The sequence below is a fragment of the Uloborus diversus genome, chromosome 2 (genome assembly GCF_026930045.1).
Source record: "Uloborus diversus isolate 005 chromosome 2, Udiv.v.3.1, whole genome shotgun sequence".
NCBI lineage: Eukaryota > Metazoa > Arthropoda > Arachnida > Araneae > Uloboridae > Uloborus > Uloborus diversus.
In genome coordinates, this window is record NC_072732.1 from 157,096,633 (window position 1) to 157,168,721 (window position 72,089).

The 72,089-nt window shown below is 35.5% G+C and overlaps 2 protein-coding genes across 2 annotated transcripts in view; both read right to left on the minus strand.

The window, feature by feature from the left end:
* Positions 1–1,712: 1,712 nt before the first annotated feature.
* Positions 1,713–37,071, minus strand: LOC129216617 (fibroblast growth factor receptor 3-like). The gene is made up of 12 exons (XM_054850833.1): positions 36,949–37,071; positions 35,813–35,939; positions 29,430–29,635; positions 19,267–19,390; positions 16,498–16,688; positions 9,379–9,511; positions 8,091–8,269; positions 6,389–6,525; positions 3,968–4,083; positions 3,354–3,464; positions 2,890–3,071; positions 1,713–1,724 (listed from the first exon to the last, which is right to left on the minus strand). The coding sequence occupies exons 1-12, from the start codon at positions 37,069–37,071 to the stop codon at positions 1,713–1,715; spliced, it is 1,641 nt and encodes a 546-aa protein (XP_054706808.1).
* Positions 37,072–68,371: 31,300 nt separating this feature from the next.
* The window catches only part of LOC129216112 (endoplasmic reticulum chaperone BiP-like), a 13,253-nt gene continuing 9,535 nt past the window's right edge, over positions 68,372–72,089 (minus strand). The window contains exon 8 of the mRNA XM_054850265.1: positions 68,372–69,153. Coding sequence (XP_054706240.1) covers positions 68,581–69,153 — 573 coding nt within the window. The 3' untranslated portion in view covers positions 68,372–68,580. The remainder of the gene's footprint in view (positions 69,154–72,089) is intronic.

Here is a 72,089-nt window from a genome sequence, read left to right on the forward strand (position 1 = left end):
TTTGTAAATACGAAAAAATATATGCTTTTTTTTCAAGTTTTTTGATTACTCTAAAAGTAATTCAGTTCTTCCAGTACTTTTACGGAACAGCGTTACGTGTGGGTATCATGAAATAGGCAAAAGTTTTTTGCCCGTATTCTAATACAACTCCGAACAAGGACGGATGCAAGGGAGGGGCGAGGGGGCGATCACCTCCTCCTTGAGCCGAGATGCAGAACTCTTCCACGGCATATTTTTGATACTGAAGTTGAAAATTGTTTTAGCCTATCTTCAATAGTTTGACGAAGCTCTTGCTGTCTGGAAAATGAAATTGTAGCACATATCTTAACACTTGAGTGATAGGGATCAGAACTTTGTATAGGAAGTATTTCAAAGTTCCAAAAACTCAATTTTAGAGGATTTCAGATGATATTAAATAGGGTTATAGGGTTCAATGGCTCTTCACAGAAAAGTTTCGGAAATTGAAGTCCCCTCCCCCCCCCTCCCCAAAAAAGGAGAAACCATCATAGGACACCTTTGATGGCGTTAAGGTAAGGGATGGTGTTTGGTACACTCCTCCGCAATTCTGTAGAAAAGGAAGTCTCTCCCCTCCAAAAATAACTGAAAGGAGACGATCTTTCATGGCGTCTGGAAGGGGGGGGGGGTGGAGGTTTGCGAATTTAAAAAAGGGTAAGGGTGTGAAATGAATGCCCCCTCCTTGAATAGTTTCTGTATCCGTCTTTGGCTCTGAATGTAAAATGCGTAATTTTTAGCAAAAAACGTTGCTATAGTCAACCTATTCAGTTGTTCAACATATTGCACATTGGCAAGGAAACTGACTCAACCAAAAAAAAAAAAAACAGCAATGGAGAAAATTAAGGTTTGATGCAATAGTAATTCTAAGCGATTTAGTCTCAAATATTACAATATGCGCAATCAACCTATTATGTGATGTTTATTGATTAGTTTTTGAAGTATGTATACATAATGCATACTTTAAGCTCGAAAAATATTCTTCCAAATTATGAAATTTTAATGATGTGTCATTATTGATGAAATTGTTTCTACGCCCCCCCCCCCCCCCCCCCCGCACCATTTAGGTGAGCTAACTTTGCAGTTTTTATTTCGAGAAAGAGCATTAAATTTAGATTTTAAATCAATAGCCGTCACGGTTTTCCCAGATTTTGAATTGTGTCACTTTCCTTGCCGGGGTGCGATATGATTCTTTGTTAAAAACATACATGATCATAAAAAAATTGTGACTAGCGTTATCCGGGGGGGGGGGGGACCAGTCGTTTCCCTTAAAACAATTGTTAGTGCGATTTTGGTGACTTAGAGCAAACCTAAGGAGCCGTTCACAAATGATGTCACGCTTGAGAGGGGTAGGGAGGAAGGGTTCGGGGTTCATGAACTTCTGACAGTTTGTCTCAAGTTGGAAGGAGGGGATTACAAGAAATGTGACTTCACATATTTTGGTTTAAATAAAAGCGTTCGTTATAGCAATATGTTCATCGAACATTGCGTGAGTTGTGACGAGGGAAGAGGGTAAAGGTGAAGTGTAACATCTTTTGTGGACAATCCGTGTGGACGTTAAGCTACTGTGTATTGAAGTGTTATAACTAACTTCGTTTTTGCCCCCTCCCAGAAACGAAGTTAGTTACCCCCCCCCCCCCCCCCCCCCCGCGCTGGAAAACACTCGCCCTGGGGGTAGTCGTCATCTTTTAAGACGGGGCCTACCGATGAACCTATAATTTTAAAACAGTATTCCAATCAAAGTCACTTTTTATAACGCACCGAAAATTATTACATATTTCTAAACATTAACATTCATGCAATACTTAGAGAAATAACCTTGATTTCAGTAATCAATTGCATTAATATATCAACCCCTAAGAGCTGCTGAGTCACCTCCCCACCCCCTCAAGAAAAGAGGGAGGGAGATGGAGAGCAATACTAAGTCTTCAAACAGAGCGCAACCCTTAAGCATTTCAATGCCACAGTCTGTGTGACAATGAAATTTTCCTGCCACCCCCTTTTTTTTCATCAGCGCACTTGCGATTTCGAATATAGGACGTTAGTGTTTAAAAGGATATCTTTCAAAATTCAGAAAACCTATCCTTAATAGAAATGTTTCATTCGGAAAACAAAATACCTTACTTTTTTTTTGTAAATACAATATTTATAATTCTGAAATTTTCAGTTTAAAAAGTATAGATTCCCCCTAGACGACAATTACGCGAAGCTAGAAATGAAAGGAAAGAACACAAAGACATTTTCGCAAATTTAAATGCCCGCCAAAGTTAGGGTTGTCTCAATTGAAAGCGGTAGCGATCACCCCCGTGCTGAAATTAGCTCTGCTTTCGGGAAGGCGTTCCGAAGTGTCTTCTCCTCATGAATGCACAATATCTTTTTTTTTCTGAAATTCTGGAAGTGATTTGGATAGTAGCAGTTCAGATAATTGGAGTTCTACTGTATATTTCCCCCCTCACTTCAACTATGATGCAATTTACTGAGTTGATTCTGAACCAAACAGTTTGTGATGAAAATAGTTTTTTCGTAATACAATATAAGTCAACTCTTCTATTTAAAAAATATTTTGAGATACTTTTTTTAAAACTAAAAACAGAAAATGCATGTTATATGTACCCAAAAATTTATGTATAAAATTTAAAACATATTTAATAATAAATTTAACTCTAAAATTAATATGGCTGAACTCATTTATTTTTTAAAATATCCTTTAATATTTCAGTTGCTCTTTGTTTTAGTCTCAAAATAATTTGTTTTTAGTTATTTCCTATTTTTAATATTGAAAGATAATTTTTAATACAGACTATTTCTAAAAAGTTGATTTATATGCACATATAAATATTTAAAAAATATAATAATAATAAATGTCATATCAGATACCTTTTTGGAGGCTAAATATTTCATTCCTTTTGCTACTTGGAAGGCAAATGAGGTCAAATTTTTTTCCGTAACAATTTTCCTATCAGCAATTGATATTTCATAACCAGTAACAGGTCTATGAGCTCTTAAATAATCTCGTAAATTCCCATGTGCTGCATATTCAACTATGACATGTAATGGACCTGAGCCAAAAAAAAAATGTAGAAATGTGAAAAAATATTTTAGTTTTAGATTCAAAGTGCTACTTAAGTGAACAATATTTTAAATATCAGTATATAAAACTTGAAAAATGAATTAAAATGCAGCAAGTTTTCAAAAAGTCTCAAATAAGACTACTCTAGAAATTTAGTACTCATTCATTAAGTTACAAGGAAATTAAGCTTTTTTGTAACCTAATTTTGTATTAATAGTATTATTATCATAATTATATTTTATCCAACATAACAGTTTGTGAAATTTATTACCATTTTGCGTGCAGCATCCTAGTAAATTTATGATGTTGGGATGGGTTCCAATTGCTTTCATTACTTCCACTTCAGATATCAGATCTATAACATCTTGATCACAATGTCCATCTGAAATGCGAGTCAGCTATGAAATTTGTATGGAATGTGTGAAAAAATGGTGTTACTAAAAAGCAAGTAAATTTTACATAAGGTACAAATTGTAGAGAAAAAATAAAGATTTTGACAACATGATGATTTATGTCCTTTTTTTTTTATTTTAACATTACATCTGAAACTACTCTACTGCTTAGAATTTTTATGTGTAATATGAAGGCTATTGTTTCCAGGTTCTTTCATTAAGCTAGTAATTCTCAACTTGTGGTATGCGAGCAATTTTAATGTGGTTGCGAACAAGTGAAAATTAATTTAAAAAAATCATTTTTTAGTTGTAATAAAATTTATTAAAGAAAATTTTTGTATTCTTATGTCACACAAAAAGTGTAAAATTTTAATCTGGAAGAATTTTCCAAGATAATTCTAGTTTTCAGGAGTTCAAGGTGGCGTGAGCCCGAATTACCTTGGATTTTCGAGACTCTACTGTACTTTTAAACTCAAACTTTTGATTGAGATACCTTTTAACATTTTTACTGCTACAGTAGTTGATTTTCTTTCAGGAGACAGGCCAACAGCTTCAGCTTGAAACACTTGTCCAAAAGCTCCATGACCTAGAGGCTTGCCAAAAACTAATCTGAAAATATTTGATTAACATTTTCACTCTCAGACATCTTCTGGATAAAGCTAAATATGATCTTTTAAAAAGAACAAAATTCAGATACAGCAAAAAATAGATAAAATTAAATCTTTAATATCTTCTTAAAGATGAACAATACAAAAGTTAACTTAAGAGAGTTATTCATTTTTATAAATATTACTTGAATGTCAATACTAGTCCTTATGTATAAGAAACATGATTCTGGAATTCATTGATTTTCTCTTCAAGTATTTTAATTTTCATAAGTTGAACCTGAATCGAAATTAATTATTTATCAACAAACCATACTACAAACAAATGTAAAAAACTGCCTTTCATCTGAATTAGATTTCTGAAGTATGAAAAGCTTTGAATTATGAATGTACAATTCAAGAAAACCATACAAAGACTTTGAAAACCCTATGTTTTAAAGATATCACATGCTATTCATTTAGTTAATGGGCTATGTTAGTTCTTTGCATTCACCGTTGAACATTCATTAGTTCAAGACATAATGTTGAAATTTTATATTTTGTGTAAACTAGATCTCCTTTAATTAAGTTCATAAGAAAATGTTTGGTTGTATTTAATCAAGTTTTGTCATCAAATTGATGCAAATAAGACACTTACTTGCAGTTGAAAATTGGCACATTTTAAATGTAACAAAAATATTTATAAACAGATTAATATTTCATAAAATTTAAAAGTAAATCGTTAAAAATGACTTTTAAAAATATTTTTAAGCATAAAAGTTTCATAATATTCAGGCCTTAATATTTATAAAACCATTGAGAATAGTTAGCAAGGTTATTATCAGTGCATAAAATATTGTTTTAACTCAATAAAAGTTCTTCAAAAAATGCTAGAAGTGCTGTCTATTTGCAGATCTTGTGCCCCATGGTAACAAACATATTTGGCTCATAACTAAAAGTTTTCAGGTTCAAATTCATGTGTTGCAATTTCGACTTCAGAGACTTGGTGATGAAAACAAAATGGTTACTAAGCCCTCATTAAATTGCTTGATAATTTTTCTGGTTATCTGCTATTCAGCTCACAAATTGCAGAAAACAATATTTAGAAAGTGCCTTCTTTGAGGACTTCTAAGGGACTTCATACCAAAAAAAAAAAAAAAATCAAATAAGTTTCACCTGGCTGGCCTGTTGAGCTATTTGACACAAATCAACACTTTATTTTAGTTTAAATGTTTTGTTCTTTGTATTCTCATGAATTTAATCCAAAATTTATAAGATGATCCTATAAGGTTTGACAATAAAACATCTACCTAAATTATAAAACGCCATTCATTTTTGTTTTTAAGGTAATATTTTCAACATAAGCAACAATACTGAGTTTGGTTGAATGCTTGGTATTTCACCAATAAATGCCAAAGAAAACACTGCAGAAAATTAAGTAACAGTTTGGCAGATAACGAACTTTACTTGAAAAATAATTTTTCCTTTGCCTCTCCTGTAAAATTTCGTAGTTTGAAATTATGAAGCTTTATAACTACAACATTTATATGTTATTCACAATTAGCAAAATGATTTTTAATTTTAAATGATTTATGGAATGTACCCTAATATTTCTTTTCTATTTAATAGCTAGCATACATTGGGGACTAACTCGACTCATTGCCTAGAAGAGACAAACGCATGAAGCCCAAAAACAGAAGGGCTCCGGATCTGATCTTGGCGGTGCAATTCACGCTTCGAGAATCAATGAAGTAGATGTTGTCTATCACTCACTCATCAATAGGAGTTTTGATGCAGAAGATGAAGTCCACAAATAAAGCCACAGAGGAAAGTAGACTTCTAATCTTTACACTTAGGCAAAAAGTCATATTAACCTCAAACCTGTCCATAGAAAAAAAAAGACAGGGCAATGACAACAAAAGAGGTTATTAAAAATGCATTTTAAACAACAAGAGCAAACTTCTTGAGAACTATGTACATATTTACTCCAGTTTGTAAGATGAAATTGAAGTATTTTTGAGAACAACATTTTTGTATAAAAATTATCTAAGATAAAAATTTGCTTTTTTAATTCTTTTTTTTCCATCTCAAGTGTTATATTTCTAACTAAACACTTTTATTAAAAACTAAAACTAATCACTTATTCTTGTGTTCCTAATTCACTTATATTAGACAAAATGTAAACTTTTTACATATTAATTTACTACCCCACCCCCTCACTACCCTCAATGAAGGTTATATTCAAAAAGTTTGGTTGAATTAAATTTCTTTTCTGTGCAAACTTTTTTTCCAAGTTATATTGAATGCAAATAGCTAATGCATAATCTTACTGATCTCTTGGAAATTCCCATGCTGGATCATACGGTAATTCATATTCAGACAGTGCACCATTGCTGGCCTCATAATTTAAATTATATGACTGAATTTTCACCAAAGGTGCAGCAAGGTTTTCTGAACTTCCAGATGTCTAGAAAAAGAAAAAAAATGTGTTTTAAAATGAGTTCATACAATAACTTTTAAATTAAATCTACTACTAGTGCAACAGTACTCATTCAACTGCTTGCGAATCTATCTTTCATGCACTGATTTTTTATTTTCATCTAGTCAAAATTTTTGCCAAAAAAAAAAAAAAAAAAGCAATGAGTTAAATTTTTTTAATCAGAATTCTTAAATTTGAAACATAAATACTCAAATGTACATAATTTCATCCATATGTACCTTGATTGCTTTTGACAAACATACAAGACATATTTCTTACATTCAAAGAGTATCATCTATCAAAATCTTCATCTTTACTAATAATAAAGCTGAAAGTCTCTCTGTCCGGAGGATGTCTGGATGTCTGTAGGATGTCTGTGACGCGCATAGCGCCTAGACCGTTCGGCCGATTTTCATGAAATTTGGCACAAAGTTAGTTTGTAGCATGGGAGTGTGCACCTCGAAGCGATTTTTCGAAAATTCGATGTGGTTCTTTTTCTATTCCAATTTTAAGAAAAAAAATATCATAAGATTGACGAGTAAATTACGAAATTATCATAACGTGGAACCGTAAGATGGGCAGAAGCCAATTGGCGAGATACGAAATTATCATAACGTGGAACCGTAAGATGGGCAGAAGCCAACTGGCGAGAAAATTCACCATACATTATTTGTAAATATACAGGCGAACCAAAAGACCTTTTGATTTTTCTATTACGGGCAAAGCCGTGCGGGTATCACTAGTTAATAATAAAGCTCAAAGTCTCTCTGTCAGGATGTCTGGATCTCTGTGACGCGCTTAGCACCTAGATCGTTGGGCCGATTTTCATGAAATTTGGCAAAGTTAGTTTGTAGCATGGGGGTGTGCACCTCAAAGTGGTTTTTCGAAATTTTGATTTTGTTCTTTTTCTATTCCAATTTTAAGAAAATTTTCCTGAGCAAAATTATCATAAGATGGACGAGTAAACTACCAAGTTATCAAAACGTTTAACAGTAACATTGGCAAGCCAGTTGATGAGAAATGCACCATACATTATTTGTAAATATACAGACGAACCAAAATACCTTTTAAGTTTCTACTATGGGCAAAGCTGTGCGGGTACCATTAGTATTACATATAATCAAAAAACAAAGTAACAAATTATATTGATTTGGTACGCTGAAAGTTTATTACATTAAGCGGGATATTCTTTTAACGGATATTCCAATGAGCAAGTTCCACTCTATATTTAAGTCTAAATTACTTAGCTCCAATCTGTTAACTATACAACCTAATGACCATTTGTCAGTTTTAAAATATCATTCTGCTAATTACACAATCTTTACAAAATTAATTCTTGTAAAAAAGAAGTCACCATTAATAGGATTATAAAAGTGACCTCAAATTATTATTATTATTTAAATACATAACTATCAATTTTCTACAACCTAAGGTTCAAAAAAAAAAAAAAACTTCGATACTTTTGTAAAAGTAACATTTTTGTGCCAAATAAATTATTACTCAATAAATAATGAATGAATATTTGTCTTGTTGGTTAAAGGTTTAAACTTTACCTGTGGAACTAGAACAATCTTTTTCTTCACAAAAAAGGGAATTGCTTTATTTGAAAGTTGTCTCCTCTTCTGTTGGTGCTTACGATGTATGAGAAAAACTAGTAGTAAGCACAATATAAGGCCCATTAGAATCCCAGTAAGAATGATATATATTTCAGATGTCCCTTCAGGCTCTGGCACTGAAAGGAGGAAATATATATATTTTAAAATCATAGTCCTTAGTTTATTTGCATTTTATATTTGTATGAATATATGTCTAAAGTTTTAATTGCATCAAATATTTTCTCCCAATTTCAATTAAATTCATTGTAAAATTTCATATTTTGTGGTTATTTAAATCAGAAAATATTTAGGTATGCTTTCAAAATCTTATTGAGCATACAAAATTTAGGTATTAAAGAACTTTTTACTCACATTAGGTATTTTCTTTTATTAGTAATCTTAGGTATTTTTTTTTCAAATAATGTCCTAAATACTACGGATAGGTAGTTAAGATAATTAGTTCCCTAGTATTTCTAATATTTGTTTCCATTTAATAAAGTATTTATTTCAAAACAAAACATAACTCATATATGGAAAAATAATGTTTTAAAAGCAATGTCCAATTTTTCTGTCAAATGTTAGACATTAATTTCTTAGTAAATTCCAACCATCAAGACTTTTTAATTCAAACTATTGTAGAACTGAAATTCAATGTTTCAATAAGTAAAAGTTTAGAAAAACCTAACTGTGTAAGAAAACAATAAAAATTAATAATGCAATTTTGGAAAATATATTTCTCAATATCCATTTGTTAAAAAATTAAAATCAATTACTGCCTTTTCTTTTCTTTTAGCATGAAATTTTAAAACACTTGAAATAAAGAAATTTACAAACTCAATCTGGCACCCTTTCCAACTATGTAAAATCTACATTTTTTCCCCACTTCATAACTTATTTTTAGTTTTTAACTTTAATTTAAAACTTAACATTATTGGCGTACTACATTATACATTCTGAGTTTCACCTTTAAATGTTGATAAGAAATGTTCTCTAGTTACCAAAACAATAGCCTAAAATGATGAAATGAAAAATTCTTGCACAGAAACTTTGTACTCTTGATGCATGTGATATCAATAGATTTTCTGATGAAACTATTCAATAAAGTTTACTCAAATAAATTCGCCTGTTGGATTAAAAGCTGAAAACTGAAAATGGATACTGTCATGCATTGCTCATAAATTTAACAATAATGCAAATTTAAAGTAAATAAAAAAATAAAGTTTTAACAGAAATAAAAAGAGCTTACCATTTAAAACAGTCAACCAGGCACTTTGTTTTGAGGAACCAAAAGTGTTTGTGGCAATGCAAGCATACTTTCCTGCATCTTCAAAAGTAACATTTTCTAAAGTTAATAAATTTGGTTCATCTGGATATTTGGACTGAAAATACAAAGTAATTCACAATTATCTCACAATTTTATTTTTATGAACAAAATTACAGGAATATAAACTCAACAGTATGCATTAAATTCTAGCTGTTTATTTGTTTCCATAATGTTTAATGCTTGCAATGGAATATAAAGGGTGTCCCAAAATTAACGCAAGATTTGAATTTGCCGCCATTTTTGCAATAAATTGTGGACAATCTTGAAAAAAAAGGACAATTTGGCAGCTGAGGGTCTAGGGTTATTACAAATGGAGCGTCTTCGATTCTATAATGCATTTTCGATTCTATAACGCGTTTTCATTATCGAACAATTATTTGAAAAATAATGAAAGTTTGGGCGGGTCAAGCAGTTTACTATTATTGGTGCTCGATATCGCAATTAGGTAATGCGCAGGTGGTTGTGGGATTGCTGACATAGACGTTTGACGTAGATCAAATAACCCCATAGGGAGAAGTCTAATGATGTAAAATCACACGATCTAGGGTACATTTAATATTACCGAAACGAGAGAGTACACGAACAGGAAATTCCTCATGCAGTGATTAAATTGTTTTGCTGGCTGTATAATAGCATAACACTCCATTTTTACTAACCCTAAACTCCCAGCTGTCAAATTGTTCTTTTTCCATGGCTGCCAACAATTCACAGAAAAATTGTGGCAAATTCAAATCTTGCGTTAATTTTGGGACACCCTTTACAATGCCCACGAAAGTTTATTTCATGATTTTTCTACTGTAGTGCACCTTAGGGAGAATGATGCTTCCCCTAAGACTCACTGCCCTATTTGTGCATTAAATACGAGAAAACCAGAAAATCCTTTGAGGCATCTCAAGGCTTACACTGTGTTCTAAGAAAAAATATTTTTGTCATTTTTTAAAGCAGCAGCTATAGTAAGCCCTGATCCAGGCGATGGATCAGGGGGGTCATAGCCTCCCTTATCACGATCAGAAATAACATAAAGCTCAATTTCAAATAATTAGAGGCAGATCCTCAGATTTTTTGCTATGACCTGACCTCCCTCTTTCAATTTATATGCTCATAATTTAATTTAAAAGACCTCCAAAACCAGAAGCTGGATCCACTTTTCAAAAGCCATAACTAGTATTCAAGGCCTTCTGCTTCAAAGCTAAAAATTCATTCTGGGCCAGGAGTCTGCAAAAATTTGTTTACTACGAAAAATATTTAGTTTTCGGCAATGCAAAAAACCCCAAAATTCTTTAAAATACTTAGGCATTGGACTTTTTTAGGCAAAGTATGAAATATGAGAATTGTCATGTACTTTCCATAGGTAATGTATATAACACTTTTCTTTTCACTCCAAGGTCCTCGGTACCCAAGGGCGGATACAGGATTTCATTTGGGGGGGGGGGGTCATGCTCAAGGGGAATGTTCGTACGATAATTTTCTAGAACTTAGGTTTTTTTTTTAGGTGTCAACAAAAAGCACTAAATGAGCCATTAGCTGGATGACAACTTAACTAATTTCGTAGGAAAATTAGTTAAGAAGTGTTATTTCAAATTGCTAGTTAAATTGAATTACAATATAATCTAAGAAATTACAGAAACCATATCCATTTTTTTTAATTAAATATATAAACATGTTATATTAGCAATCTTAACAGAGAAATATATAAAAAAAATCAAGCACTGTTTTGAACTCTATAGATTTTTTTTTTTTCACAAAATAAAATCATAAAGATTTAACGAAAATATTACAGTTTACAATATTAATTATTGATATCTTTTGCTCTAAGTGAATTTAACAATAGTCTTCGTACAAAAAAAAACATAGGTACAAAAGTAAACAAAATTATTGTACAGTTTATAATACAAATTCTTGTTGTCTTTTGGTCTTGGCGAATCTTAGAATGATGCTTTCAGGGTCCAGCAGAACATCTCGATGGACAGACATAAGGGCAAGCCCAGTGAGTCTCTTCTCCCATATTCGCTTGAAGCCAAGTCTTCAGCCGACGGAGGGTGGAAAAACTACGCTCCGCGGTTGCTGCACTAACTGGAAGAGTAGCCAGAATCCTTAGAACTTTGTGGATGGTGGGGTACATGACCCTGTCACAATTTTCCAGCACTTCCAAAACGAAATCTGGGATTTTTTCTTTCTTAAGAATGGCTCGCTTCCATTTCTGAACACACAATGTTAGCTATTGCGTTGCAGATGCTGCAGAATATCCAACGAGGTCTTGGTACATATTGATGATTTCCTTTACAGTAGCTTCATCCTCTGATGTTACTTCTGGTATGGGCAACACAACTCGAAACTTAAATAGATTCATAACCTCAGAAGAAAGTCTTTCTTTCAGATCTTGAATCACATTATCTAGAAGAGGTATGTATACAGATCTCCTAAAATGTTCCTCACAAGATACAGGAGGATGGTTTTCACGACTCGTTTGTGAGGCCGCAAGCCGTAATATCTTCATTTCAACATCTAACTTTTCAGCTACTTCACAAACTTCATAATAAAGCCCACCGAAGACGGAATCAGCTTTATTACGCTTTTCTTCAAGTACACTTAGGGTGTCGTGCATTGCCTCTGTAGCCCTTTTCAAATCAAGAGAAGATGTTTGAAGGAGACGGCTAAGGGACACAGTAACCCCTAAAATGTCACTAAGACACACAACTGAGATCAGAAATTCTACGCTTTGGATAGCTTGCATAAGAGAAAATGCATCAGACGACGTTTTTCGGTCCTGCCATGTAGAAATTTCTGCTAGAGCGTCGTGGATCTTGGTGATAGATTCTCCTTGGAACAGAAGATAACCCATGGTGCTCGATCCACCGGGTATCGCAAATGGTTTGCACAGAGGAACCCATTTTCCTCTTAAAAACCTCATGCCGTGTCGGAGAGGCGTTGGCAAAAACTACAATTTTTTTAATAGTCCCAGTTGCATTTCTGCATGAAACTACTTTCGCAGAGCGGGCCAATGCATTATTTAAAATGTGGTTGCTACACGGACAGCGATGGGCGTGTTTTGCAACTTTCTTTAGTTCTTGAACAGCACCTTTTGTTTCTGAAGCCATAACCGAACAACTGTCGACTCCGAAACCAACGCAAAAGTTCAAGTCCAAATCAAAGTTTTTCGCCATGTCTTCTACAGTATGATCTAACGCAACACCCGTTAAACGTCATTCTCCTCCCCATAACTCAATATCTTCTTCTCGAATCATATCGTAGGCATTGACAAAAGTAATAAAATCTTCCCTCGGCTATCTTTATAGATGTACTTCAAAGATAGACTTAACTGGCATGTACTAGATATATCTGTAGTCTCATCAAATATTATTGAAAAATACTGTACTTCTTTAACTTGTGAGAATATAACACTTTGAATTTCTTCTTTGCAACAATTAATCAGTTCATTTTGAGTATGCTTGCTAATATATGTGGCATTGGACGGAGCACTTTCTAAGTGTTTACGTAAACTACTGTCCCCAGCATCAATCCTAAAACGAAGTAACTCTCTGAAATTCTCTTCATTATTTACTAAACTGTGTTTACCTTCATTTGCAAGAAGACCATCAACATTTTTATCATCCCTGTGACCTCTCAACATAATACTTTGCCTACCACATAATATGATTGTTTTTACAATTGGTATCAAATGCTGCTTATTTTCCTCTATTTGCGCAATTCGCTGTAAATTCATTTGATTTGCTACCTCTAAGCTAGGGTTGTGGTACGTAGCAAGAAAGTTCCTTCCAGAATCAACAGCATGAACATGATATTGGTTTTTCTCATGCAAAATCAAATCTCCTTTTTTCCCTAACAGATTGTCAAATTTTTTAACGGTTCTTTAACAAGTCTCCTCAAAGGGGCGTTTGTTTGAAAACCGCATCCCGATCCAGAAGTGAAAAGAACACAGTATTTACAATAAAGGCCCTTTTCTTTGTCCGAAAGTACAAGCCAGTGAAATTTTTCTAAATGACTTCTTTGGGCATGTTTTTTCGTTGGCTTTCCCTTTTTCATTACCTCATTGCAAGGGAATTGGTAGTTTGAAGGAGGGTACCACGGCTTTTCAAGTAACATTGCTTTGGTGTGATAACTAATATTTGCCAGCCCAATATAATTTCCTATATCACTTGACAAACTAATTTGGGTTACGGAGTGCTGCAAAGATTCACTTGAAGATGTTATGGGCTCCGGAACTGAATCTGCCTGCAAAAGAGCACACAAGATTGTCAAAGCGATGATAAATGTCAATTTTTCCAGTAAGGCAAAGGAGACGGTTATCAAATCAATCGCTTATTGCTTTCTGTAGATTAGCAAGTTACCTATCCCCCCCCCCCCCTCCACATCTTTTAAAATACTTTCAATTTCGCGGTATTCGTCGATTGTCTGCAAGAAATAGACAAATAGACTTAGTATCTCTAAAAACGTAAATAATAACTAGAAAAATAGTCGAAATAAATCACTTTGTTTGACCTCTGGGATTAATCTTTGAAAAGCAGTGAAGGAAAAGTAATTGAAATTTCCTGATCTGACGGAGAACTTAAAACTTTTACTGAAACAAAATTCTAATCCTGTTTAAATTTACGTAGCGACTTTGAATATGATGGGCATCTCGGATACGAGTTGATAAAACACTATTAAAAACGGTTAATTTTTTGACTTTCTGGTAAGCATATTAGTTATAATAAATAAAACCAAGATAATATTTTCTTACGTCGGTCTGGTCACAGCTCTTTTTAATATTTTATGTACTGATACCTCCGTAAAAAGGGTTCATTTCATTCATATAACTGATTGTAACAATTAACTTGTATTTTACTACAATAAAAAAGTTCAAGGTTTCAAAAAACCCAGGGAAGACACATTTCATTAAAACGCAGGTCAAGAAGGTAATATTAAACATACGTTCTATTTACAGCGAAAATCTAATAAAAGTTAAATGTTTTATGAACATGATAAATGGATTAAATATTTGCATAATACTCGACACACATCCATATTAGATTTTAAATTTGCAGATAATCAACACATCCATTTTGTATGCAGAAAAATACAAAATAATAACACAAAATGCGGTGAAAATCAAACTAAAAATTATATATCTTATGAATATAATTCGAACATTGACAAATACTCACCGACGGATTCTTTTCAATAGCAGAAAAATCGGAGGTGGACGAAGACGCCGCAGCTCCTGAGTCTGACGCAGGAACTCCGGATCCACTGATTTCGTGCTTATCTGTTTTTCGTAGCTTTTCAAAAAAAGACAGCAAAGTTTTGTCACCCGAACGCTTCATTGCTTTTTGGGTGGTCCTTTCTTGACAAACGCAGCTTTCTTCAGCACAGTTTCCGTCTGAATTTACGAGAACTCTTGTATAACGAGGTTTCGCAACACGAAACTAAAATTTTACATTACTTGCACGACACTGATTCCAAAGCACTGATTAAAACTAAATAACTATTTACAAGACATTAAAAAAATAAAATCAGCACGAACAAAAACGATACACCTAAAAATCACAATCACAAAAGAAGGGAGTAGTTACCTACATAGACTTTACATAAAATATTTACATGTTCAAATATTTATCACAGCACAGGAAATAGTTTTACAATAGCGGTCGTCGATTAAATTTGTTGTATAAAAAGCAATCGGCGTGCGCCAGACACTTCTTTGCTACTTTTTTTCATTTGACTGGCGCCTGAGGACGGCTCAAAGCAAAGAATGACTCAAGCAAATATACTATTTTACTGTCGACACCTTTTATACTTATGTACATGTAAATAGAGAAGTGACCATGTAATAACCCCCCCCCCCCCAAAAAAAAAGGAATTCAAAATTTATTTACTCGGTATTTGTCTCGGTCAGGTTTTCTTTCCTTTTTTTTTTTCCAAGCGGTCATTTTACCTACTCAAATTCAATAAACCTTATAACATATTGCAAAGCAATGTCGCAGTTTGGGAGGGGACGTCACAACCCCATGACCCCCCCTTCCCCTTTCTTGTATCCACCCATTCGTACAATGCCCCAAAAATTTAATTCAAAATTTTTTTTTCAAGCAAGCATTCATATATTGTCACGGATTTGGGGGGGAGGGTCATGACCCCCCCCCCCTTGTATCCGCCACTGTCGGTACCAACCACTATTTTTGGTATTATGTTCTTTCCAAGGCAATGTATATGATGCCTTGCCCTTCTACACTTTTCTTTTCACTCCAGGGTCCCCCGTACCTACCACTATTTGTGTTATCATGTTCTTTCCAAGGCATTGTATATAATGCCTAGCCTTCTGCACTTTTCTTTTCACTCCAGGGTCCTTCTTACCTACCACTATTTGTGGTATCATGTTCTTTCCAAGGAAACGTATATAATGCCCAGCCCTTCTACACTTTTCTTTTCACTCCAGGGTCCCCCATACCTACCACTATTTGTGTTATCATGTTCTTTCCAAGGCATTGTATATAATGCCTAGCCCTTCTGCACTTTTCTTTTCACTCCAGGGTCCCCCGTACCTACCACTACTTGTGGTATTGTGTTCTTTCCAAGGCAATGTATATGAATCCCAGGCATTCTATACTTTTCTTTTCACTCCAGGGCATCCCCTACCTATAGTGTAACCAGTCAGATGGGACCATGAAGACAGCTCTGAGTTTTCAATCCAGACCAGAAATTGAGCAATCTTTGGTCCAGCATGCTCATAGGTATCATTTCACTTGGAGGACTTTGTGACCGAATAACAAATGGTGCTTGGGCAAAATATGAAAAATACCTTGGGATATGGTTAACATCAAACTGATGTGCATTCATTAAAAATATACAAGTTATTCAGAAAAAATAATGAAAAAAAAAATGCTTTAACTTTGATTTGTTCAAATTTTCTAGAACAAATTTGGGTAAAATTGCATATTTTGGCACATTTTCTCAATAAACTACTTTTTGTTAAAATATATATCTATTCATAATGTTACTTATGTCCGTTAGTTATATTAAATTTTCCAAAATTTAGATAAATACCTCAATGTATTTCAAATAAGGCATTCCATATTCATCATAGGCAGATCCGTTTACTTCAATGTGTTTGACCCATTTCGCAGAAGCATGCAAGTCGCTGATAAATTTGCATTCAAATACAGCACTTTCTCCAAGATATACCGTTTGATTTGAAGGAAAATTTTCTTGCATTATGGGCCTGTGAGGCAGCCTTTCTAAATGAAATAAATTTAAAATCTCAATTATGACATATGAAAAAAAAAACGGTAAATATCATCATTTTTTTTCTTTTGAGTTCTAAAATCTTAGGACATTCAATAATTATTTATTCTTAAAATTTTCATGACTCAGCACATATTTTTTGAGAATGTTTAAGTAAGTATTACCCTTCAAGTAAATAATAAGGGATCAAATCAATGTTGTTACAGTTCACATTTTCAAAAGTTTTGAGGTTATAAACCCTCTTACCAAATTGAAAAAGTTCTGAATTTCCAGACACTAAGCAGCAGTCAGCTTACATCTAGGCTTCTTATTTTAGACTGTCTGTAATGGGCCTCTCGTAAAATCTCAGTAAGGTTTAATCAAGCAAAAGAAAGTCATTATTATAAAAGAAAGTTGGAAATGCCTCTCTCTGCCAAAATAATTACAGTAGATCGTCGTTTTACGTGGGGGTTACGTTCCACGGAAATGCGGCGTAAATTGAGACCTAATACTAGTGTTGAAGTAAAGGTTTGGTTCCGTAGATAACAAAATACTTCATTCTAATGATAACTAATTGTATAAGTTTAATGTGTACTTATATCAACTTTTATGCACAACATGCATGAAGCAAACATAAATTAATTTCGTGTCTTGTTCACGTTTCGTGTTCCAGGATCACTTGCGTCATTCCCATGATAGAATCTTCCTTCACTAACAAATCAGAAAGATCATTTCTATTGTCTAGGGAATGGCTCAAAATTTTGAATGTGAACATTTTTGGTAGTGTGTCACCGACGTCGGTATCCTCGTTGGTTTTGGCCTCCTTTGTCACTCCTAAAAGCTCTTCTTCCAGTGAGTCCTGAATTGTGTGAGTTTAATAACTTTACTTCTGGAAAGAGCTCTGGAACCAATCGCATAAAATGTCTCCAGTGGCTCAAGCTCGATTACTAGCAAGCCAAAATGTAGTTGATTACATGTAATCTGCAATTTTTAGGAGTTTGGATTTTGAAAGAGGGGAGAATTTTATCTGTTTGCATTGCCGCATCCGCGTGAAACCGAAACTCATCCGCGTAAAATGAAATAAAGGTGTCAAATCTTAAACCACGTATAATTGAAACCGTGTAAAATAAAACTGCGTAAAACGAGGGTCTACTGTATAATAAATCCATCCATTGTAAGCCCATGCTCTAAACCACGATACTATTAAATAACTCTTCAATAACTCTTAAAGTGCATTAAAAAAACTGCCATTAGCCAGGAATTTATAAAAATGAAGCATGAAGAGCATAATATTCAAAATAAACACTGTATGTTTAATGGATTTAATGCAATTGAAACCTTTTTAGAAAAAAAAGAGCATGAACATTTTTATTTAGTACCCTTTTTTCAACCCGGTCTTTTTCTTAACACAGGCCAAATTAATGTTGTGTCCCTTAGAAGGAACCTGCAGAATTGAAAATAATGACTCATGATCATAAATATTTATTGTTTCATCATATTTTATGTACCACTTTCACAAAGTGTTTTAAAATTTTATGTACGTAACCACACGTTTGCAGGGCAAAAACATTACACATGTTTGAAATACTATGCTAAAAAATAAATAAGTACTAAATTCTCTGAATGATGACAACCCAATGTCTTGCTAAAATCATAGTAAATTACAAAATCCCTAATTTGGGAGAAAGGTCAAAATATGTATTATCTTCAACATAACCTCTGGAAAACCAGAAAAAGTTATAGGTGTCACTCAGTGGTGCACACAGGAATTTTGCAAGGGGAGGGTCCAGAGTTTCAAGTCCCATTTCTATGCCCCCCAATATGCGTCAATTTCATGTATTTCTGCCTTAGCCCTGGCTATAGGGCGGTAACTTACTGAATATTTACTTGATTTTATTGATTCTCGACAACGAAAAACTGAAAAATAAATTATTGATCACTAATTAGCACTAATTAATACAAAAATATTAATAAGAGACACTAAAATTAAGTCATCAGAAAGTACAAGAATTTATGCATTTATACTTTTCTCATTATTCAAAAATGAAAATGGTGAAGCAAATTCATTATTAGAAGCACCAAGTCTGAAGACCAAGAAAAATCTCATTTTAATCTGTAATTACAAAACTAAAAACCTGATTATTACATTTACAGACACCAGTCTGTCTCTATAGGCTTACAAAATATCGTAGAATAAATTCTAGTTTTCTAGTTCGTTTTTCGATTTTATTTATAACTTCCTGAGTGTGTAACGGTGACGTTGCTTGAATTCAATAGTGCGCAAGAACCCCTATTAAACCTACATTATACTTAGTTATCTTTAAGTATGTTTTTAGCTTTCTCAAAGTCGAGAAAGATCTCTTGCTTGTGCAATTTGTTATAGGAGAACTGCACATTTTTAAAAAATTCTTTTAACAGGAGGATATTACTTTTCACTTATAAAAACTGAAATTATTGTTATCTTTGCTTGGAATTATTTTACGTATAAAATACATCGAATCATAATCAATCGAGAAAAAAAAAGGCAAGAGCTATGGGAGGGGTCTCGACCCCTTGGACCCCTCCCTTGTGTGCGCCACTGGTGTCACTTACCTATCACCTCCAGAGTGAAGTTGTACTGAATGGTACCAAGAATATTGGAGACTAAGCACGTGTAAACTCCTTGATCTTGAATTGTTACTTGGTCGATTTTTAATGCCCATTTCTGAAAGCGTATCTGAAATCAGAGTTCAGCAGATCATTTCCAATTGTAAAAGTCATTGAATTGTTAAAATTCTTTAAATTGCAACAAAACACGGCATAGATTAAATATAAACATTACATTGATACCTTACATGAAACTTCTTTAAAAATTACACGTAGATGTGCAACTATACATGACAGTCAAGAAAATTGTCATTTTTTGTTTCAAAGCTCTTTTTTATTATGAGAGCATTTTACTTATATGTTTACAACCAATTTAGTACACAGTAAACTCTCTCTCTCTATCTGTACACACTCTCTAGTATGAACACCCTGATATTCTGTACACATTTTGATGGTCCCGGGGAGCACATACGAAGCAGAGAAAAGTAAAGGGATGTAAGTGAACGTTTCAAAGTTTGGAGTAAATTGTGTTGAAAGTTCAGATCCTACGTAGGCTTTCATTTTTAAAAAATTCTAAATCTTGCTGTATAGCAGCTCCTACTGGGTACCAGTACTATTTCGTGCCCCAAAGCAAAGGAGAGGTTCTATCATTTGCACTGGTCATGGACACCCATATGCAAAATTGTAAGGGGGGACTCAGATATTTTAACCGTGGTTTAGCATGATATTTTCCCCATGAAAACCAATTTGAGGACAGATTAGAGTCATTAAAATTTGACATTTTTAATAAATTATTCATTAATGGCTGGAGAAGAAATATTTTTACATTTTTGCAAAGAAAAAGTACTAAAAACAAGGAAGTTCTAATTTCTAAGGGGGGGGGGGTCTGGAGCCCCCTTGCCCCCCTATATGGGTACCCTTGGCACTAGTTATCTCCAAATTTTTATTTTTTTTTTACTTCCCTTTGCTTCTCACTGCCTTATATGCAATTAAATCCGTCTCCTTCTATGATGAAATGACTTTTGTCAGGTTTTATGATTGTTCGAAATAGAGAGTCTACTGTATAATCGTTTCTGCCAATTAGCAAAATGAAAACAAGATATAATAAAACTTCCCCGTGATTTGAATACTTAGAAAATCAAATATGAATACAAATACAAATGTGACGACCAGCAACAGGCTCTGGGCCCAGCTAGACTGGTTCCTAGTCAATTTATAATCCCCAGTGAAGATCAATAGCTCTCTTAAAACTATCTACTCCCTTCCTCATTACCACCTCTTCCGGTAAACTGTTCCAAGGTTTCACTACCCTGCTATAATAATAATTTTTCCTAATATCCATGTTAGCCTGAGATTTAAATAGCTTAAAACAATGACCTTTGTCCTGTTTTCAGTGCTAAACTTCAGCCCCGTAACATCTTTCATTTTAATAAATTTAAACAACTGAATCATGTCCCCTCGGTCTCTTCTTTGCTCAAGACTGTATATTTTTAACCTTCTAAGCCTGGAATCATAGTCTAAGTGAGAAAGTCCATTTATTAGCCTTGTAGCTCGCCTTTGAACCCTTTCCAATACATTAATGTCTTTCTTAAGATAAGGAGACCAAAACTGAACAGCATACTCCAAATGAGGTCTTACCAAACTTCTATACAAGGGCAGAAGAACTTCTTTAGATTTGTTTGAAACAGATCTATTGATAAACCCAAGCATCTTATTGGCCTTGTTACTAGCAATGCTGGCTAAACTTTAAATCCTGACTTATTAAGACCCCCAGATCAGTAACTTTGTCTGCCTGACTAATGACTGAACCTTGCAAATAATAACTTGTACACTTATTTCCATGCCCTAAATGTAGCACTTGACATTTCCCAACATTAACAGCCATACCCCATTTATCAGCCCACTCCATAATATGATCTAGATCCTCTTGCAGCTGTTTTGCTTGTTCTTCATTATCTATAGTCCCCATAACTTTGACATCATCAGCAAAACAATTCATGTTCCCAGAAATATTTTTGTGAATATCGTTCATAAAAACAATGAACAAAACAGGCCCTAACACTGATCCTTGAGGAACCCCGCTTAAAACCTCATTCCAATTAGAGTAATTTCCCCTTACAACTACCCTTTGTTTCCTTCCGGTCAGCCAGTTTTTTACCCAAATGAAAGTTTTCCTTCCTATTCCTATATCAGCTAATTTGCTAAGTAGAGCAACATGCGGTACCTTAACGAAAGCTTTTTGAAAATCAATGTAAACAACATCTACAGGCTTCTTATTGTCCAAAGCCATGGTAACTTTGTCATAGAAATGTAATAAATTAGTTGCACAAGATTTGCCTTTCCTGATACCGTACTGAAAACTAATCAATATTGTTACAAATTCTGTAAATAGTAATTATTGTAGGAACGTAACCTGTAAATAGTTTCCCGTAATGAATATACAACCCCTTTTTCATTCGGCTAAAGTACACGACCCCTATTTTCTTTCTTTCAGTTTGATAACGGTCAACGCATTTCGAGAAGCGTGTGGAATATTTGAGAAAATTCTTTTCGGTGTATTTAAGCCGTTAGCGATGGATAAACAGTTGAGTTTCGATTCAGATTTCGAACTGAGTGTGTGTATTAGCTCTGTTTCTAGCGAGGCATTTCGCTGTGTTGTTTTCGTATTTGGAAGTAAATACGTGTGTAAACGTTGAGTTTACGGTGTTGCGTGATAATTGCTTAATTGCTGATGAATAATTTTGCAGTTGTTGACGATCTTTCCTGTACATAGTGTAAATAAATTTCCTGTGCTTTTATCAAGAACTGTGTCTTCATTTCAAGAAAGTGGAAGTCGCACCGAATCCGTTACAATTGGCGCCCAACGTGGGGCTTCTTCTGGACTTTCTTGGAGTAAGTGTGACTTTGGACATTTTTTTTCATAAAGACTGTTTGAATTTATAGACTTTGTTTTTATGGTGATTACTCGCGCAATGGATGACCAATTAAAACAACTTCTGGAAGCAATTAATGCTGTAGAAAATAAACTGGAAGAAGAAGATAGAAAATTTCATCAACTTAAAGAAGACATCTTTAAAGACCTGGAAAGGAGATTGGCGACCGCGGAAAGCAGCTCTGTACAGTTTGGCGCTCCCACATCGGTTGCTCGACCGTCCATTAAACTTGCCACATTTGATGGGAAAACTTCGTGGCAGGTTTACAAAACTCAGTTCATGATAGTGGCGGAAGCGAACGGATGGGACTCTGCTACCAAGGCCTGCCATCTTGCAGCATCCCTGAGAGGTGACGCAGCGGACATTCTTCAGACCCTTCCGGACAGCCAGCGCCTGGATTTCGCCGCCCTCACATCTGCGTTGGAGCTTCGCTTCGGTGAGAAGTGCCAGAAAGATTTCAGCCGACTCCAGTTGAAGTCCCGTTTCCAGAAAACCGGGGAAACCCTGCAAGAGCTAGCGGCGGACGTCGAGAGACTGTCTCATCTTGCTTTTTGCGACTGTCCTGCGGATGTTCGAGACAACCTGGCACTCAACTACTACATCGACGGGGTTCGAGATCCGGAAATCCAGAAAGCTCTACGGATGGCGGATGTCAAAGACCTGAGTTCTGCTGTTGTGTATGCGATGAAGTTGGAGGCCGCCCAGCAAGCAACCCGCAAGGATCGCCATTCAATCCTCGGCGTGAAAACTGATGAGCCTGATCCGGTTTCGTCACGCTTTGCTGAACTGGAAAAGCAAATAAAAGAAATTGCAGGAATCCTCAAAAGGACTTCGGCTCCCAAGTACCAAAATGGACAATCACTTAAGTGCTGGAAATGTGGCGGCGAGGGTCACTTACGAAGAAACTGTGAAGCTCGCCAAGAAACCAGAGGGAAGAGCACCTCTCCCTCCCAGGTCCAGGAAAACTAAGCCATGGCAATCTCGCGGGGCGGAGGTCGCCAAATTGGAATGAGCCCCATCTTAAAGTTTTCCAGATTTCATCGACGAGTGGCGGCAGTAATGGACTGTTTGTTTACGCATACGTAAACGGGTTTCCCTGCGAACTGATTATTGACACTGGAGCCAATGTTACAATCATTAGAACAGATGTGGCTCGTCAATTTGGACTCAACATTCTATGGACGCCGCCCTGCGTTACCCTCCAAACTGTGACAGGTGACAAGATCGAGATTGAAGGTAAAGTAAACTTAGAAATTGTGTTTGGAAATGCCACTTACCATCATACGGCATTCGTTGCTGCTATCACAGACCCCTTCATTCTCGGATTGGACTTTTTAAAGAAGTATGACTTCAACCTCGACTTCAAGACAAATGAGCTGCACTCGATGAGAGAAGACATAGTCGTTTTCCCCGCAGAAAGTGATGTAAAATCCGCTCATCAAATAATTGCCCAAACAGATTTATCAATTCCCTCAAGGTCAGAATCATTAATACCCGGCTCCATTGAAGAAAGCAATAGTTTTAGATTTGGACTCATTGAATACCCCAACTTAAGCAATAGCCCAAAAGGAGTGCTGGTAGCATCTACGCTGGTGGACCTTTCTAAAGATGTAATTCCTGTGCGAGTCGTCAACGTGAGTAAAAGGCCAAGGAATATCCGGAAAGGTGAAGTGCTGGCAACTTGTACTCCAGTAAACTGCATCATTAGAAGAATCAATTCCCACGAGAATGTGTCTTCTGAGTCCTTGACATCGAAGTTAATTGGGAGTGCACCCTTATCGAAAGATCAAAGAACTGCTGCGGAACAATTGGTGGATGACTTCAAGCATCTGTTTTCATCTACATCGGAGGATGTTGGCCGTACGAATTTAACGCAGCATAGGATCTACACTGGAGAACACCCCCCTATTAAACAGCATCCAAGACGACTACCGTTCGCCAAGAAGGAAGAGGTTGAAACCCTTCTGAAAGAGATGAAGGAGAATGATGTAATCGAACCGTCATCCAGTCCTTGGGCCTCTCCCATCGTCTTGGTCCGAAAGAAAGATGGCTCCACCAGATTTTGTGTCGATTACCGACGGCTGAATGAAATCACCAAGAAAGACAGTTACCCTCTTCCACGGATAGACGACACCTTGGACACTCTTTCCGGACACAAGTGGTTTTCGACCCTGGATTTGAAGAGCGGCTACTGGCAGGTTGAGATACACCCTGATGACCGAGAGAAGACAGCATTTACAACTGGACAAGGCTTATGGCAGTTTAAAGTGATGCCCTTCGGCCTCTGCAATGCACCAGCTACGTTCGAGCGTCTTATGGAGACAGTGTTAAGAGGACTTTCCTACGAATCCTGTCTGGTCTACTTAGACGATATCATCATCGTGGGACGCAGTTTCGAAGAACATCTGGCAAATCTTAGGAAGGTGCTGCAAAAGCTTAAGGAAGCCAATCTGAAGTTAAGTCCGTCCAAATGTAATTTGTTCCGCCGGGAAGTGAACTATCTTGGTCACATCATCTCTTCTGAGGGTGTACAAACCGATCCGGAAAAGGTATCCGCGGTCAAGAGTTGGAGTCGTCCCGAAAACATCCATCAGCTGCGAAGTTTCCTGGGGCTCTGCACGTACTATAGGAAGTTTGTGAAGGGTTTTTCCAACATTGCACGACCTTTGCATAAGCTGACGGAGAGCAAGCAAAAGTTTGAATGGTCCAAAGAATGCGAAGATGCATTTCTACGACTGAAGGAGGCTTTAACATCAACGCCTATCCTCGCCTATCCTCAGCCTGAAAAATCCTTCATCCTAGACACTGATGCGAGCAACGAGGGCATCGGAGCTGTTTTATCCCAAGAAATTGACGGAAATGAACATGTCATCGCTTATTGGAGCAAATGTTTATCAAAGTCGGAGCGGAATTACTGCGTCACCAGAAAGGAGTTACTGGCCATAGTGAAAGCTGTAGAACACTTCCATCATTACCTCTACGGCCGAAAATTTCTGCTTCGGACAGATCATGCCTCATTAACTTGGCTTTTGAACTTCAAAAATCCGGAAGGCCAGATAGCCAGATGGATACAGCGGCTCCAGGAATATGACATGGAGATCAAGCATCGAAAAGGGTTATCTCACGGTAATGCTGACGCTTTATCAAGGAGACCCTGTCCTGAGAACTGCCACTATTGTTCCCAAATCGAGAAACAGTATGGAACGACTAGCCCTACCGCCTATCAGGTGACAGTGACTCCAATATCATCAGAACCTGATCCATGGAGTGACGACCAAGTTCGAAAAGATCAACTTGAAGACCCCGACATAAAACCAATTTTGGAGTTCATGGAAAGTGACAGTCGACGCCCTAGCTGGCAGGACGTTTCTATCTTCAGTCCTGCAACAAAAAGATACTGGGCTTTATGGAACTCACTCCATTTACGGAACGGCGTGCTACACCGGAAATGGGAATCTGACGACGGCAAAACATCTAGGTGGCAGTTACTACTTCCCCGATCAAGGATTTCAGATGTTCTGAAAGAAATACATAGTAGTGCGACTGGAGGACATTTTGGTGTCTTGAAAACCCTCAATAAAGTTCGGGAGCGCTTCTTCTGGAGCAAGGCGAAGGATGACGTGGAGAAGTGGTGCCATTCTTGTGACGCCTGTGCTGCTCGTAAAGGACCGAAGAAGAGAAGCAGAGGGAAGCTACATCTGTACAACGTTGGAGCTCCTTTCGAACGAATTGGGATCGACATCCTGGGTCCTCTACCAAGAACTGCTGATGGGAACAAATACATTCTTGTTTCCATCGACTACTTCACCAAATGGCCGGAAGCATATCCCATTCCAGATCAAGAGGCTACTACCGTAGCAGAGACTCTAGTCCAACATTGGATCTCGAGATACGGAACACCTTTGCAGATTCATTCCGATCAAGGGAGGAATTTCATCTCTGCTGTGTTTAAGGGCCTATGTCAAATTTTCGGAATTGAGAAAACTAGGACAACACCACTACACCCACAATCGGACGGCATGGTGGAGAGATTTAACCGCACAATCCTAAATAATCTCTCGCTTATGGTATCCAGAAATCAACAGGATTGGGACAAGAAGCTACCTTTGTTCCTCCTGGCCTACCGCAGTGCTGTCCACGAGACTACCGGATTTGCCCCATCTCAGATGCTCTTCGGACGAGAGCTTCGGCTACCTTGTGATCTCGTCTTCGGTCGTCCTCCGGATGCGCCTTCATCGCCTGAGGAGTACATCCAGGATCTCCAGGCCCGGTTGGAAGACGTTCATAACTTCGCACGAGAGCGAATCAACATCGCGGCGGAGAAGATGAAGACCCGATACGACACAAGGTCTACTGGACATGAATTCAACGAAGGCGACAAGGTTTGGTTATGGAATCCCATCCGACGGAAAGGTCTTTCACCCAAATTGCAGTCGCATTGGGATGGACCCTACAAAGTCGTTAACCGACTAAATGACGTCGTAGTGAGGATCCAAAAATCACCTAATGCAAAACCTAGGGTTGTACATTATGATCGGTTAGCCCCATACTATGGCCATAGTTCATGAGTATTACGTAAACAACCAAGGTTGATAACATAAAAGTTGTAGAAAATTTTTGCTTTTAATGTTTAGTAATATTTCTTGTTATTATTGTGTTTTCTGTATCTGTTAGTTATTTATTAATGTGTATATTTGTAAACTTGTGATAGAAGTTTGGCACCCTTTCTGGGGATTGTACTGCCCGGGACGTGCAGTCCTTGGGAAGGGGGCAATGTTACAAATTCTGTAAATAGTAATTATTGTAGGAACGTAACCTGTAAATAGTTTCCCGTAATGAATATACAACCCCTTTTTCATTCGGCTAAAGTACACGACCCCTATTTTCTTTCTTTCAGTTTGATAACGGTCAACGCATTTCGAGAAGCGTGTGGAATATTTGAGAAAATTCTTTTCGGTGTATTTAAGCCGTTAGCGATGGATAAACAGTTGAGTTTCGATTCAGATTTCGAACTGAGTGTGTGTATTAGCTCTGTTTCTAGCGAGGCATTTCGCTGTGTTGTTTTTGTATTTGGAAGTAAATACGTGTGTAAACGTTGAGTTTACGGTGTTGCGTGATAATTGCTTAATTGCTGATGAATAATTTTGCAGTTGTTGACGATCTTTCCTGTACATAGTGTAAATAAATTTCCTGTGCTTTTATCAAGAACTGTGTCTTCATTTCAAGAAAGTGGAAGTCGCACCGAATCCGTTACAATATATTATATTAAGAGCGGTGTAATGTTAGCCAGCTTCCAGTCCTCTGGCATTGTCTCCGAGTTATAAGAAGCATTGAAAATATTTACGATTACATCTGCTAATTCCTCCGCACATTCAACTAAAATTTTTGGATAAATATTATCAGGTCCCGGAGCCTTATTCTCTTTCATTTTTTTCAAATGAAGTAAAACGTCATCCCTGGAAAATACGAAGTCCTCAAGCTGTACTATAGCTTGTGTCTTGTTGGTGTCAACTGTTGAGATACAGTTAACGTTAAAAACACTCGAAAAAAAGTTATCAAGAACATTAGCAATATCACTAGCATCCTGAATTAAAATTCCGTGCTCATCAACCAGTGGCCCAATATGACTATTTCGAAATTACCCCGAATTAGCGTATGCAAAAAACCTCTTGGGATTCTTGTTTATGTTATCTGCCAGTCTTTGCTCCAACTCTCTTTTCTGAATCCATACCAAATACTTAAATTTACGCCTTGCCTTACAATATTGAAGCCTATCTGCACTGTGACCAGTTTCTCTAAACCTATGAAAAGCAGCTTGCTTGTAATTTAGAGCATCTTTAGTTTCCCTGGAGAACCACATTGGCCAAATTTTAGTGTTGACACCCTTTCTCCTAAAAGAAACATGATCCCCAACCGTTTTTGCTAGCTTTTCCTTAAACTCTTCCTACTGAAGATTCACATCACTATTGTCCAATCCAGAAGAAAAAACTGCTTTCAAACTCTGCCTAAGTGCCACTAAATCAGTATTTCTGAAATTGGGCACAAACCTAAAATTCTCTACTTTGTGCGTATCAAATTTAATCCCAAACCTAATACTGTTGTGGTCACTATCTCCAATATGTTCCCCTACACATAACACCTGAATAGAACCTTCCATATCACAGAAAACTAGATCCAAAATCACGTCCTGTCGAGTACCCTGAGTTACAATTTTATCTAAAAAACAGTCAAAATTACTTACAAAAATTCCTCTTCTCTGCTATTACTACGGTAAAAATTATTCCAATCAATTCCTGGAAAATTAAAATCTCCCATTATAATGACTGACCCCTTGCTTGAAATGTCACTAATAATACTAAACATCTGTTCATCTTGACCCTGGCTTAAGTTGGGTGGCCTATAAATGTTCCCTAAACATAGTTTATTTCCCTTATTGCTCATCAACTCCAGCCAAATCATATCAATCTCATTAGGTTTATCATTAATTACCAATTCATTGCGAGTTAAAGTGTCTCTGACATAAAATAAAACCCCACCACCTCTTTTACCTACTCTATCTTGTCTAAACAAATTATACCCAGCGATAGATAATAAATCATCATCACTTTTGGTAGCCCATGTCTCGGTAACTCCAATAATATCAAACTTCTCATCTATAATTATGCTTTTCAATTCTCCCATCTTGTTCCTAATACTACGAGCATTTGTATAAAAAACCTTAAGTAAGCCCATCTTACTTTTATTTAATGCTGCACGATTATTTGAATCCCAGCTGTTAAAATCTTTTCTCTTATTAGCCACCCTATTTCCGTTCCTACTAAAATCCAAATAGTTAATACCCTTTCGAATTCTGCTCCTTAAACCATGCCCCCCATTCCAACTTAATTTTTTGATTCTGAAGCCTCTAAAACCAAACCACTAACCATTTTGACCCCTGTAGAGCTCAGATGCAGGCCATCCCTAGCAATCCAATCACGTTTACATTTACTCCACACATCAATAAACCTGATACTACGCTTAATGCGAATTGAATGATGTTAAGCTGTTAAGCAAAAACTGTTTCTGCTGCGCAAGAGAAACTTCATGTCCCATTCATCTTAGTTGAACCATGTGACTTGGGATCTTCGTCTCAGCTTTTTGTAAGCCAATGATTGGACTTGATCCCTACAGTTACTAATTCGTGCTCTAAGATTTAATATTTTACATTGATAAAAAGGCAGAACCTGATTTACTAACATGGCCGCTCTTCTGAAGTAACAGTCCATTCTTTTTCCATGTGATAGTTGGAGTTGGATTGCCATCTGCTTGGCATTTCAGTGCTACAGTGCTCCCAGCTGGCTTAGCAACAAGCTCTATCATATTGTCAGGTTTCATGAAATATGGTGGTTTGTGAGTATCAGTTGAAGGAGGAATTTGGTCTGATTTATCCACATTGTTAGTTTCTTAGAAAGAAAAAAAAAAGAAAATTAAATGAGAATTTTTGAAAGATCACATTTTTCAGTATAAATATGATAATGAATAAAATATAAAGTTGTGATAACATTATATGTCAAAATGTTAAGATACATCAACAAAAGCAATAAAGTAGTTGATAGTAGGTATTTAACCCCTGTATGAAAACACAGAGAACCAAGCTGTGATGTACAAATTCCAAGATGTACAGCATGTGCAATTGTTCATGTTTCAGGGAGTTCAAGGAACTCCTTCCCCCCCCCCCCCCAATGTAGAAGCACCCCTTCAATTAAACTGCTGCTAGCATCTCAAAGTGCAGAATCATTTCACACCGTAAAAAAGTTCCCCTTTTACAATGTAACCTTGAAACAGATGTACGCTGAATGAGTAACCATTAGTGATTGCAATACCGATATACCGAATACAGGTACTTTGAGCAATTTTGTAACACGGGTATTTGCTGAGGTAAAATACTAGTATTTTCAGTATTAGCTGAAAATAATAAACACTCATAGCTTCAAGTGAAAAAATTTCAATTTAACTTATTTATCCACTTATTATTTTTTTTTCCACTTATATTATGGGCCCTTGGCTTCCACATTGAGGAAATGGGAGGAAGCCAGAGAAATTGGGGTCGGACGCGGCCTGAAAAAGGGCCCAGGACGAAAAAAAACGTTAAAAACTTAGATTTGTACGTCTATTAACCAAAATTGAATTGGCTTGCACCATTTAGACGAAGCGGCCCTGGCACTGCTATAAATGCGTGGGCCATGCTTTGGGGTATTGATACATGAGCACAAGCAGGGGCATGCACAGGGGGCAACAGTCCCCCCCCCCTCCCGTGCACTTGCCCCCGTGTTTGGGGCAAGTTAACGCGACCGCCTTGGACCCCAAAAACATTTTTTTTCCTGTTAAAAACACAAGTTGAGCAACAACTGAATATGGAAATTTTGACTTCATTAAGTTCAAACATAAAAATTAGAAAATTCATTGAAAAAAAAAACCTTGTAGATGTGCCCCGGTCTGCCCTACCATTTATTAGTATCCTTCTTTCAAGGCACATACAAAAATGTGTCAGTGATAGCTTTATTTTACATTTCATAATATACTTTTTTCAGAACTTTAAAACTTGATTCAGGAACTTAAAGGAAAATAGGAACTAGCGACAGTTTAATGTCTTTGCTCGACTTGGAAGAATCGAGTTCCGGTGCTGATTAGTTTAACTTTTTTAATTTACAGAGGTGGGCCAAAACTTTTTTCCGACTGGGGCAAAATCAGCCAGTACGCCCCTGACTATAAGTAAAGGGTGTCCCAAAATTAACGCAAGATTTGAATTTGCCGCCATTTTTGCAATAAATGGTTGGCAACCCTGAAAAAATAACAATTTGACAGCTGAGAGTTTAGGGTAATCAAAAATGGAGCATTAAACGATACAATAACGCACTTTCATTATTGAACAATTGTTTCAAAAATAATGAAAGTTGAGGCTGGTCAAGCAGTTACTGTTATTGGCGCTCGGTATCGCAACACGGTAATGCACGGATGGTTGTGGGCTTGTTGACATAGACCTTTGAATTCAAATAACCCCATAAGAAGAAATTTAAAAATGTTAAATCACACGATCTAGGGTGCCAATTCTGATCACCGAAATGAGAGAGTATGCGACCAGGAAATGCCTTATGCAGTAATTGAAATGTTTCACTCTCTCTAGCTGTATGGTACAATAACACCCCATTTTTACTAACCCTAAACTCTCAACTGTCAAATTGTTCTTTTTTCATGGCTGCCAACAATTTATGGAAAAAATGGTGGCAAATTCAAATCTTGTGTTAATTTTGGGACACCCTTTATAAATCACCAGGGGATAAATACATCTGTAAATGGTCTTCAACAGTGTACTAGCTTTTTAAGTTGTATGCGCAATACCTTTAATGAGGATAAATGTAGAAGAAGAACAGGGACATATACGATCACTAACTGGCAATTAATTCTTCATCGAACAAGTTAAGCTATTTTCATAGATTAGTAGTAGTGTGTAAGAACTGCATGTGTGTATGTAGTTTTATTTCCCAATAAATAACTATGTGATATCTATTACGTCTAATATATCTCATTTTCTCATATTTTGTGTAATATATTAAGTAATGCAAATGTAATGGTGACTTAGGGTGCTGTTTCATTGCTGTTTCATGTCTAAGGGGCTTTAACTATGTAAAAAACCAATTTAAATTGTCCTGAGTAAGTTAATGCGCTCTAGTTAGGAAAATATTCGGATTATAAATACAGAATCCTACTTCACGGAAATTCAGTTATCGCGGTAAAGCCTGGAACGAATTAACCGCGATAACCGAGGGTTGACTGTATTTGAAATTTCTCAAAAAATGCTTGAAAATATATTGTTTCCTTGCACATTTCAAAAGTTTGTATAAAAATTGTATTATTTATGAAAATTTATTGGAAACAAATACAAAATGAAGGAACAAATGTCATATAAAACATCAATAGTAGTAAAAAACACATTGCATCTATTGAATTGTGTCTAAGGCTCAACTTTCTTACAGTTGCAAATATTCTTTCTGAGTTCATGCAGGCCGGTGGTACTGCTAACAATATGTGCTACACCTCCTTCATCTTCAAAAAAAATTCGGTCTGTTGCGTGTTATTTTTGGATAAATCTTTTGTCTGTGTGTAGTTTTATTATTTTTTTTAATTAGTGATTTCTTTTTGAGAGATGATACTTTACCAATATTAACATCATATTCTCTTGAGAAGGAGAGGTTTGTGTTTGCTTTTTATGAGCTCTTTCGTTTGAAATTTAAGATTAATTTGACTAAATTTGATCTTGTATGTTTCTCTTATTCGTTTTCGCTTTCTTTTCAAAATTCTTTACAATTGTAATTATGTAAATATCTGAAAATATGTTTCACTTTATTATGGTTTACCTCTAGCATATTGAAAAAACACTCATGTTTATGAAAATTGCAACAACATGAAGGACTCATTAGAAATGAATAAAATTTATCTTACATATTACTCATAGTGCTGCAAATAAACGATCAAAATTACAGATCAATGCAATGAAAATAACAGACATAAATTAATATTGAATGTAGCTACCCTGTGCAGCTATGAGAGCCTGTACACGTTTCGGCATCAAATCATAAAGGTTCTGAATGTCAAGATTGGGAATAGCATCCCATATGGCTTCAATCTGAAACCAAAGATCATCTGTACCCACTGTCCGACGAGACACATGGGGGAGTCTCCAAACAACGCAATCCGAGACATGCACAATGGGCCGTCATATCAGGAGAATGGGCCGGCCAAAGAGTTAGCGTAATCTATCGTGCACCGAAGAACACTTACAACTTACGTGGGACATGTGGACTCTGGAATGTGTGTGCATTCTCCTGCTGAAACACTGCACCAGGAAGGCTCTGAAGAAAAGGTAATAACTCCATCCTCACAGTGTCCCTGAAGTAGCACTCACTATTGAGGTTACCCGCAATTTAAAGTAGAAGAGACAGACTGCCCTTGACATTCAATATTGTTCCAACCCTGACGCCCGGTGTTATGCCAGTATGACTTCCGATTACAAACTCTGGGAGTTGACGTCCGCATGTGTAACGTCTGACAGTTAGGTGTCAATTGTTAAAGTGCTGATTGAATCTAGACTCATTTGGGAAGACGACCTGTTACTAGTCCATACGCCAGTGAGCTTGCTGGTGGGCCCATTGAAGCCGGAAGCAACGATGGTTGAGAGTTATGGTAATCATGAATAGGGGATCCTTGCACGCACCAGAAGGCGACAAACCGAGGATGCAGCAGGTGTAACACCTGTAGCCATATTCAAACATTGTGCTAGCGTACGAGAGGACACCTACCGATCCATCACAGCTAGGCGGGCAAGGTGTCGAGAATCCCGTGGCATTGTTCCATTGTGTGGGCTGGTGCAAGCTCTTCAGCTAATTTCATTGTCTTCTATCCATCTTTTATCAATACGCGTCACACATGAAATACACCGCCAGCTCATTCATTTCCATCTGAGGACTGCAGTTTCGTGCTTATTAGCACTCATCAGCCCGGCATAGGAAAGTGACTGAGCTGGAGATGGAAAATCTCTTAAGGAAGCCAAGAGTGCCAAACAAACTGGTAGCTAATATAGAATTAGACCAGACGAGTGACCGAAGCAATGGTTCGGTTCAACTCGAAGATTGAAGGCTGTTATATCTCGGTACGCCAGAGCTCTTAAAAATAGAGAAAGTTGATAAGAGAGGAAAGCATTCGCACGTGTTAACTTTGGCTATTTACTTTGGTAACTGCTTATGGTGAAGAAAAAAAACTGTTTCCAAACGCTTTTTTCGCATAGAGTAAACAAATTGCATGTTGTTGTTTTTTATTATGATACTTTAAAAAATGTTAGGTGTGAATTTAAATGTATTAAGTTCAACAAAAAAAATTGCTTGAAGTGGCCCACTCGGCGGTTGGCCCAGTCAGGGATCCCCGACTGGCCGACCTGGCCAGTCCGCCCCTGCTTATAGTTATAATGTTTAACGGTTAAAATGAAATAGCGATTCCTACACTTTCTTCGGCGATTTTATACCTCCACTTCCTCAACTAGTACAACTACATCCCCTCAGAAGAGCTTACCTTACTTGGAAGACATACTTTGTTATTGTTTTGTAGGAAAAAGTTTACATGAGTGCATAAAAAAGGCTAATTACTATATTTGAAAAAAAAAAAACGCCATGTAGTGAAGCCGCGAAAGTCGAAGCGCGAAGTAGCGCGGGACGACTGTACTGGTATAAATAACAGTATTCCGGTATCACGTTTTAAAAATACCAAATACACGTATAGATTTTTTTTTATCTGGCATTGCAATCCCTAGTAACCATGAAAAACGTGTATGCAATACATTTTGCAATTTGTGTGTCACTTGTGCTCTTTCACTTAAAAATAATCAACAAATTAACTAAAAATGATTTATTTTATGTTCAATTCAAGTTAACTTATAAAAGAACATTGCGTAATTTTATTATCTTGATTTCAAAAGCTAGATCGTTATATAAAGGTGGAAAAATTAAAAGATTATTTTCATGATTTGTTTATTTTTAAGCAAAAATTATCTTTCTCTGTCGTTGTACAGAGAAAAAGTTTGTTCTCATGTAAAAAATTACATAGTTCATTCCATCTGGTTAATTATTCACTTTAATTAGTATTTACTAATTAACCTTCATAAATTCCTATAAATCTTTGATATATTTTCTCAGCATTGCTTTGCTAATATACAGAGCGTCGAAAAGTCTTAGACACATTTAAAAAATTCATAGAAAACCAACAAATTGTCGTATGAATTTGCGGTTGGCACCGTAATACTTCACAGGTTCAAGAGTTTTTATGACATTGAAAAAAAATGAAAAGAGGAAAAAACATTAAAAGTAACTTTTAAATAGTTTTTGTTGACATGGGAAAATGCAAAAAGGAATGAAAATTACTAAACGAAGAATTACAAGCATAGCATGTACTGACACCCTGGCTGCGAAATGCCTTTTTTCTTCTTCTTTTTTTCCCCTTTTCGTTTTTTTTTCGATGTCATAAAAATTCTTGAACCTGTGAAGTATTATGATGTAAACCGCAAATTCATACGCCAATTTGTTGGTTTTCTATGCATTTTTTAAATGTGTCAAGGACTTTTCGGACACTCTGTATAATGCCAAGAATAGTAAATTATTAACTAAATAAGCTTATGAAAACAAAAACATATTACATATTAACAAATCAACACAAGATGCGAACATAATAACAAGGGACATTTAATGTAAAACATCTGCATTATAGGGTTTTTTCACATGCTAGGATTTTTAAAGAAACAATGATTGAAATAATGCATAGCTAATGTTATGAATGATTTCAGCTTTTAAAAGCTTTGTGCATCTACAATGCTTTTTTTTTTTTTTTTTTGTTTTGTTTTGTCAGTTGTTTGTTTTTAAATTGATGTGCACAACAAATACTGTAAAAATAAAAAAATATTCGTTATACATTAGGCAATTAATAGTAAAACAGCCATGTTTTATAAGTTTTATGTAAAAAAAAGACTATGTATTTAAACATTTGATAGTTGGAAATAATCAAATTAATTGCTTAAGTACTAAGTCAAAAACATATACCTTTTAATATGGACAAAGAAAAGTTAAATTGCACTTTGCCTTCAGAGTTTGAGGCAATGCATGAGTATAAACCAGCATCATTAGTGGATACGTTGTGGATTTCCATTTCCCAAGCATCGTTACTTCCCTACAAAATTTAAGAAACTACATTAATACAATAATAAAAACATTAAAGAGGTATAAAAAGAAAACTAGAGATTGAAGAAAAATGCATGTAAAATTTGCTACTTCAATCAAAAAATGTATCTAAATTTAAAGATGTTTCAAGAGGGGAAAAAAATAAGCATTTAATTCCTACTTTTTAAAGCCAAATTTTATCAACATTCAGCAAAGATCGTTGACTTTTTTTTAACTTCAATAGTTACTAATTAAACAAGTAAAAACAAAGATATTGTATTAAAAGTTAATCAGTAAAGCAGTTAACATTCCAACTCTTGACAACAAACGTTCAAGTTTGTCTGAATCTTCAATTTCTTTTACTGATAGGAAATTCATACAAGAAAAGAAAACAAGATGACTTGAAGTAAGTCATCATTATCAAAATTAACTATTTAACTGCAAGTTTTTGAAATATTTATTTTCTGATTAAGTCACATTATTGAGATCAAAGTGATGTAACACTTGGTGATGCATCAAAATAGTACTTAAAATAGAAAGTAATACTGAATAGTGATTTTAAAAATGGCAATACACGTGTAATGTTATATAATAGTTCATACAAAGTATGTATAATAAATAATAGTGTGTTTGAATAAGGGTTGCATGATAATAAAAGTAAATGATATTCATTTCATCTATAAGAAATGTCGATTCGGTGGTGTTTGTGATTCGAAAATTCTGGGTTGCCATTTCGAAAAATTTTCGGATGACAATACATTCTAAAACTGAAAAACTATTCTAAAAAAAAAAAAACTTTTAAAATGTTTTTTTTAATTATTTCAATGATTTGGGTATGCATACTTGAAGATTTTTTTACAGGGGAGGGGGGGGGGACTGCCTCATAGTTTCCAAACACTTCACAGTCTTCAGAAAATTTTACTTGAGTTTACTATCATCCCTGGTAGCATTATAAAATTCTTGTTACTATTAAACCTATACTTCTTTAGTTTCACAGAAAAAGAAAAAAAAAAACTTACCAAGTTGCCATCATGAATTGCTGTAAAATTTTTAAACCAGGCAATTGATGGTGGTGGATATCCTCCAGCTAGACAACTCAAAGTAACATCAATTCCACTGGGAACAATGACTTTGTCCTTCATATCATCAGGTTTTAAGAAGAAAGGTTCTTGGGTAGTAGCTTTTAAATACAATGAAATTTATAATTTGAATAAATTTGCAGCAAGAATATATGAATAAATCAATATAAATAATATTCCATCAACAAATTAAATTTTAAATGTTTATAAGAAATAGTGTTATTAAACAGTTGGTTCTTCCAGCTTAATCAAGAAATCAAGTAAAACTCTTTGATCTCACTCTGATTTTGGAATATATTATTGCTTGTCATAAACCTATTATAATAAAGACTAAATAACTAGCAGTGCACTAAAAAAAAGTTGAAAGAAAATTAAATCCACAGAAAACAAAATTTAATAATCATATTTTATATTTTAATTTATAATCTTTCAATATTTCATACTCAGCTTTATGTTCTGTCAGAAAATTATTTTAGTTCTCAAGTTTCTCTTTGGTTATTAGAAAACATTACTTGAATATTACTCCATGTACTGTATTTAAATTGAGCTGCCTGAAACGCATATGAACAAGCTTTAAGAAGCTCAAATAAGGTGACTTTAAGAAAAAAAAATAATAGTATAAATGCCTTTTCTAACTGTGCAAATAACTCAAGTATAATTATCTAGAAATAAAATAATCGAATAACAAACATCATCGCATAGTCTTTTATTAAAAAAGAAGACAACCAATATACTTACAATTTTGTTGAGACAAGCATGTTCTCCAAAATCCATTTGTAAAAATAAGAATCAAAGTCAGATCTTGCATGAAACACATTCTTGATGTTTTTTACACTAAAAGATGAAAATATTTTAATGAAATTTATGTTGATGGAAAACTATAATCCATCATTACTTAGGAATATAATACCATAGTGATTAAAAAAAAGTTCAATACTGTGAGTAATTAATTTAATAAAATATAACTGAGACTATGTACATATCGCCCATTTGGAGAAGAGTGCCACATTATGAAGAAATGAAATTTTATGGGAGAAGCATTTGAAGTTGAACTCTTCAGGCAATTTGCATTAAGAAAAGTAAGTTGACTGTGCTCTCCAGTGGTTAATATAATAGAACAAAAAATCTGTCATTATTTTCCAAAGAAGATAACGTCCTTCAAAAGCCTTTATGCGAAAAAAAAAATTAAAAATTTCATATTGTGGCACTTTTTTTCCAAATGAGCAATGTATAAAATTAAGGGAATATAATTTGAAAACAAATGAATACATAAAAAAATGTTTCAAAATACATATGAAAGATATGTTAGACAATTTAAGTCATCATTAGAATTCAAAATATTATCAATGTCCAGAACCTTAATTTTCCATTTCGTAAAAATGTTTTCTTGTTTGTCATCTGACAGAGGTGCCCCCCTACATATCGAGATGAGCTTCCCCCCCCCCCAAGAAAGAGTCACCCAAAAAGTAAAAAATACCCCTCAAAACAACCCCCTAAAAATGTCAATGGTGCAGTCCCCCCTGCACCATGACCCCCCACCCCCCCAGATGGGCACCCCTGCACATACACACATCTGACACTTTCTCTCTACTCCTCCTCACTCTGATTAAAAACAAGTTTGATGAGCACGTACTGATTGATTTCGCCCCCAACCATTTCCATAAACAAATAAAAACTTGAAACATTTGCATCATTCAGAGGAAACTATCAAAATGTCCCTTCTCAAAACAGTAAAGTAAAAATAGAATATATTTAAACACAGTGCCTCCATATTGCCTAATTTTCTTAACTTAAAACAACAGTAAAAGACTTTCTCACAACACATTCTCTCTTTCCAAAGAAATTTATAATTCTTTATTTCAAAACAAAGACAAACAAAATATTAACTGAAGACTTGCATCTAATCGATCTCGAAATCTTCTTAAATTTCATCCCGAAACTAATAAACACAATGGAATAAATAATTACATTTTTTTTAAAACAGGATTTGTTGCTTCGGTACAAAATATTTCTCACCACTTTTCCAAACTCAAATTGAAGTAAAATATTAGCATTTCCTTACAATAAATTAAGTAACATCAAACATACCATAGTGACAGTAAATAAAAAACAGCGCCTCTCGCGCGACTGCAACAACAAAACACCAAACGAGAAAAACTTTCCACTCACCCTCTTTGATCCCACGCATTCCACTCCGCCCTAGGATAACAAGGTTAACTGCGTGTGTTGCAAAATCCTAATAACGCACCCAATTACGAAAAGTATTACTAAATCATTCAATAGAAACCGTTATTTTTTGATCGCATTTGCACAGCCCCTTCGCAGTCAGAACGAACAAAAAAAGAATAGCGAAGACGTCTCACGGCACATTTAACGACGAGCATGGTTGCTTTTTCTGTATCAGCCGCAGATACGCGGAGGATATCTTTTTCTCCTCTCATTCCGAGGATCATCGCCAGACTAGTTCCACGAATGCGTGCTCTTCGTGCTCGCTGAAACTGTTCGATAACTTGTTTTTCGGAAATTTCCCGCTGACATCACTATTGCGCGCGTTTCGGCGTTGATCGACTAGCAAAAAGATCATGATAGGCCCAACCATTTTCAGTAATGATATTTTTTTCTATTTTTAAACATTTCTTCCAAAAGAATTGAGAATAACCCTTTTTACTTTCTTCTATATCTAATATATAGAAGAAAGTATTGGATTCGTGCAAATTTTCGAATTTTGACGGATTCGAACGTTTTGAGGTGTGTTGAGTCCATTTCGACTATTTTTGGAAAATGTCTGTCTGTCTGTGTGTATGTGTGTCACGTCTGTGTGTGACCAGTTTTTTTGTGGCTGCTCTACAGCAAAAACTACCGCATGAAATCAAACGAAATTTGGTACACATATGTGCCGCTATGTGAACTTGTGCCCATTGGTTTTTTGGCGCGAATTCCTCCAAGGGGGGGTGGAGCAATGGGACGTTTTTTGAGTTGCGCGTGCTTGCTATTCCTCAGGAAGTAACTGGCGGAATCAAACAAAATTTGGTCCATATGTTGCCAGTAACAGGAACAGGTGCTGATTCAATTTTGGTGTCAATAACTCAAACGGGGGCTGAGCTATAGAACGTTTTTTGTCGTCAGTTGTGACTGTTGTATCTCAAGAAATAATGAACGGAATGAAAGAAAAATTTATCAGCAAGTACGAGGCCTTCGAGATAGGAAGGCCATCCAACTAGCAAATGACGTCATCGTTTGTCGATCCACAATGATATTGGGAAGTGAGCACTTCGATTAATATTTTGGTTAAATAAAACTATTTGGTTTATTTATTATTGACTTCTGTTATTTTAGTAGCATTACAAGTTCTACTTTTTCATTTGAAAACATAAAAAGGAACCGATAATCATACATTAAAAAATACACTGAGCTTAATTCATTATATTCGACATAAAAACATTTATAAGTATTACAAAGTATTCAAATAACTAAACACGATTTTATTTTACAATCATGTTAAAACAAAGTGATAAATAAACACAGTTTTTATTTTTCATTGGAAATTGTTTTTTAACTAATCGCATTTTAACTACTCGTATATTGTATTGAAACATTAAGTCTTAAGAAGTATTCAAATAAATAAATGAACTTTCATTTTATAATTACATCAAAACAAAAAATAATATTACTATTGTATTTGAATAAGAATTAAATGAAATTTTAAAAAATAAATAAACATTTTTACTTAAGAAAACGGGAAACATGACTGCAATATGTTTCAAAGACATAACATCAAATTAAAGTACTTAATACCATATTATTAATGTTAACTTAGCTGAGCAAATTTATGCTTTTCAAAAGACGTGAATGCTTGGGTGCCATCCCCCAAAATAGACGGTGCCCTACCCCCTTCAATTATGAAAACTTCAAAAAAAAAAAAAAAAAAACCCAAAACATCTCCATCTCCATTAAAATTTCAAGGGCACAGTTATTTATAACTATAGCCGTTGAAAAGCTATCATTACTATGAGACTATGATTCCGACCCCTCCCCCCCCCCCTTCGGTGGGCACTCTCGAAAAATTACACAGGAATTCAACTTGAAAAACGTTAATTAAAGAATGTATAATACAACATCATGAATACTGTATGTTGTACATCCAAAAAATGTATTCAATATCTAAACAGCATTTTTTTTTTTTTTTTTGTAATTCGGCTACTTTTCCATTTTCAGCTTTTTCTGCTGCTAATGATTCTTGTGTGTGTGGGGGGGGGGGGGCTTTAATAGTTCATCATTTTAGGCTTTTGAAAAATTATTTTAAAAAGCATTAATTGATGACAAAGTAACCTTTTTCAAAAAACTTTTCATAGAATGACCATTTTAGCAACTATCTTTAATACTTAAAACCTCATATATGTTAAATTTAGATCAACATTTTGCTGAGTATGCTCTTTTAGGAATTCAATGTGACAGTTTTGTGACAGGGGGAAGGGAGGGGCTAACAAGAAGTGTGACATCACGCGTTGTTTATAACAATATGCTCATGTTGAACAGCGTTACATGTAACAAGGAGGAGGGGGGGGGGGAATTTGTTCAAAAGTTTGCATAATACTTTATAGACAGCCCCTTAATTCAATTTATGTTACAGTTTCAGAGTTCCTGAAAGCTTATTAACAGAAAACCCAAGGAGTTCAAAAAATATGTAGTTCAAGATATTTTGCCCTTTTTAAGCATAAACAAACAAGCACAGAGCATTTGGCAAAAACACGTTGTGTATCCACTGCTCAAAACTAATCTTTCGCAAGCCCAAAAATTATGAATACCGTTAACTTAACCACAATGTGTGCATAAATATCATAAAACTTAATGACAACAGGTGAAAAAAAACCGTATATATTTTTTTAATTTACGCACAGAACCAGCTTGTTTGAATAACATTGCAGGGGCGTAGTTGGGGGGAAATGTTTGAGTATCGGACCCACGACCTCCGGCGTTTCAAATCTAATCTTCTATCTCAGAACTACGGAAGCCCATCAAGGAATGTTTTTTGATCAAAATAACACATGCTAGCGTATGAAACAATTTAATCGAAACGGAAAATATAAGATTAGTTCAGTTAAAAGCCTGTTTCAATAAACTTGTTTACATATTAACTGAATATCAACACCAGGTTACGTTGCTTCTGATAGCAACAAGTATATTTGCAGAAAATTTTGACATATGTATATTGTCAGCTTGGAAAATCCATTTCGAATAAATGCGTGTACAAAGTTGAAAAAATAAAGAAATAAAAAGTTGCAAGTTAACCGTTTCAAATATTAAAGCAGTATACTAAAATTACAAATTACAGACAAAGATATCAGAAAGGAAACTGACAATTGTTCGTGTAATGGAGGAAAACGTAAGTAATCTTAACTGCATAAAATGTAAATTTGTTTATCTGAGAAAAGTACTTACCTCCGAACTTTAAAATTTATTCCATGAGACGCCCAGCTTTTTTCTTCACATGCAGGTTGTTCGGAAGCGGAAATCGCTGACTCAAATTCACTCAGCAGACACTTATATTATATATATATTTTTTAATTGCCTCTACATTCCGGTACGTGGAAAGGATGAGATAAATCCAACAGTATTGTATTCAAAAATGTGCAGCCGAAGTTAATATTTCCTATTTCATCTATTTCAACCAGACCAAGAAGCACTATTGTTCAACTGGTAGACTGCACTGCTTTCAAAGTTTCGCGCCAAGTTCAAAGATCGACTACTGGTGGCGTAACGAAGCGGGGGGGAGGGGAGTTGTCTGGCCTGTTATCACGTGGGTCTCGGCAAGTAGCCCTTAGTGGGTATAAGAGCTGATTTTATTTTGGTGTCAACAGCTAACTAGTATGTTGTGGCCATCACGAAACTTTCTTCTATATTTTTCTTTTTTTTTCTGATCCCTCCCCATGCTTGACGAGGAAGCAATATTCCCAACAAAAACAAAATTACACATGCAAAAACTTGACGACCATCCCAATGTCTGAATTATTGCAAAAGCAAAGAGCGAAAATTGAAAGTTATTTTAAAAGCCTTGCTTGAATGAATTACAAATATTTTATTTGTTAACAAACATAAGATGGCAACAGTTAAAAATTTTAAATCATTGAGATAATATTTCCGATCATTTCCATACAATTAAAATCACGAGCTGAACGCAGACGACAATCTATTACGATTTATCTTTCTTATTGTTGCATTAATAAAACTATTTTTATTCGCTAAAAAATAATGATAATAAAAATAAATCAGCACCTCTTGGCGCGATTGGCGCCGAAATTGAACCAAAGCCTGTTTACATATGGATTCACATATATTCCAAATTTCAACCAGAACGTAGCATTACTTCTTGAGATAGGGCACTCACAATGGAAAAAAAGAACGGGCGATTGCGCTACCCCCCTTTTAGCTGTTGACACCAAAATAAAATCAGCTCTTATACCCACTAAGGACTACTTGCCGATAAATTTTTCTTTCATTCCGTTCATTATTTCTTGAGATATAGCAGTCACAATTGACGACAAAAAAAGTTCTATAGCTCAACCCCCGTTTGAGTTATTGACCACCAAAATTGAATCAGCAAATGTTCCTGTTAATGGCAACATAAGGACCAAATTTTGTTTGATTCCGCCAATTACTTCCTGAGGAATAGCAAGCACGCGTAACTCAAAAAACGTCCCATTGCTCCACCCCCCTTGGAGGAATTCGCGCCAAAAACCAATGGACACAAGTTCACATAGGGGCACATATGTGTACCAAATTTCGTTCGATTTCATGCGGTAGTTTTTGCTGTAGAGCGGCCACAAAAAACTGGTCACACACAGACGTGACACACACACATACATACACACACACATACATACACACACACATACATACACACACACAGACAGACATTTTCCAAAAATAGTCGAAATGGACTCAGCACACTTCAAAACGTTCGAATCCGTCAAAATTCGAAATTCGAAAATTTGCACGAATCCAATACTTTCTTCTATATATTAGATATAGAAGAAAGTAAAAAGGGGATAGCGCAATCGCCCGTTCTTTTTTTCTATTGTGAGTGCCCTATCTCAAGAAGTAATGCTACGTTCTGGTTGAAATTTGGAATATATGTGAATCCATATGTAAACAGGCTTTGGTTCAATTTGGACGCCAATCGCTGCAAGAGGTGTTGATTTTTTTTTTTTTTCGAATAAAAATAGCTTTATTAATGCAACAATAAGAAAGATAAATCGTAATAGATTGTTGTCTGCGTATTTCTCGTGATTTTTACTTTCTTCTATATCTAATATATAGAAGAAAGTATTGGATTCGTGCAAATTTTCGAATTTCGAATTTTGACGGATTCGAACGTTTTGAGGTGTGCTGAGTCCATTTCGACCATTTTTGGAAAATGTATGTCTGTCTGTGTGTGTGTGTGTATGTATGTGTGTCACGTCTGTGTGTGACCAGTTTTTTGTGGCCCGCTCTACAACAAAAACTACCGCATGAAATCGAACGAAATTTAGTACACATATGTGCCCCCTATGTGAACTTGTGCCCATTAGTTTTTGGCGCGAATTCCTCCAAGGGGGGTGGAGCAATTGGACGTTTTTCGAGTTACGCGTGCTTGCTATTCCTCAGGAAGTAACTGGCGGAATCAAACAAAATTTGGTCCATATGTTGGTATTAACAGGAACAGGTGCTGATTCAATTTTGGTGTCAATAACTCAAACGGGGGTTGAGCTATAGAACGTTTTTTGTCGTCAATTGTGACTGCTGTATCTCAAGAAATAATGAACGGAATGAAAGAAAAATTTATCGGCAAGTAGCCCTTAGTGGGTATAAGAACTGATTTTATTTTTGTGTCAACAGCTAAAAAGGGGGGTAGCGCAATCACCCGTTCTTTTTTTCCATTTTGAGTGCCCTATCTCAAGAAGTAATGCTACGTTCTGGTTGAAATTTGGAATATATGTGAATCCATATGTAAACAGGCTTTGGTTCAATTTTGACGCCGATCGCTCCCCAGGTAGCACAAACCATCGGATTTACGTCGGAGAAAGGTTGAAAATGCATCGCAATGGTTGGAAATATGTTTTGGTTAGATATTGGTTTTTTTCATACGCTCATCCGATCATTCGAAGCATCGGAGGATGGTTTAAAACTAACCTATATCCGACTAAACGCATTCCCAACTTATTTCTAACCTTCAAACCTGTTTCACATTTACGCAAGGTCGTTGTTGATTTGCGCGTTCTGCGAAGCGTGCGTGTCCCATAAGCCCCCCCCCCCCCACCTCTGCAGTCTTGTTGAGACCCAGGATTTGAAAGGGGTGAGGGATGGGTGCGCCGGGGGCATAGTCATTTTCTTTCTCATTCCAGGGTCACATACAGATTCACACATGTCGTTTGCTCACGGCGAGTGTTTAATCCTCGCAAGTACTCAAGTCTTCCAAAGTAAATCAATTCATTTTTCCAACTATTTTTCTTTCTTTCAATAAATTTAAAACTAAGATAAAATATTTGTATGTGTGTGTGATTATTAAATGCATTCTACTTTTATTCGTTTTCCAAGCTTGACAAATCATTGTAGCTGTGCAGGCCCAGATTTTTTCGTTTTAAACTGCTTGAATTTTTTCTACAAATTTGTTTTGGCAGGGGTTTTTAGGAGGATGCTGTTTCTAGGGGTATTTTCTCTTTTTGGGGGGTCTCCCGATTGGGGGGGGGGGTCTGCGATGGATTGAAATTCTTAAAATTTTTGCGTATTCGAACTGATTTTTTTTTTGATAGATGCTTTAACTAGTTTTCTAGAGAATTTTCGTGAATGCTTAGAATTCGTTTCAGAATTTCGTGTTGTTCCTTAGTTTAACTTCGGTAATTTTAAACGCTCAATAATAAAAAATAGTTTGCTACTCATACAAATTACATGTGCAATTTACCATAGAAATAAAATTGTGTCTTTGAATGAACTTTTCTTTTTGACGGATAAAATACATTAAAATTCCTTCCCTAAAAATGAAATGAAAAAAAAAAAATCAATGAACGTGAACTTTTGAATGAAATGGGAGAGTATAATAGTTCGGCAAAACAATAAAATAAGTACTTTCATGATATTCAAGTTTAACCCACGTCATTTTACTTGTTGTGAAGATTTACTAACTGAATGTCTATGCGTATGTTTTATTTATTTATTTATTTTTACTTTCTTCTATATCTAATATATAGAAGAAAGTATTGGATTCGTGCAAATTTTCGAATTTCGAATTTTGACGGATTCGAACGTTTTGAGGTGTGCTGAGTCCATTTCGACCATTTTTTGGAAAATGTCTGTCTGTCTGTGTGTGTGTATGTATGTGTGTGTGTGTGTGTGTGTGTGTGTGTATGTATGTGTGTCACGTCTGTGTGTGACCAGTTTTTTGTGGCCGCTCTACAACAAAAACTACCGCATGAAATCGAACGAAATTTAGTACACATATGTGCCCCTATGTGAACTTGTGCCCATTAGTTTTTGGCGCGAATTCCTCCAAGGGGGGTGGAGCAATGGGACGTTTTTCGAGTTACGCGTGCTTGCTATTCCTCAGGAAGTTACTGGCGGAATCAAACAAAATTTGGTCCATATGTTGGTATTAACAGGAACAGGTGCTGATTCAATTTTGGTGTCAATAACTCAAACGGGGGTTGAGCTATAGAACGTTTTTTGTCGTCAATTGTGATTGCTGTATCTCAAGAAATAATGAACGGAATGAAAGAAAAATTTATCGGCAAGTAGCCCTTAGTGGGTATAAGAACTGATTTTATTTTTGTGTCAACAGCTAAAAAGGAGGTAGCGCAATCACCCGTTCTTTTTTTCCATTTTGAGTGCCCTATCTCAAGAAGTAATGCTACGTTCTGGTTGAAATTTGGAATATATGCAGGGGCGCCGACTTGCAAAAATTATTGGGGGGGCTGGACATCACCGGGGGTTTAGGGTGTTATGTAATCCCTCGGAGGTCCCCCACTCCAAATAAAGGTCAGATTTTTGTGCCTTGAAAATGCCATATTTTCTAGTGTGTATAATTTTAACAAATAAACAGTATGTGACACGGCGTTTTCGAAGTAAAAGAATCTAAAAATTGGTTTACAAATTTTCTGGTTCAACTTTTAAAGCATATCACTTGTCTTAGTAAGAGATTTTTTTGTTCTATTTTATGGGGAGCTGTGCAGTGCCGTAGCTAAGCATTGATATTATAAGGTAGGAAGGACACTAGACTTGAATGGAAAGGCATTCCCAGAGACGCAGACTTTTTAAAAAATGGGGGGAGGGGGGGGGTAACCGGGGGAAATTTTCTAAATTTGAGATGAAAAATAGTGAGTTTTAAAGTTTTTTTAAAGCATTTTAAAGTCATATAATCAACATTAGAACCCCAAAAACTCGACAAGCCTGACACATATTTTTTGGCTTTGAAAAAAGGAAAAAATAAATACAAATACGCACAGTATTTTCGTAAAAAGGTAATTTAATTTACGCATGTTTTTTTTTAAGACCAGTTTTTTCATTAGTTATACCGGCTAACATATTCAAGTGTAAACGCACTCTCTCACTGTCTAGGTTATTTTTGAAAACTCAATTGATTTTTCAAAATTTGTTTCACCTCTGTTTAATAAAAGCAAGCACTCTTGTTCAACTGCAATGATCTGTGTGAGACAAGTTGATGTAAACCGCCCAATAATGCAAGATAGCACCATTTCACAAACCTCAATGTAAAGTGCCTTTGGGATTTTGAAAGCATGCGGTGAGCTGGCTTCGTTGTTTTCATACTTTTGTATACGTCGATTCCGAGGAAGCGAAGGATCATCATTTTGTGAAGGTTTTTCTTTTAAACACAATTCCCAAAAGTACTCAAAACTATCACGCCTTCCATTTAATATACAAATCAAATCCTCATATAATTTTTACAGATCAGCAACACTTAGATGAGCTCGCCGCAGCGCTGCCCACCGGCAACGGATTTGACCCGTAAGTTCGCGCACTGGGACAAATTTTAAGTGTGCTTGCAGCACTATAACACCATCATTTTTCACACTACTCCTTTTCAGTTAACCTGCTTACTACCGTAATAATTATTTGTTTTAACTCATTACTGAATGTATTTTACAAGGTAAACTGTTTTCAAACAAGGAAAATAAAAGATAAATTTATGAGTTTAGAAAACATAATATAACTAATACTTTTCTTGATTTATTGGGGGGGCTCTGCCCCCTCAAAAAAACTTTTGAGGGGGCTCGGGCCCCCTCAGGCCCAATGGAGTCGGCGCCACTGAATATATGTGAATCCATATGTAAACAGGCTTTGGTTCTATTTTGACGCCGATCGCTCCAAGAGGTGTTGATTTTTTTTTTTTTTTTTTTGCGAATAAAAATATTTTTATTAATGCAACAATAAGAAAGATAAATCGTAATAGATTGTCGTCTGCGTATTTCTCGTGATTTTAATTGTATGGAAATGATAGGAAATATTATCTCAATGATTTAAAATTTTTAACTGTTGCCATCTTATGTTTGTTAACAAATAAAATATTTGTAATTCATTCAAGCAAGGCTTTTAAAATAACTTTCAATTTTCGCTCTTTGCTTTGCTTTTGCAATAATTCAGACATTGGGATAGTCGTCAAGTTTTTGCATGTGTCATTTTGTTTTTGTTGGGAATATTGCTTCCTCGTCAAGCATGGGGAGGGATCAGAAAAAAAAAAAAAAAAAAAGAAAAATATAGAAGAAAGTTTCGTGATGGCCACAACATACTAGTTTAATTCTTATTTCAGGTCAAAGCAAAATTGAACCTTCAAACAAGCTGGGTTATTTTTCACGGCAGAATTTTAAAGTCAAAAATTCTATTCTGTCTTAAGAATAACCTTGCTGGTAATTAATATTTCCTGAAAAAGAAAAAAAGAAACTAATGTATGCTTATGAAGATAATTTTCGAGTAATTATTCCGAAAAATAAAAGGTAAGAATTATCAATACCTTAAATTTTTGTTCATATTTTATTGAAACAATTGTAAATGATATGGAAATGATAAATTGTATGTCAAATTCAGCCACTTTATCATTTTATGTTAATATGACTGAAAAATTATTCTTTATACTCGCTCTTCTAAGAGCACCTCGTAATACTTATTTTATTAATGAAATGCTACAGTTAAAGTAGATAACATTGGAAGATAGTTGGTTTAACGTTGAAATTCATAGTGGAATAACGTTAGAAAATGTAGGTTAAGTATTGTTTCTTTACATCGAAATTACGTTTGGAAATTGTTAGTTTACTGTTGTGTTTACATTGGAACAACATTAGAAAATGTTGGTTAAGCGTTGCTTTTTACATCGAAATTACGTTTCTAAATGATTAGTTTACTCTTGTATTTTACATTGGAATAACATTGGTTGAACGTTGTATTTTACATCGAAATTACGTTTGTAAATGGTTAGTTTACAGTTGTATCTTACATTAGAATAACGTTTGAAACTAACCAATAACCAACGGTTGGATAACCGTTTTCCGACGTACCGTTTTAAGGTATGTTCCGACGTAAGATGCCGACGCTGGTCCGATGTAATATGATAACGTTGGGCCAATGTTCGTGTGCTAGCTGGGTCCAAGAGGTGTTGATTTTTTTTTTTTTGCGAATAAAAATAGCTTTATTAATGCAACAATAAGAAAGATAAATCGTAATAGATTGTCGTCTGCGTATTTCTCGTGATTTTAATTGTATGGAAATGATCGGAAATATTATCTCAATGATTTAAAATTTTTAACTGTTGCCATCTTATGTTTGTCACAACATACTAGTAATTGTATGGAAATGATACTCGACGTTAAATCCCGGTTATCACAAATTTGCCATTTCAACTGCGCTTGCGCACGGACTTAGCTGATTTCAAAAATCTTGCTAAAATTAATTACAAACATTTTAAGTTTGGTAATAAATATGAGATGGCAACAGATAAAAATTAGAAATCACAAAGTTTTCTCTGATTTAGTTTTTAGGCCTCGGTAAAGATTGAATTTTGCGTCTTAATTATTAATGGATTCGGTGTCTGATTTGTCTGTCCCTTTTCAAGACCAAATTTTTAACCTCAGAAGAGCGTACTAGAATTGCAGCATCACTTCTAATACAAAGCCGAACCCTCAACCTAAATATAAATGTATAATAATAAGTTATTTACGCCTAACGAAAAATATCCGCAAAAGACGGATTTCTGTACTAATATTCCAATCATTTTTGAAGTACGCAACGTATTTTACATTTATGGTAAATAAATATTTCCAAACTAATAAATAGTGAAGTGTCACTTTTCTATTAAGATTATCAGTTATTCACATCCGTAGTTTCATATAATATATCACGAAATCGCTTATAATATATCACGAAAATATTCTAACGCATTCATTAATTTGGTTGGACTCTCGCTCAGCCTAAATATAAACAAGCAACACGAAATCTTAAAACAGAAAGCCCAAAAAGCTAAGTTAGTGCGCAAGCGCAGTTGAAATGGCAAATTTGTGATAACCGGGATTTAACGTCGAGTGGAAATAATCGGAAATATTATCTCATAGACTAATAATAAGAGTAGACCGAGCTATGGCAACCCTTTTGCTGCTCATAAACCAAACCATGTGACTGGTGGATATCCTAGCAACAGCGGGCGTTAATCGTAGCAGACGATCAACGCCAGCGCGAAATAAAATAAATAGAATTGATGGAACACGGAAGAATGATCTTTTATGGAGTCCGATTTGTAAATTTGTTATTCTAAGTTGTAAATATTTTGTAAAAGATGCAAGCGACCAAGAAGAATCAGCAAACGGTAAGATTTTTACCTACAGTTTCAATTTAAGATACCGATTAGTGCATTTTTGCGTTAACGCGAAACGTTTACGCCATTTCGTTCACGCCAACGCTGACGCTCCAAATGAAATAAAAGTTACCGAAAACTGATCAAAAACTATTACTAATGTCAAAATAATGCATAACTAAAGGAAAAACAGTTCAATCTCTGCACCTGGATTTTTTTTTTCAATGAAAACACATTGTCTTAAAATACATGTCGAGTGCCAAACTATAGATAATGCTGCCATCTAGCAACCATGCTGCCAAAGTCTTCGCCAAGCCCTTCCACTAGTCACATGATACATCTATGAACCAATTTTCTTCATCAGGAAGAATGAGAAAGCTCGGTCTACTCTTATTATTAGTCTATGTATTATCTCAATGATTTAAAATTTTTAACTGTTGCCATCTTATGTTTGTTAACAAATAAAATATTTGTAATTAATTCAAGCAAGGCTTTTAAAATAACTTTCAATTTTCACTCTTTGCTTTGCTGTTGCAATAATTCAAATCATTGGGATGGTCGTCAAGTTTTTGCATGTGTAATTTTGTTTTTGTTGGGAATATTTCTTCCTCGTCAAGCATGGGGAGGGATCAGAAAAAAAAAAAGAAAAATATAGAAGAAAGTTTCGTGATGGCCACAACATACTAGTTTTTTTACGTTCGGATAAATCTGCAACGGTCTACCTCTGATGTCACAAGAATGGGTGGAGCTACCTAACCTTCTGACGTCACATCATTTTCTTTGCTAGTTGATTTTCGCGTTTGATAATTTTTTCTTTTCGCTTTTCGATCATATTTTTTTATTTATTTATTTCTCTTTTTTATCTTTATTTCCTTTTTATTATTGTTATAAAAAAGAAAGGGAGTTTATTTTTTAAAGCAATAATGGTTTTACTTCATATTTAATTAAAATATTATTTGTTTTTAAGACATAAATTTGGCGTTATAAAAGATATGATTATTTTATTCGAAAAATGGGAGGGGGGAGAAGATATCAAGAATAGTTTTTCAAGTTATTTACCAAAATATGTTTTATTTTAGCTATTTTAGCTATTTTGTGGGGAAAAATATATTTTAAGTTTCTCTCTCTGTAAAATAAAACGGTATACGAAAAAAAAAATGGAAAAAAAATCACGAATTTTTTTGTTAAGAAATAATTTAATTCCTTTAAGCCGAGAAATAACAGGAAATATCTAACGTTTATTAGCACAAATAAATTGAGTGTTGAATACACGTGTTTCGGGGTTCCCAGGAACCCCTTTTTCAGTTCAAAGTTGTGAACTTTTGGATGTAAAGACATCCGGGAAAAATCTCTTTATTTATACTAAAAAACATTGGTTATTTCTTGTTAATAATATTATTAAAGTTTAAAATAGGGGGTGGCGATTGTCAAAATAAGTTTATCAAGTTACTCAACCATTATATTTTTATTTTAGCAATTAAATAAAATTTAATAGCTAAATGGGATAATTTAATAGCTAAGTTTATGGGGAACAATAGGTTTTAAGAGTCCGTGAAATAAAACAGCTGACAAAAAACCAATGAAAGTTGAAGAGCAGGATGGTGAGAGGGTCAAGATTGTAATACCAAATCCAAATTATTTCTAAGGAATAAGAGGAAACATAGGCATGGATTAAAACGAAAAATATACGTAACTGAAGTTTATCGCATTTGTGCTCAGGCATTCCAACTCCTTTAAATGACTGCTTTTGACAAAGTTTCTTTTTTTTTTTTTTTTTTTGTATTATTTTATGGAATAAACTAAGATGACTTGAATAAGAGTCCCCTGCTCGTTTCGCTGCGCTGCAGACCCGGGTTTTATGCCAAGGTTCGGCACGGTCAACTCGGCCTTTCATTTCTTCAGTGGGTCGATAAAACGAGTACCAAGCGTGCTTGGAACCTAAACACTGGAGGCTCCGCGTTCGGCTGACCGGAACATCTGATTTTAGCATCCCAGTGCCAAATGTTAGTTCATAAGTTTTGTTGATTTTAATTTCAAGGATATAAAGCTAGCAATACGTTTTTAAATGAATAAACTTGTAAATATAGGATCGAATTTAAAAAAGTTTAAAATTTCGGGGGAGGGGGGAATGAAATGAGATGGAAGTGTAACTTTCTTTTCTAGCAAATACTTGGTAATAGATTAATAGCAGATTAAAGTAACAGAAATAGCAATACCTCCGTAATCAACTTGTTAAATAACACTAGCCTACACTCCAGGCTCCCTCGTCAAGGGCGCCCATATAGGGGGGAAAATGGGAGCTCAAGCCCCCCCCCCCCCCCATTGATATTGAAACATCCTTCCTTTTAGTACGTTTTCTTTGCAAAAATGTAAAAATATTTCTTCTCTATAGCCACCAATGAATAATTTATTAAAAATGTCACACTTCAAAAAGTCTAATCTGCACTGAAATCGGTTTCTATGGGGAAAATATCCTGCTAAACCATGAAAAAATATCTGAGCACGCCCCCCCCCCCCATTTTTAAAATTATGCATATGGGCGCCCATGTTCCCGTACCTACCGCTTACACATGGTTTCATTGGTCAGGTGGGACCCTGAAAACAGTTAAGTTTTTTTGTTTCTTGATCCAAACCAGGAGCCTGGCAATCCCTGATCGATCCAGCACCCTCTGAAATATCGATTTGGATTGGAAACTTGGAGGTCTTCGTGATCACAACTGATTAAACGTGACGTGAACCTGTCACCATTAGCGTACACGGAGGATCTCCGACCAGCCACATCGAATCCACGATCCTGCAGTTGCGAATCCAACGCCCTACCGATCAGAAGAATACGGCCACATGTTAAGAACATGCAAAAGTTGCTGTATCATTTACCTGGGGACCCTACTCAATGGGCTTCTTTTTCCCACTAATGGATTTTACCGCAACGCTGTAATTGAATTCTTGACTTCAAAATTCAAATGATTGCCTGGGGCTTGATACTGGATGTTATGTTTTGGATGTTGCGTGCTGGATGATGTTTTCGCTTAAAAAGGATGTGTGAAATCTAAAATTTCGTTAATAAATAATTCGATTTCGACGTGCATGGACGCTACCATCCAAGGGGTGGAACATGCTAGCGGAAGCTCGTGGACTAGAGGACATGGACGCGCCACCACCTAAGGAGGAGGGACATGCTCGCGGAGGCCCGAGGACCAAAGGACATGGGCGCCACCATTGAAGAAGATGGACACGCTCATGGAGGCCCGTGCACCAGAGAAGTTTGCATCATAAGCATAGAAAAATGAAATCAAAGGAAATCAGTTATTGTCAAATAAAAACAATAAACAACCGCGATTGCTCAAAAACATATTTATATAAACTTTTTTATTTTACATTTTTTTTTAATTCAGCAATTGTTAATTGCTTATTGTTCCCACTTGACCGTTTTGGGCGTCCGTCCTTCGATTTAATTTTTGCCACCACCGGTGGATTTTTGGAGGGACTCCACCTTGTCCACCCCCTCCCCAGTCCCCATATTGCTACTCCAGCGGACACCGTCTCCAGGTTGCATCCATATCCTACACACACGCAGAGGCCTACACGCACACACACGCCTGCACACACACACACACACGCCTGCATACACCACTCCCACACCTACATATACACGCCTGCACACAACAACATGACTGCAGATAGACTTACACGCACACGCCTACATACACACACAAACACGTGATTGCGAAAGACATAGTCAAAATTAAAATTAAATTTTATTTATTTATTGATTTTCCAATTTTTAAAAAATTATGTGAATAATTATTTATTCATTTAATTTATCTTAAAGCGACTTCTAAGACGTATTTCTATTTAATTATTCAGTTCAAAAGTTACATTTTTCTGATCACAGTATTTCTGCAGTTTTGTATTTGCCCTTTGCTTAAAATGCAGTTATTTTTACTTTCTTTCTTATTCAGTAAAAGTAGTTACTTTCTTTCTTATTAAGTATCATTAAAAACATGCTTAAAAATATTTTTAAAGTATTAAAAAGTTTTTGTTTTTAAATTATTGCAACTTTATTTTTTAAAGTCGACGGGGGGGGGGGCTTTTTGCCAATTCAGGTAAACATAAGCGATGGAATAATTTTAATCGTGATGCATTTTGCAGTTCTTTAAGATATTTTGCAATTTTTCAATATATTTAACTAATTCAATTTAGTTTTTATAAGTCAAGGATGAAGAATGCCCCTAAAAATAATATAAACACCTAAATATAAAAGAAAACTTAGTGATATATGTTTAAATTTCTTATAAATAACTAGTAAAAAAGTTAATATAAAAAAAATGTTTTTTTTGAAAATTGTTTTTTTTTTTTCAAAAGCCGTGAGGTATAAGAAATCCTCCTTGCACCCCCCCCCCCCTTGCCGGCACCCATGTGCACATCTCTTATTTACTGTGGAAATAATAGGTGTCACATCATTGTCGTACCAGTAAAATTACAAAAATATAAGAAAAAGGAAAAAAAAAAAAAAAAAACAGCGAGATAAAACAACGTAAATCCGCTAATTTCAGACCGGCTGAAGAAAACGTAGCTCCACCCCTTCCGATGACATCATAAGGCAACGTAACTGTGACGTCAGTGGTAGACCGTTGCAGATTTATCCGAACGTGTTTTTTTCTGCATTTTGTTTCAGTTGATCAGTAGAGTCACCCTATACTTTACATCCAATGAGGAAAAAAAATGCAATTTTGCAAAACTGCTATCAAACTTGCCGCACCTCCCATCAGGGTCCTTTTGCTGGACAGGGGTATGCAAAGAAATTTTTAGGCCCGCCACAAATTGTTTACCCTTATATTTCACCCCTAGTTTTAAAAATATTAGGCCCCTTTCAGAATCGGGCCCCGGGCCAACAGGTGTCCTTTCTCCTTCACCCCCCCCCCACCCGTGCATGCCCCTGCTGTTGGAAAGCATTCAGTAGTCAGCACAGGCCTGTCTTTAATAAGGGCAGTCAATTGCTCCCTCCCCCTGGGTGCTTATTCCAAGCTCGAAATTCACCTTGCGAGATTAGTTCTGATCGCCTCACTAGATGGCGCTATAGGGAAAAAAGCGGTCTCGAAAGGAAATTCTCGCAAGTAGCAATTCCAAGCGCCAAAAGAAGGGGAAAAGTGACTTTTCGGGCGCTTATTTGCGGAGCGAAATCTCGACTGCCCTATAAAGTAGGTGAGATTGAGCGATTTTTGTGATACAATTTGGGAGTTTGTCTTTCTGAAAGGTATTGGCTCGAGGAAAACGAATTCGGATGTTGCCAAACTTGGAGATGGTGCAGGGGGGCAAGGGGGGGGGGGGAATAAAACTGCACTGGGGGGGGGCAAGTGGTTTTCCGTTAAATTTTTGTGACACAAAAATGGGAGTTAGTTTTTCTGAAAGGTATTGGCAAGCAGAAAACAAATTACAATGTTACGAACCTTGAACATAGTGAAGGAGAGGGAGGGGGATTAAAACTGCGCTGGGGGGGGGAGCAAGTGGTTTTCCGTTAAATTTTTGTGACACAAAAATGGGAGTTAGTTTTTTTGAAAGGTATTGGCAAGCAGAAAACAAATTAGAATGTTACGAACCTTGAACATAGTGAAGGGGAGGGAGGGGGGTTAAAACTGCGCTGGGGGGCAAGTGGTTTTCCGTTAAATTTTTGTGACACAAAAACGGGAGTTAGTTTTTCAGAAAGGTATTGGCAAGCAGAAAACAAATTAGAATGTTACAAACCTTGAACATTGTGAAGGGGAGGGAAAGGGGTTAAAACCGCGCTGGGGGCAAGTGGTTTTCCGTTAAACTTTTGTGACACAAAAACGGGAGTTAGTTTTTCTGAAATGTATTGGTAAGCAGAAAACAAATTAGAATGTTAGGAACCTTGAACATAGTGAAGGGGGGGGGGGGTGAAAAAGTGGTTGTCCGTGGAATTTTTGTGATAAAATTACGGCAGGTTGGTTTTTCTGATAGGTATTGGCACGAGGAAAACGAATTAGGGATGTGGCCAACCCCAAAAATGGTGCAGGGAGGGGGGGTTATAACTGCAAACATAAAACAGGTATATATGCAAAATTTTTCGCTTTACAACAAGTTTTCAAAGCTTAAAATGCTTAATTCAACTAATAACAACATTATAATGTACAAACATCCGATTTAAATTGCAGACACGTGTTTCGGTAGACACGTGTTAAGAGCTCCTTTTTCAATGTAAAAAATGTTTATGAATGAAAATGCATTAGGCTAAGGTTGATAACTTCCATTGATTCCAGTAACCAAACCCATCATTTAAGAACTAAGGTACGAGTGGGGGGGGGGGGAATCGAGGGGCACTCCAAATTTTCAAGATATATATGCATTTGAAAATAATTAAGGGGCTAGGAATTTCCTACTCCCTCTTATTTTTTTGACCGCTCGACGGCCTGCACAAATGCGTCTAGGGGAAATTTTATGTAAAAAGCGTTTATAAATTTTATTTTTCTTTTGTACATTATCCCACTTAAAATTTAGTTTTTTTTCACAAAAGTACTAGTTGTTTCTGAAAGTTGTATGAATTTCAAACTTACACAGAATATACAATCCCTTTTTTTTTTGCGTTTTAGGGGGGGGAGGTGACATCACAAATTATCGCCCCGGGTGTCACCCATGCTGGGTACGCCACTGACGTAGGTATTTTTTTTTTTTTTTTTTTTTGTCTTCTTTTGATATAAAATCCTCCTCCCCTTTTTTTTTCCTAAATTCTTTATTTATTACCTACTGTCAATATTCAATTTCAATTGAATTCAATTTGTAAGAAAATTTATTTTTCTTTATTGAAATTTGATATTGATTTACTAATTACAAAACAGTACAAATACTGGTAATTTCTGGGGAATTGTTTCTAAAGTTTGATTTTCCATTTCGCCGACATCAAAATTAGCAATATTATACATGTATTCGATTATTGTGTGCGCATTTGTAAATTGGCTGCTATGTAATATGATGCATTTCAAGGAAAAGAGAATGCTTCAAAATACTCCTTTTTTCTTTTCTTCTTCAATTTAGGATCTTTCCTTTGGGTTGAACTTTAAAGTTCTTTATCAGCTGAAGAGAAATAATGATTGAAAAATTTATTCCTTTTACGAATATTTTTCAATATACATTTACAGAAGCAGAGTATTTATTTATTTTAAACTGCTCTTGTAACCAAGATTACTGTTTTGACTTTTTAATCTTGAAAATAAAGATGGAATTGTGTAATCATAGGTACAAGTTGCTTGTTTTGAAAAAGTAATCTAGAAAAGTACTGTTTTGAGGATATCTTTGGAAAACAATACCTAGAAAAAATGGAATTTGAAAACAGGAATATTGAAGAAGTAATACTTTTTATTTAGTATATGCTTATTAAATTATAATTTTAAAGGAGAAGAGAAAAAAAATCTGGAACATATCTTTGAAACTGAGATTATTGTTATAATTGCAACTGGGAGCGGGGGGGGGAGGGTTGGTTTTTACATTACTAATCCTAATATGGAAGATTATATATTCTGTTATGTCTGCTCCCATCCCCAAAAGCTCAATTAGCACAACAAACCTTTTACATTTTGTCCTCCCCCAAAATATCCGGTAGACTCCCCCCCTCCAAAAGCAAGAGCCCCCCAAATAAAAAAATACCCCTCAACCCCCTTTAAAAATTTCAATGGCGCAGTCAGCGCCATGCCCTAACACCCCCCTCCCTGCATTTTAGTGTTTTTTTTTATTCAATTTGAATTAGCAGATTTTTTCATCAAGACTTTTGAATGCCTCTAAACCTTTCGCACTCTGCACTTCATTAGACACGGCAACAACATATTATTCAGTCCACGATTACGAACTATTTGTATTTTTTCGTCTGCATTTATGAGGGTTAAGATTTTTTTTTTTAGTATCATTATTTTTTATTTCGATTATAGTTTCTTGGGAAAAATATATTTCATATAAGACGTTCTTACTAATATAGATGGTGTTATAGGGTAAATCAACAAAATTTACGGTTAATTTTTATCATATTTATGTATTGGCTGTTTTCACCTTTTCGATTTTTGTTTTAGACACTAATATTGAAATATGCAAAAAATATGACTTACTTTTTGCCATTCGACTAAGCTTTTTGCACCGGAGCACTCGGCCATTTTTCCTTTGTGTACTATTTTGTAAAATTCTCGGAGAATTAATTTTTAAGAACATCTGGGTTTTCTTCAAGAAAATCTAAAATTATTTCGGTGTGATTCTTTGTAACGTAAAACGTATTCTTTGAAGAGTAGCCATTAGCGTGCCAGTCATCAAAGTTCGCGCTCTTCCGTGCAAGGATTAAACAAAACAAAACTAGCTGCGCTGAAAGGACATTGGTTGGAAGAAGTCACGTGTACCTCCTGGCCGACCAAACTAATCGAAAAAATCGGTGCCTCTTCGAGAGACAGCTGCGAGCTGTTCAGAATTCAATGTTGCGAGATTTTTTCGACCACATCGATCACGTGACGGGAAATCTCGAAGTCGAAACGAGAATTGTTTGGAATGAGCGCCCTGGCTTTGAAAAGTTGTAAGTGGACGAGGTTTTGTTTTCCGATAATATTTGCTCTGAGTGTTCACCCTTTGCCCCCCCCCCCCCGCTCCACACACAGGCCCGTCATTTCAAAGTTTTCCAGTTGGGAGCAAGAAGATATGAAACCAGGAGTGCCCACCTGAGGGGAGGGGGTCGAGGCGCATACTGCGCCATTGAAAATTTTAGGGGAGTGGGTGTTTTGAGGGGTATTTTTCTCATTTTTTGAGGGTTCTTCGTGATATTTAGGGGGTTGCGCCTTTGCTCTTAGGGGGAGGGGCACTCTGATGAAACCAATGCAATTTATAGGAAAAAGCATCAAAATACAAACAAAAATGTAGATTTACATTTTGTTTTCAAAACCCAGTTGGGGGGGGGGGGGGCGTGTCAATTCAACATTTTAAAAGCAAGTATGTCAGTCAGTTCCCATCCTTTTATTTATTTATTTATTTATTTCTGAATCGTCATTCAAAATGTATTTTGAGAATTTAACTATTCCATTGAATATTACAATCTATGTATTTCTTTGCTTCAAAAATGTCAGTCAGAAATCCCTGGTATTGCCTATACACTTTTAAGTACATCAGGAAGAGTTATTTCAAAAATGATGTAATAAATACAAAGATAGCTTTGAATGCAGCATGCAGCTACTACACTAATAGCACAAGGCTGCCATTGGCGTTAAGAACTTATAGGGAGACTCATTTAGCAAAACGTTTTTTTTTTTAGACTGTTATTTGGGTTGCGACCTTTTATTAATTTAAAATTTCAGAAGTTTCGTTTTTTTATGATTCTTTAAATTATATTTTATGTTCTTGCACATTAAGTGAACTCATATTTCTCATTACAATCGAGCGCCCTTGTTGTAATATCGGTTAAAAAATACCCTTTAATGCAATGAATTTTCTACGTACCGAACCGTTGTCATTTTGGTCTTGAATAACGGAATATCCCGTTTATTAGATAAATTTTTCGTGGCACATCGGCTCTTCCACAAACGGGGCTCAACAGTAATTTGACATGTTATAGGGCAAATTTTTGCTTTTGATAACTTTTTAAAACTAAAACAAAATGTTAGAAAAATTTCATTTTATACAGCAACCTCCTCTTTTTTTCTTCCCAATATAAAATAGTGTTTATTTTTATTTATTTCATAAAACTGATGTTTAAGTATAAAAACGTAGTAATAAATTAGTTGGAGGAAGTATCGTAAAAGCAGCACGGTATTAAAGTCGGCCCTGTATGTGTACAGTAGACTCTCGTTTTACGCGGAGGTCACGTTCTACGTAAATCGAAACCCCGTTAATTGAGACCTAATAGTGTTAAAGTAAGAGTTTGGTTCCATAGATAACAAAATAATTCCTTCTAGTGATGACTAATTGTATAATAAGTTTAATGTGTAGTTATATCGACTTTTATGCACAACATGCACAATGAAAACATAAATTAATTTCGTGTTCTGCTTATGGAGCTGGCTATGATAGTCTTTTGAAAGTCATCAAGAATTTTTCTCTGTAATTCTTTGCAAAGCATTAACGCATCCATGATCACTTGCGTCTTTTCCATGATAGAATCTTCCTTCACTAACAAATCAGAAAGATCTGTTGTCTAGGAATGGTTCAAAATTTTCAATGCGAACGGTTTTGGTTGTGCGTCACCGACGTCGGTATCCTCGTTGGTTTTAGCCTCTTTTGTTACTCCTAAAAGCTCTTCTTCAATGAGTTCTGAACTGTGTGAGGTTAATAACTTTACTTCTGGAAAGAGCTCTGGAAGTAATAGCATATAATGTCTCCAGTGGCTCAAGCGCTATTATTAGCACGACAAAATGCAGTTCATTACGCGTAATCTGCAATCTTTAGGAGTTTGAATTTTGAAAGAGGGGAGAATTTTATCTGTTTGCCTGCCCATCCACGTAAAACTGAAACTCATCCGCCGTACAATAAATAAATGTGCCAAATCTTAAACCGGGTAAAATAAATCCGCGTAAAACGAATGTCTACTGTATTAACATTTATTGAAGTTTTATAAAGAAAATCCTATCTTTTTTTTCTATAAGCAAGGGGGAAAAAAAAGCTCCAGTAATATGTGCTGTTCCAATATTGAATTAGTCCGTATTTGTTTAAAGTAGATTCACCGTAGAAAAGCGAACTTTTTTAATGGAATGTTTTATATTGTTTTATATTTTGAAAATAATAATAAATATTGCTTTTACATTAATTATGATAATGGCTGCTTATAGACTGGAATTACTGGGCTCATTGCTTGTCTGTAAATAAAGTGCTAAAAGGATTCATGTCGAAGTCTAGTTTTATACTTTTCCATTCAATAACCGTAAAAACAAATGCATAAGAACTTTGAATACATTTTTTTAGATAAAATGACCGAACCGACTTTGAAGGGTGGAAAATGATTTCCTTACGTTGTAGCAATGGTATAAATCTCTACTATTTCTATTTTCCCCACCTTCCGTCTAATTCGAGGGAAGTAATCAAATGAAATAGCATTACTAGTAACAGCGTAAAAAGTGAATAGGTTTTCCGAAATCAAAACGACCCTCCTTATTTATTAGTTTTAAATTTAAATCTTTATAAAAAAAATTACCCCGTGTTTAAAATTTACATTCAAATTGTGAAATTGTACGTCAATTTCTTCAAATAAAGAAGTAGGCTATTTGTATCGTGCGCATTTCAAACTTTTCCTTCGTACCGGACGGCGAAGCAGCGAAATGCATTTTAAAGAACTGTTAGCGCGTTTGAGGAGAATTTATACTTTTTCTATCCGAGGACTTCATCTCATATGAAAATGATTCTCGTGGGGCAAAACACATTTAAAATTCGTGGGAAAATTTGCATTAACATGTGAAAATATGGAATATGAAAGAAATTACAACTCAACAATTGTGCTATTTGTTCTCTGTCTCAGCATGCACAGGCACCTTATTTTCAAAAATTTTGCCACAGGATTCTAAGGGGTTGTCCACAAATGATAAAACTTTTGGAGAAATTGTGACAAGGAGGAGGGAGGAGGAAACAAGAGTTGTGACATTTTTTTTCAAAAACAATATACTTATAAAAGAACATCGTAACGTGATGGAGGAGGGGGACCAAGTGCGACAGATGGGGGAGGGAAATCGAATTTGTTGAAATAAAAGTGTGGCATCCTTTATGAGCAGCCCCTAAGGATATATTTTCAATGATGGAATACCCTCGAGCGTTTAGATGCACAAACTGCGCTTCTCTTTCAATTTTTTTAAGGAATGCCTTTTCTCTTCAAGAGGTCTTCGTTCTTGGGAAACAGGGGTGCCCACCTGGGGGAAGGGTGTTTTGACGGGTATTTTTCACTTTTTTGGGGGGCTCTTGCTTTGGGGGGGGGGTGCGATAGTTAGGGGGGTGAGTCCTTGCTCTTAGAGGCTGGGTGGGCATTCCTAATGCTCAATGCATATTTCACGAGAAACGACACAAACGATGAACACACACACAGATGTAAATGAATTGTTTGAATCTTGGGAGCGGGAAAAATATCTCTTCCTCCCCCCCCCCCTCTCCCAGATGGGCCTGCATGAGCGGTTCATTTAGCGTATTTCGAACGTCAAGTGAGGCTTCGCAGGATGACTTAATAAAATGACGCAGGGACCTTGGATGCGGGCGCTGCCGCTAATCTACCCGGATGAGGGGGGGGGGAAGAAACGAGAACTAAAATAGAACATTTTCAGTACTTCACTAAATTTGACTGTGTCGAGTCAAGCGTCCGCCAAAGCGATGCTGAAATACGCCAAATAGACACAACTGTTTGAAAAAAAAAAAAAAAACGAATTGTCACGAAGATCCCAAGGTTGAAAGTGGACTTCCGCAAGCCTCATTTCTCAACGGAGAAAAAGCAAGAGAGAGCGAGTAGAAGAGAATGGTGAATACATTATACACCCACCCAACACGTACACTGAACAGCTACTTGGCGTGGTGCACCATCTGTTCCTAAATATTTGACGCGAAAATAATGTAATTAATTTGTAGGACATAAAATATTTACTTACCAAATTGTGTTTGTAAGCCTTCCATCTTGTTCCTGTGTTTAATCGTGTAAGTAACGGATGTCAGTAGATGTGGAACTGCTGAACTCATCAAAAGGCTATTTTCTAAATGAGGTTTGCCTAGGCTTGCCAGACGTCCCGGTTTTCAAACAAAATCCCGGTGTCCCGGATAGATAAATTTGATTAAATGACCAAAAAGGCTTAAAAATAATTAACAGTGAATTTAGGATAATTACTATATCATTTGTAAATTTGAGTTGTAAAATTAATACCGGATTAGCTTGTGAGGATTTTTAAAAGATCAAAACCAAAAGAGACTGTCTGAAAGAGCACTATAAAGTGAAAAGAATAACTAAATAGCCTTCTATTTTTTATTCTTCATTCAAAGTATTTTTTCTGACTAAAATAAATTGTAAATATCCACATCTAAGAAGTGAAATGTTCAAATTTTATCTGTTTATGTCATGTTTTATTACTACTGTTTTAAGTTTATAATTAGTTAACATATATTAATAGAAATAAACTGCATTACGCTCCAAAAATTTATCCACAGGTGTGTACCCTTTGGGATACTAACGACGTTGATGGGGGGGGGGGGGGAGACATTCCCGTATCCCGGTTGAACATCTCAGAAATCTGCCAAACCTAGGTTTGCATCATGTCTTTTACTCGACTATTTTATTCACTCAGTTTGGAGTTTTATTTTCCTTGTCTTACCTAAAACACAGGGTAGAAAAGTGAGTTAAAAACTTTCGAAAAGAAAGGAAAAACATACATAATCTTTTTTTTTCTTTTTATCACTTGGTGAAAGTAGCATAGCTTGGAGTAGGAAATCGCGGCACTATTTCTTCACTACACAAATTCACTAGAGAGGTTGTTTTTTTATTTCAACATCAAAGAACCCATAAAAAGTTTCGAACATTTTCTTAAAAAATTACATGCATCATTTAAAGTGCTTTCACTGTCATGTGGCAAAGACTACAATTTTTAACGATGCTGTGAATTTCTAAAATAGAATGTCACTTTAGTGTTCATTCACTGATCGGACTACCTTACATATTTACAATTTTTAAATCTGCATTGCGTCTCTACTGCTATTTTCCTGCTTTGAACAATTCTAAGACCGACGATGTACGAAGTGCAATGTCAGTCAGCGGAATCCCCTATCAAAACTATTATCCTTAATTCTCTCTTCTCCTCCCCCCCCCCCCCATCCCCAACGGCGAATCAAGAAAATTTTCAAGGGAGAGGCGATTTATTTTTATAACTTACTTTTAATTATGTATACTGACTTAAAAATATTGATCACAAAGGTTTTGAACTTTGATTTTAAAACAATTCCGGGATAAGGTCTCAAACCCAAACCTATCTTCTCCCAACATCACTGAAACTTGTCTAAATTTGCGTTTTTTAAACTTCATTTTCGAAAAATTACCGGTAGAAAGTCCCTCATGGGAGGGGCGATCGCCCCTCCCTTGTATCAGTCCCTGCCCCCCTTCCCAAACCGCATATTAAAGGGGGGGGGGAATCGCATAAATGAGAAATTTATAAATGAACAAAAGTCTAACCTCTCTGAAAAGCGTATACGATTTTAGAAAAACGGAAAAAAGAATCATTTTTATAGGCTTAAATACACAACACACAAATGAAAAAAGTAGACTAGAATTTCTTCAGAGAATGAGATAAAAAAAGATTACTCACCTCATTAACAGTACTTTGGTTTCCCTCTATAACCATCAACGGGAAATCCATTACAAGGTGAAAACTAATTGGTTGAATAAGTTAAACACTAATTGATTGTGATGTTAATTTTGTAGGCAGGAAAAATGGCTTATTTTCAAAGTGCAAACAATACCCGATTTGCATGTTCCTGAATTTCTTTCTTTCTTTACACACAGATTGAGATCTCTGCTATTCCACTAAGGACGCTTATACCTCTATTAATCCACAACGTTTTTCGATTTTTTATTCCAAGGACAATACACATGAAAGATTTACAAATACATAAGAAGGTTGGGAAGAACACCCAGGGCTACAGGCGGGAATCGAACCCGCGCCTCTCTGCTTACATAGCAGTTGGCGAAACCACGCGGCCTCCGAGGTCCCTCCGGAATTTCAAAATGTTTGAAGTAAAAGTAAATAAACCCGGCTAAGCAATTTATGAGAGAAGATTTTGCTACAAACAATAAAAGTTATATTCCCCCCCCCCCCCAAACATAAATTTCTCTATTATTCAAAATAGAAAGGTAACTTTTAATGTGGGTCGTAAATTTCAAAATCTTAATTTTTGCTATAGAAGCTGGTTCCTCAAATCTTAAGTATAAAGAGGAGTACCTCCATGGGAGAGTCATTCAGAAATATACACTTTTTAAATTTCTCTTTTCTATTTTTCAGTAAATTAATAAACCACTCCCAATAATTAAATTCAGGGCGCTCCCAAGCATACAGTTAGTAGTATTCATGGGGGGTGTCAGAGGGCCGGGAACTGTCTTAGAGCAGGAATTAAAATGGAGGGAACAAGTCCAATCATTGTGTACCGTTTCCACCTCTTGTGTAAAGATGACAAAAGAATGCATGGTCTTTTAGAGACGTTTAATGCGATCAATATTTACAGCTATGTTACAAATTACAGATTATTTAATGTTACAAAGATATTTTGAACTACGAGAGCCATCGTCCGTGACTCCCCAGATCTTTGCTCTACGAGTGTCTCTCCCTTTGACCTATTTATTTTCTCTTATATATGGGGATTCGTTTGGCGGGGAATGCACCCCTGTTTACAACAGTCAGACGATGTTGACAAAATGGGTAAAGACATTTTCCTTCTACTGTCTGGGGTCTCAACTGCGTTGACAGGATGGTTGAAAAATGTTCCCTATAGTGTCACAGACATCATATCACACCAAACGGAGAAAATTTATGTGCACAACAAATGTCCAGCTTTGGATAAAATTCAGCCTTTCTGAAGATCTAATTTCGAACATTTCTCAGAAAAGGGGAGCAAAAGCCGTATTTGCGTGTGGTCTTATATTTATCCAGCTCCCATTCTGGTGACAGATATAAAACACCAGCGTAACATGTTTTTCTCACGATGAGTGTGGTCTGGGAAAGAATTTCTAGAACGACCCCACACACTGAATCGAAATAGCAAACCACTGGAGGAATCGCATTGGAATAATTGGCTTAGCAAAAGCTGATCCACAGATCCCAAGTCACGTGACTCAACAACGATGAATGGGTGGCACGTTTTGCGTGAAACGAGTGAAAGAAACTTTCTTCCACAATGCTTTGCTTTTAAATCTATCACGTGACTCGGGGTCTTGGTTTCATGAATGAGTCTTAACTTCCTCCATTTTATCTCTTCTCAATGGGAGCTGATGTTCTCTCTCTCTAAAAAAAAAAAGCCCTACACTAAGTTTTCAGACTATCCAGCAATTTGTTTTGCAACTCATTTTTTGTTTTGAAATTTTTTAATATTATTATTTATGATACCTAATGTCCTTCCACATTATATGCAAGCAGTGTAGTTTGTAGGGATCGGGGATGTAATCCCCATAATTTCTCAAAAATAGGCATTACTCATATTTATAAGGTTTCAATGTGCGACAAAGTTTCTCCATCCGAGTTTTAGTACTTTCTTAATCCCCCATTTTATGTATTTGGACAATTTTTAAACCTATACCAGCACAAAGTTTTTTGACTAATAATATTAGAATTGAAGATAAAAGCATGAACTGCTTCAAACCTCCACATCATTATTACATAAAACTTATGAATATATATCTGCTCTGCATATAAAAACTAGAAACTTAACTAAAATAGGAGAGAACAGTCAAAGCGATCTGAACAGCTATGTACAAGCACAACATGCCCGGTTTTCATATCAACTAAAGAGATTTTAGTTTTTTGAAAATGCATTAGAAATTACATATTTGAAGAATTAAGCATTTAAAAAATCTTACAAAAAGCAAAGTGCAGCCTAAGCTACACTAGAGGGGGAAAATACCAGAAAATATTAGCCATTATTTGCCTTTTGATACAACAAAAGATTCATCTATACTTTTACCTCAAGTTGAAAGACTTAAAAATCAAATGAACCCATTTACTTTACAATGCCATAACACGACACAATAACATTGAAAGTTCAATTAATGGACTAGACAATAAATGAATAAAATAGACTGTCATGCATAATGTCACAATTTCTGCTGTGGGAAGGTAAAGCGCAGTATTTTCAGAAATGAGTTTGAGACATGTGAAGAAACTTATTTTGCTTTCAATACTAATAGGAAAATGTTGGCATTTAACTTTTTGTGCTTTTAATTTTCATCCAAAACCAAATTAGCTCTATTGTAAAAACTTGCTTAAGTACAATAGAGGATAATTATGCAAAATTGCAAACACTGCACTTTACCTTCCCACGGCAGATTTGTAGCTGGAGTAAGATTTAAGTGAAAAATTGTATTAGTAAAAACTAGATTTTCCACTAAATTAAATGTTTTAATGGACCCAAAATGCCAATTGCTGATTTCCACCAAAACATAGATGTCATTATGCGGAGACTACATTCACAACAGCAATTTAAATGAATTTTCTAGGCCCGACTCTTCTGAAAAGACCCCCAATTTCCTTTCTACTTAATCTATTTAGTTTACACTTTGAAAATACCTGAAAAGAGTGAATTCAATACACAGAGTGTTAAATCAAGTTATTTTGAAAGAACAGTTCAAGAAGCCTGGGTGTTGAAAGAAAAAAAATATGGAAAGGAGATTGACACTGTTTATGTTGATCATTCACTTTAATTATGAAATATTTTATTCCAAAATCATTATGCTAAATTTCCTAAACTTCAAAAAACAGATAGTCTTCCTTAAAATTATGCAATTCAAAACTTTGCAACATTTTCAGTGAAATATGTCTGAGTTTTAAATGAAACAGCAAGAAAAACCTGTACAAGAAAAATTTATTTAAATACTAATATGAAAACAAATGTATAAATAGAGCTGTGAAAATTATGTACAAATGTTCAATCAGATGACATGAATCCCTCTTGCATATCACAAGTAAATACAGTATCGTACAACTCCATCCGATTAGAAAAAAGTTCCTTCACAGAAGTCGAAAAAAGGCTTTAGCAACTATAAAATTAATTAATTATAGTTCATCTTTTAAGTCTTCATCACCAGAAGGAGGTGGAGGATGGCCAGCATCACCGTAGAGTTTCGAAACGATGGGAGTTACAATGTCCTCGATTTCTTTCTTCTGAGATTTGTACTCTTCAGCGTCAGCATCTGGGTTGCTTTCTAGCCACTTTATCTTTTCATCTAGAGCCTCTTCGATCTTTTCCTTGTCAGAATCACTCAATTTGCTGCCCATTTTTTCTTTATCATTTATCTGGTTCTTCAGGGTATACACGTATGATTCAAGCTCATTTCTGGCTTCAACTTTTTCTTTTATTTTCTTGTCATCTTCGGCAAACTGCTCTGCATCACGAATCATTTTTTCAATGTCGTCTGGTGTCAACCTGTTTTGATCGTTGGTAATTGTGATTTTTTCCTTATTGCCGGTACCTTTGTCTTCGGCAGTGACTTTAAGGATCCCATTGACATCTATTTCAAATGTCACTTCAATTTGAGGTACACCTCGAGGAGCAGGAGGAATTCCGGTAAGATCAAAAGAACCCAAAATGTGATTATCCTTTGTCATAGGCCTTTCACCTTCATAAACCTAAATAAAAAAATCATAATTTACAAAACTTCAAAAGGAAACTAAACTACACTATTTTAAGAGAGCTGATAAAACTAAACGATGCAACACAATAGTTAGCAGCACTATCATTTCTTTAGAGTTGGAATGACTTCAAACCATAACAATTTTGAATTTAAAAGTTTGAGACCTAACACTTTAGCAATTACACCAATAAGACCCATAAAAAATAGTTTTCTTTGAAAGAGTGAGTGTGTAAATATGATGCCTGGGACAGCTGTGGCTAAAACTCAATCTAATTTTAGAGAAAAAAAACTGCCAACTCTCAAAACTAACGAGTTTATCGATTTAACAAGAATTTATACTATTGGCAAACGTTGGCTAACAGCAACCATATTTGTTTACTTTGACAATCTGTTCTCCTGAAAAATCAATATAGTAAATAACATGTACAATGAAACCTACCATAGTAATATATAATTTTTTTGAACGTCTTATCATGCAATAGTGAGCATGTTTTATAAGCATTTCAGACATGTTTTTCTTTTGCTAAATGTTCATTGTCAAAGGATCTAAGGTGCAGGGCTGTAGCTAGTCATTCATATAAGGCAGGGTACTTGACTTGCATGGCAGGTTACTCGAAAAAAAGAGAATTTCACGAATCTTATTCATGGCCCAGGACCGTCAGGAGGGATATAAAATGTTCTTTTACTAGCTATACCAAAAATGGTTGAAATTTTCAATCTTAAGATTTAAAATTGCTGCGTTTACCTAATCGTTTTTTTTACTTGGAAAGAAACAAACGTCTATTTAAAATTATTTCATCTTTCGATTTAGTCCTAATTTACTGCTTGTTCTAGAAAGCCACACCTAGTGCTCACTAACTACTGCACTTAAAACGGGGACAATAGGTAGGGGACGGGCATTTAACTTTCAATTTGCACAAGCTTCTTTGCTTTAAGTTCACTTTGCATTTTGAATTTTCTTTGGTATACTACCATTCAAAATATCTCGTCATTCTCCATATCGGTAGTGCAAGTAAACATAAAGCAGGTGTCTGTGCAGGATTTTTCAGGGTTCGTTTTTGTGAAAAATCAAATTTTGCAAAATAAAATTTTTGTAAAAACGAAACTTTTGAGATGGCGCAAACTGCATCATTGCCACTTAGTGTTGAGTGTTTTCCCTCTTTTCTGTTGAGAAAATCATTTTTGAGTGTTTTTCGGGTATTGGAGGGCAGCATCGTTCTTTGGGAGATGGGTACCCCTCAAGTATCAATATTTATTTACCATTCTACATTATGTTAAATTATACTAGAAATGTTATATGTATAGTATTTAAAATAATTGTAATAAAGAAATTCAGGCAGGGGTTCAGCATTTAACTTTTTAAACCAAGACATTGTTAAAAAATTTAAAATTTCGTTTAAAACTTATAAACTCTATGATTTTTACAAAAATAAACAAATTTTAATTTTTTACCTTAACAAAGCGTACTAAACATCAAAAATTTGAAAAATCAGATCGCAATCCTCAAAGTGAAAACATCAAAAGTATAAAAACGGCTTGTAAAATAAATATTTCTCATAAAATTACTTTAGAATTTCACTTTAGAGTCCTATGATAAACATTTCATTAATGTCTGGACACAGCTGAATCAAAAATAAATAAAAACACGAATTGTCGATTCAGCATTTAAATTTGACTCGTAAAAGAAAATGCAATTCTGCTTTAAAAATTTTAGGGACTTTATTTGCATCCTAATAAAGCAAAGTTAGCTTGAAAAAAGAATCAAGTATGATTCTCATATTGAATCTAAACAGATTGTGCTTTTCAAAATGTAGGCATCTAAAGAAAAAAAAACAATGAATAAATAAAGAGTTAAAATTATCCTTTTTAGCATCGAAAAATCAAACCCATATAACCTTCTCAAAAATAACAATTAAACATCGCCCCGCCAGACGCTAAGTAACAATAGACAGTTAAACTTAGCACCCACCAGATGCTAAGTGGCCGATAAGTTTAAAGTTGGTAACCCTATCTGAAAGGATCACATTCCTCCCCCCAATCCCTACTATCCTTTGCAGTTCTAAGTCCATTTCCCTGTACATTGTTTATTAAATCATGAGCGGGGGAGAAAAGTGCTTAGGACTAACTTTTTCAGAGAAGTTTGCAACACTGTTGCATAAAACAAGCAAGCAAAATTATAAACCAAACTGACTTTCAGCTGTTAATTTCTTTCATAGAAACCAACAAGCATTATATTTATTTGGCCTTAGTAGTTATTTATCGCTTGCAGGAACGTCACAAGAGCAGCACCTCACAAGAGCAGCGCTTTTTTTCTTTTGCAAAATCAGCAGTTTTTGTATAAGTTGATCTCTTGAATTTAACTTTAAAAAGTTCCAAACATTGTTTTATTGCAGGGAAATATGCTGCATTATTTTGATTTGCTCTTCCAATAAACAATTTGTGAAAGATCAGTTTTTGTTTATCAGAATTTTGTGAAGGGTCTGTTTTGGTTGATCGAGATTTTGTGAAAGGTCCGTTAACGGACCCAAATTTCCTCTGGCCAGACCCCTGCATAAAGCAAAGAAATTTATAAACTAGTCAAATTTTCTGGCCATGCATAAAACTGAGAAATAACAATTTCAATCAGAAAAGATTCAAGTTTTTGTGCTTTGGAATACCTAAGCTTTCAAACATTTTGAAGCTCCCCCCCCCCCTCCCGAGTTTGTCAGTCATTTTATTTCATACCATTGAACAATACTGCTAATATCCATTTGATTTTCAAATTAAAATTTGAACAAGAGAATACACCACTGAAGAACTTTTACTAAGTTTAATATTTTCCCAGATCAGACGAGAGGGGGCGGTGGGGGATCCCTAATTTTTATCTCCTACCACCTTTCTTTTGATAATAAGCCAGAGCAGAAAAGATTCATGCAAGTTTATGGAAGGTCC

Bases quoted from the DNA above. Each gene is read 5' to 3' on its own strand.
- LOC129216617 (XM_054850833.1), bottom strand. From the start codon at position 37,071: ATGAAGGACAAAGTCATTGTTCCCAGTGGAATTGATGTTACTTTGAGT. The intron at 29,636-35,812 runs GTATATGTTTTT...TTTCTTTCTAAG, and splicing joins TTCTTTGTCCATATTAAAAG to AAACTAACAATGTGGATAAA. The intron at 6,526-8,090 runs GTAAAGTTTAAA...TTCTTTTTCTAG, and splicing joins AGATTGTTCTAGTTCCACAG to ACATCTGGAAGTTCAGAAAA.